The sequence below is a fragment of the Lagopus leucura genome, unplaced genomic scaffold, assembly GCF_019238085.1.
Source record: "Lagopus leucura isolate 7727_CA_CO unplaced genomic scaffold, USGS_WTPT01 Super-Scaffold_100001, whole genome shotgun sequence".
In the NCBI taxonomy this organism is placed as follows: Eukaryota; Metazoa; Chordata; class Aves; order Galliformes; family Phasianidae; genus Lagopus; species Lagopus leucura.
The window spans coordinates 64,199,231-64,271,319 of NW_024962262.1; the positions used below are offsets into that span (position 1 = coordinate 64,199,231).

General features: G+C 39.1%; 1 protein-coding gene and 1 long non-coding RNA gene across 5 annotated transcripts in view; one reads left to right on the top strand and one right to left on the bottom strand.

The window, feature by feature from the left end:
- The window catches only part of LOC122177206, a 6,211-nt gene extending 6,114 nt beyond the window's left edge, over positions 1-97 (top strand). Inside the window, exon 3 of the long non-coding RNA XR_006177980.1 lies at positions 1-97. This exon is cut by the window's left edge and continues 1,634 nt beyond it. This is a non-coding gene — a long non-coding RNA (uncharacterized LOC122177206).
- A 7,173-nt stretch (positions 98-7,270) lies between these two features.
- TAB3 (TGF-beta activated kinase 1 (MAP3K7) binding protein 3) lies at positions 7,271-49,402 on the bottom strand. 4 transcript variants are annotated; one of them, XM_042867194.1, is made up of 8 exons: positions 49,313-49,402; positions 24,954-25,142; positions 22,314-23,445; positions 21,996-22,073; positions 18,758-18,918; positions 17,369-17,462; positions 16,598-16,681; positions 7,271-11,917 (listed from the first exon to the last, which is right to left on the bottom strand). In XM_042867194.1, exons 2-8 carry the CDS (start codon positions 25,053-25,055, stop codon positions 11,769-11,771), a joined length of 1,800 nt encoding a protein of 599 aa, XP_042723128.1. In that variant the 5' UTR covers positions 25,056-25,142; positions 49,313-49,402; the 3' UTR covers positions 7,271-11,768. The 4 variants fall into 4 exon arrangements, with proteins under 4 accessions (XP_042723128.1, XP_042723127.1, XP_042723126.1 ...); XM_042867193.1 differs by having other exon boundaries at positions 21,996-22,133; XM_042867192.1 differs by having other exon boundaries at positions 21,996-22,169.
- Between the last annotated feature and the right edge of the window lie 22,687 nt (positions 49,403-72,089).

Consider the following 72,089-nt stretch of genomic DNA (forward strand, 5'->3'; position numbering starts at 1 on the left):
GACGGGGAACAGCTATGCAGTTCTACCAGGCAAAGTGAGAAAATTAGGAGGAAACAAACAACATAAAATAAATAAATAAATAAATAGTAAATATTTCAAAAACAAAACCATTTCTTCCATAATATAAGGAACATTCATAGAATGGTTTGGGTTGAAAGGGACCTCAAAGCCCACCTATCCCAACCCCTGCCATGGGCAGGGCTGCCCCCCACCAGCTCAGGCTGCTCAGGGCCCCATCCAACCTGGCCTTGAGCGCCTTCAGAGATGGGGCACCACAGCTTCTCTGAGCAGCTGTACCAGTGCCTCACTGCCCACTGAGGAAAGATTTTTCTCCTTGTATTTAATCCAAATCTACTATTTTTTAACTTAAAGTCATTACTCCTTGTTGCTACATTCTCTGAAGAGAGTCCCTCCCCAGCTTTCCTGTAGGCTCCTTGCTCTTCTTTTTGAGAGGTGTGTTTTTAATAAGAAGTTAAGCACAAAGTCTTGACGTCAAAAAGAAAAAGAAATACATCAGGGAGATGTAACATTAAAAGTATGATGAGCTTTGAGGTAGCTGAATTCATATGTGAATCACAGACTTGGGCGCGTTAACCATCTCTTGTGAAAGGTCCTATATTGGCCCTTTCTCTCTGACACCACCACAATGATGACTCTGGTCACTGAAGAAACGGAACCTCTACCTCTCTACTCCCAGAATTTGGGAAAACAATGAAAAGAGAGAATTTTAAATGCACTTGCATGAAGTGTTCAGCATGTTATTTGCTGTTATGACTGAAGAGTTAGGATTATGTTTTTCGTATACCTTTAGATGTACATTTGTTGAAAACTTTGTGTGTGTGTGTTTGTGTGCGTGCGTGTTGTCATATAAAACAGGAGACAATAAGTTATTTCCTTGGGGTAAGACACAGGTCCCTGGATAGAGAACTTCTTTCAAAGTGGTTTCTCTCACTGAACAAATTTGATGTCAGCAGAATTTGTGAACCAGAGAAAGAGCAACACAGTTATCTTTCACTTCCAGCTTTAATGAACAGCTTTGGAAACCACTAGGAAACATTTATATTCCCCACATTCACTGCTGCAATAAACCCAGTTTCATTTTCAAAGCCAGGCAACAGCATGTGGGAATTTCACACCCTTGGTGATTTTTATTGTTCATGAAAACATCTGTATTTCCTCCTTTGGTGGTTAGGTAATTTCTGTCACAACCAGAATACACTTAAATAGCTTAGCCATATTTAATGTAATGTTGTGCTATTACTCTGTGGTCAATGTTATCATTATGCCTCTTTCCCAAGTTTTATTTGCAGTGCTCTTCCTGAGGTACTGTATCTTCTGATGTGCATTTTCACTGCTTTGTTACCAGCAGCCCCCTGGGGCTGCCAGACCCACAGCCTGGCAGAGATGAGGTGCAGTGCTTCCATGCCCCAGATCTGCCCATGAAAGGCTCAGACACTCTGCAGCAGGAGGCCAGGACAGCTGCACATTTGCCTAGAAGTTCAGTCAGTGTTTCTGCATCCTTTCTGATGGGTGCAGGCACCCTGGCTCTCAGGTCAAGAGACCTAGACAGGCTTGAGCCGTGGGCCCAGGTAAACCTCATGAGGTTCAGCAAATCTAAGTGTGGTCTTGCACCTGGATTGTGGCAATCCCCACTATAAGTTGGGGGATGTAAAGATGGAGCACAGACCTGTCAAAAAGAACCTAAGAGTGCTGGTGGAAGGCAAGCTGGACACGAACCAGCAGTGAGCCCTCTGTACTCTGAGCTGCGTCCAAAGAAGCATGGCCAGGAGGTAAGGGAGGTGATCCTGCCCCTCTACTCTGTACTAGTGAGGCATCACCTGGATTACTACATCCAGATGCGGAGTCCTCAGTACAGGAGAGACATGGACCTGTTGGAGTGCATCCAGATGACGGCCACAAAAATGATCAAAGGGATGGAACAACTCTTGTATGAGGACAGGCTGAAAGAACTGGGGCTGTTCAGCCTGGAGTAGGCTCTGGAGAGACCTGAGAGCCGCTATTCAGTATTAAAAGGGGGCTATAAGAAGAAAGGGGACAGACTATTTATGAGGGTCTGCGGTGACAGGGCAAGGAAAAATGGTTTCAAACTAAAAGAAAAGAGATTGAGATTAGATATAAGGAAAAGGTTGTTTTTATAACGGTAAGGGTGGTGAGGCACTGGCACAGGTTTCCCAAAGAGGTGGTAGAAGCCCTTACCCTGGAGACATTCAAGGCCAGGCTGGAGGGAGCTCCGGGCAGCCTGATGTAGCTGTAGGTGTCCCTGTTCACTGCAAGGGGACTTGGACCAGTAATCTTTAAGGGTCTCTTCCAACTCAAACAATTCTGTACCATGATTCTCAATTCTTTATTGAAAACATGCAGCTGGTGTTTGAAACAACCTCACAAAAACAGAATTCCTACTAAGGATTTATTAGAAAAAAAGTAATAGATACTGTAAAGAATCTTAAATGCCAGAAGTTTGCACCACATTCTCACTGATTGAAGAATGGAATCTTTCAAACCAAGGAACTCACTAGCCACCTAAGAAGGATACAGTCAAAAAAAAAGCACAGTGATGCTGCTAAACTACTCTGCTTTTCTAAGGGATTTAATTGGGAGAGGGAACCACACATGACCTAGATGAGAAGATAGATGCTCATCCAGATAGATGCTTATGCACAAAACTACAAGCTGCCTCAAGCATTACCACCGATGGAATAATGTCACAAGCATAACATTTCAATGGTGAAGAGTATTCTTCATGACAAATCCTGTATGCGTGCAGCTGTTAAGTGCTCAAATGCAGAGTTAGCAGATAAGGGCAACAGAAGTTCACAGTTAATCTAGCTGGACTGTTTCTCTTCCCAATCTGCTTCAGTTACAGAAGTATTGCTCACAAGGTGATCATTTGCACTAAGAAGTGTTACAGACTTGAAAAGTGGAAATTTGGAAGATTTTCGAAATCCAGAAAACAAGATCAGTCAAGGAACCATCAAATACCTGGGGAAACTGCTTCGTCAAAGGATATATTTCAGCTTGGAGTAGAACTAGAGGGCAGTGAGTCAGGAAAACATGATGGAACACTGCTATGAACATAGCATCATGTTTGGTAAGCTCATTATTGCTACAATATAACATAAAAAGGTTCTTGTTATCAGTCTCTTGAAAAATCTGATGGTTGTCTGTTTTAATACTGTAAATTAATGCATGAACAAATAGATGATGACATTGTGCAGGCAGATTACACAGAATTCTATTTAATCAAATTGCGACAAGATCATTAGTTTGTTTTTTAAAATACACATTATTTTATGTATTTAATGTCAGTTCTACAAGATAAGCAAATTTTGTTTGGCAGCTAGTGTTGTACCTACGATGCCAATTCTTACCAGTAGCATTGATCTGAGCTCTTTACAAAGGCTACAGCACAGCCAGTCAGTCTGCTTCTCAAATAGTTTCACTTAAGTAATGGAAAAGCCTGAAGCAAGTTTCAAAAACATACTTATAAGGATTTGCCTTGTGGGTTTGTAACTTATTTTTCTTGATCGTTCTGTGTGGTACAACAGTGACCTGAGGTATCAGTAACTGCAAAGAGTATCAGTGTACACTTATAGAATCACAGAACAGCCAGGGTTGGAAGGGACCTCAAGGATCATTAAACTCCAACCCCTCAACACATGCAGGGCCACCAACCTCCCCATTTAATACCAGACCAGGCTGCCCAGGGCCTCATCCAACCTGGGGCATCCTCCAAGGACGGGGCATCCACAACCTCTCTGGGCAGCCTGTTCCAGCACCTCACCACTCTCTCTGTAAAGGACTTCCCCCTGACATCCAATCTAAATCTTCCCTCCTTCAACTTCAAACCATTTCCCCTTGTCCTGCCATTATCTACCCTTTCAAAGAGTTGACTCCCTTCCTGTCTGTAGGCTCCCTTTAGGTACTGAAAGCCTGCAATGAGGACACCCCACAGCCTTCTTTTCTCCAGGCTGAACAAGCCCAGCTCCTCAGCCTGTCTTCATAGAGGAGGTGCTCTAGCCCCCTGATCATCTTTGTGGCTCTCCTCTGGACCCTCTCCAACAGCTCCCAGTCTTTCTTGTACTGGGGGCTCCACACCTGGACGCAGCGCTGTAGATGGGGCCTCACACGAGCAGAGTAGATGGGGACAATCACCTCCCTGTCCCTACTGGCCACCCCTCTTCTGATGGAGCCTAGGATGCCATTTGCTTTCTGAGCTGCAAGAGCGCACTGCTGGCTCATGTTCAGTTTTTCATCCATCAGGACCCCCAGGTCCTTCTCCACAGGGCTCCTCTCAAGGACTGCTCCTTCCAGTCTGTATGGATGCCTGGGATTCCTCTGGCCCAAGTGCAAAACCTTGCACTTTGCCGTGTTGAACCTCATCAGGTTCACCTGGGCTCACCATTCCAGCCTGTTGAGGTAACTTATTACCAACGCACAATAGCTTTGAGTTTTCAGTTTGTAAAAGTTCATGATCAGCAACAGAATCATGGTCATATTCCATTATTGGTCATAATAAAAAAGAAAAAAGGAAAGAACAAGAATATCCATTTGGCTTAAGAACAACTGGAGCAGCGACTAAACCAATCAGTAAGGCCTCCATGCCTGTGGTGACAAAAGATGACCGATGCCTTTCACTGAACAGCTGCTCATCCTGATGAAAGCAAAGTCTATACAGACATCTATTTAGAGGAAAGAACTCACAAATCATCATAAAGATACATCATAAAGACTTTGCTTACTCTAAAGCTATGCATCTGTCTCAAGTTTGAGTGTTATCCCCTGCATGCAGGATGGGTTAGAGGGCTACAAACCCATGGATCCAGACCTCAGGCAGAGTCGCTCTCATTAGCAGTGAGGCACTCTCCCAAGCACACTGTACATTTACATTACTGCCAAAGGTAACTTCAGCTTTGCTAAGAATGAATTGAATGGACTCATAATTAGAGAAGAAAATTTAAGGGGAGGTATATTCCCTAATATTCCCTAATACCAGCAATTTGCAAGGCTGGTTCAGGACACTTCAGAACAAATCAGTAAATGAGGCCATGAAAGCTTATGATGAACATTCCCCAGGCTGTGATTTATGCCTTGACGTAGGGCAGCTTTGGCTGATCCAAGTCCTTGACTCCCAGGCAGCTCCAAAACTGTCCCTTCTTCAAGGGTGAGGAAGCAAAGCGTTTTGTAGCTCTGTCTGAATTTGCTCTGTCAAACTGTGCTATGGTGCTCTTTCTTCTAGTTTGGACGGAGGTATTACTTCTGGAGTGACCTACATACATGGCTGCTCAATGCTTCCCAAAGGCACCGTGTATGTCATTTCAGCCAAATCAGCCAGCAGCAGCTGCAGGGACTGCTATCCCACACCTTTGCAACTTCACATCAGAATTTGGTACCAATTGTTAACAGCATATTGGTAACAGCAATACATACACAAAGAAACACCCACCCGCATCCCTCAACTTTTCTCAAAACACTTTTGAAAACCACTGAGCTTTTAATCAAAAATCAAGCGTCACCTGTACTGCAAGTTTTAAAGAGCTTTTGGCTTTGTTTCTAAAAGCAGTCATGTATTTACTTGTTTCTAAAAGCAAACCTATCAAGGTAGACTTTGCTGACATCAACAAGGTCATTATGGTGTGAAAATAAGGGATAATTAAACTGTCAAAATCTTCAAAGCTGAATTTGAGAAATTGCCAAGTATCTCAAATGTTTTAAGTTGCAAAATAGATTATCTGGAAATAAATTATCTACAGAGTGTTTTGATGAACAACTACTGTTTCCAAGGAAGAATATGGTGTAAAATCAATGGCACTTCTGCAAGAGCATTTTTTACTATCAATCTAAAAATTAGCATAGCCCCTTCTCAAACAACTTCACAGGGTTTCTACAAAGTTTTAGCCAACCCATTTCATGTATTTTCATTTGAGACCAGTTGTTAGATGAAACTGTTCATCCAAGCTTCCTCCTTCTAAACAGTGTACTGACAACTACAGTGTGCAAATTACACAGAATCACAGAATGGCCAGGGTTGGAAGGGACCTCAAGGATCATGAATCTCCAACCCCCCTGCCACATGCAGGGCCACCAACCTCCACGTACAAAGAAAAAAAAAAGTACTTACCCAGCACTATGGATCACCTTGACAAGTTAGAAGAACTGGAATGTAATTCCTGGAAGATGTACCACGTAACAGTAGAAATTGTCTCTCTAAACTTCACAGGTCAAAACCAAGCAATGTTTATGAATGACACAAACAGCTTTATGTAAAGATAAAGATACTTCAGTGGAAAAAAACGAGCTGTCACAGTCTGTTGTTAGATGTTGTTGTTAGATGTATGCCTTTCAGTTTGGACTTCTCTCTGTTAATACAGCATACTTTAAAAGGAACCTTAACATTTTAAAGCCTACTTCCAAATAAATAATAAAAAAAAGAATCTTTCAATTGCAGCGATTTCTAAAATGAAAGAATTGAATGCTTGATTCAAATACAAACCTAACCTGGAATTTATACAGAATTCAGTTTAGCAAAAGGAATGCACAACTACATTCTTACACACTTGTTGACAATAAATTACATGTAAAAGTGGTTTTGTTAGATCAGAATGTGTTTTATGACTGAAATCGTAACGTGAATAAAAATACAGCTGTAATACAGCTATAGAGCTTTCAAGCTTTATGGTACAGTGAACTGTTACCATCAAGGTTATTAAGAGTACATACTAATAAATTGGTATGCAGACAATTCTTTTTTATGCTACTCAACTTCTCCGCTCTGCCACAAAGCCTCTGTCTTAGAGACTGTAGCTGAAGACAGACTTTTGTTACCGTATACTCCGTACTGCCGAGGATAAGCCAGAATGCCTGTAATCAAAACTGCAAACTAAAGCTGCTGTAGGTGTACAAAGCTATTCTCCAATAACAATGTTCCATTCAGAAATAAGAAAAAAGTTACCAACACAGAACATGCTGAGCCCTGTTTCTACACCATTAACTGCACAGCATACTCACCATCTCAGTGGGACACCTGCTAGGACAACCTGATATTCAGAGAAACAGGATTTGAATCTCAGTTCAATATTCAGCCATTGCCTCATGAGAATCACGTTGACCACAAGAAGAAAATCCCCACCCCCTGAAAGAAATTTGCCACAGCTGCGGGATCAAGCAGAAGACTAGAGACAATTTGATGATGAAAGCAAAAAGGCTGTATTTTTTAATCTTCCCTATTATATACAAGAACAAATGCAGGATGTGATGTTTGCTTAGTTTTATTAATTTATTTTGCAGGAATCTGCAACTTGGAGTATGCACTTTCTGGAGGTACCATGCATGCATAGCCTCTGAATGCCTTTATACAATTTCATCTCTTAGTAATAAGTTCATTCACAGCATACACAAATCTAGAATGTAGACACCATATATACAGGATTAAACAAGATCATGTCTTCTTGTTTTAATGAAAAAAATTTAACAGGGTTTCACACAGCAGGAAATATGGATTAGATACACTGGTGCCACCATAAATAAATAAATTCCAAGAACACAATTTTTTAAAATTGTTTCAAAGGTACTGAAAGTCCAGGATTATAATATTGCATTAACTCCACCGACTTATGATTATTCAAATCCAAGAAAATAGTCGCATTAATATTGATGGACATAAACAGCAATGAAAGCCCGAAACTGAAGAATGTGGCAAAATTCAGTCATGGCCAGCTTCAAATAACGCTGACATTTTGAAACAAAACAAATGCAGCAGCACATAGAAACAGTACTGACTATGAGATGTGTAGTTGTGCACGTCTTCTTTCTTCACGGGATGGAGAGTCGTAGTATAGAGCACGTAAGTTCTATTGTGCCAAAGAAGCTGATGAATTGCTTATGTCCAACGGTCCACTTCTTTGTTAGGATAGTCATTTTCACATTCTAGGGTGTATCATTGAATTTTAAACACTAACTATCATCCCGATGACAATATTCTCACATTCTTTTTTTTTTAAAAAAAAACATTCGTTTTTGTTTTCATTTTTTCTTGTCTCCATTTCAACTCAAGTATTTTTATTTCAGTTTCAAAGGGTTTTTACAATCGATTTAAAATGTGAAAGTATTTGGAAATTGAAATGAGAGATGTATAACTGGGAGAGATAAGGTAACCAAAGGGGTATTTTTAAAAATGTGACTTAGTAGCATAACATAGTACTGAGACCAGCTCTTTTAAGAATTATTACACCTTTTCACCACACCTCCCAGGTTTCAAGAGGAACACACACATACCACAGACACACAGATACACAGTTCAATCTGATCTAAGACTACATTTTACAAAGTACTTCCTTTTGCTTGACTTCCCACCCCTTTCCTCTTCAGCCAAACAAGACTAATAATTACATCAAATTAAAAGTAGACTGAAAGTTCAGAATTCTTTTTTGTTTGTTTTTGGTTTACTATACTCTGAATCATTTTCCACAAGCCCCACTCTAAATAAACTTTTAAGGAACTACAGTAGTATTCTATACTTATAGGGATTTCATCTTAATAGCACAGTAAATATAAAATTAGCTTTATAAAATTTCAGTGAACAATGAAATCACTTTGAATATTCAAATGTCCCAGTCAGTTACAAACTCTATCAATCTAGTAACATGTTTGAGGGAGAACTCTGTCATGAAGGAAAACAAAGAAAAAACAAGTAGTGCATTAACACAATGGCATCAGCATCCCACCATTCACACACACACACAGAAGTTTTATACAATACAGTGCATTTTTATATGCCAGCCAACATCAGGGTTTTATGTGCATTCAATAAATATTACACAAACCAACCTTCTTTTTTTTTTTTGGCATGATCTACAATTCATTTCGGGTGTGAAATCACCTGCATCACCTGCTTTCAGAAGGAAAATGAATCATCATTCAAAATACAATTTACATTCTAAGAAATCAAAAATATTTAAGCACCATGTAAAGTTTTCACTATTAACGTCCCTGCAAGGGCATTTACAAGTAAAGGAAAACAATGGAGGGGTTTGTTTCATTTTGTTTTCTTTTTGGTTTTTTTTTTTGTACAAACAACAAATGAGAGAAGTAAATGACTGGAATAAAACTGTTGGTACAATGGAATTCACTTGCATTTTAATGGCACTCACTCAGTCTTCCAAAAAGTATCTTGGTGTCAAAGCAGCCTTCTTTTCCTTCTGGTGCAGCTATGGCTAAGACTTAAGACGTCTCTGTTAACACCAGACACTGTGCACTTATAGTTATTTCAGTTCAGGGAATTACTGGGCTGCACGCATTTTTATTTTTAACCAAAAGTAGCATCTACTCTGTCTGAAAATGACAACCATAATGATGCACAACACCTACTCTCATTTGCTGACTGCCATTTTAATTGCTGTCATTTTGTATTCCAGCAAACAAATGCTTCTGGAATTTCAACAGAAGTACAAATGAATAGAAAACTGAAGTAATACAAAGGCAAAGGCATCATGATAGAAAAGTCATGAAGTTACTGGTATTGTTCTGAGTAATTCATTATACAGTCAGTAACAGCAGTGGTATTGCTTATCCTAGATATAATGCTTCTGCTCATCTGTTTTCTCGTTATCAGTACTGTCAACATGTCCATTTACATGAACACAATTAATAGTTGTTTTCTAACTTTATTTGGACATTGATTCCCCCTCACGTGATGAGCTCCTCATGTAGCATAAAAGAGAAGAAGGGAGCAGAGAGAAACTATCTCTGATGCCTTTGACTTTGTTTTGCTCATCAGCAGTGCACACTGATTGCTGGAGTTCTTTTAGCTTATTTAAAATTATGCTGAAGATTTAATTAGTGCAAGAACATACTGAAAAATGCCAAATACTGGTTCCTCATGTAAGGTCACAGTTTATTTTTTTACCATCATCTTTATAAACTGCGGGGAGAGAAGACACCAAATTGAGCAAGTCAAGATAAATTTTCCTCCACTCGCCTGTTACAAGTGCTGCCTGCTTTTAAATAAGGATTCAGACATGATTGTCCTACCACAGTTTAAAATGTTATCACACATCAAATTAATTGTGGTAATTAATCACATGGATAGGATTGCCATGAAGAATTTACAATTAAATAGTTTGAATCTCTCCTGGTGAGGTTCAGCTAGCATGTTTTGCCTCACAGTTGTGAAGTCAATTACCAGAATTCTGTTGACATGCTTGGTTTCATCTCTGATTCTTGAAGAAGTTACACCATAAAAACTCCAAAGCACTCTTCTAGCTTCTGAACGGTACACAAAACATCCTATTCAGTCGCAGTTTTGAAACACAATCAATTCAGCTGCCCAAAACCAAGTTCAATTCCAAAAATAATGAGTGCTTTATTACAGCAATCTGAAGCATTCAGACAAATTGAAGATCACCTTTATAATACAGTAGATCGTATGCATGAAAGTACCAGTATGATTTTCAGCTGCAAGTCTTGTGTGATTCAACCTACGGCAAGTATTTCCTGATCAAAATAAAAAGAATGCAGTGTGTAATTTTTTTTTTTCAAGATCCGCCATCTGCTACTTTATACAGGCTGGTTTATTAACAATGTGCAAATAAACCTGAACTGAAGAGCTAATTGATTAATTAATTTTTCAGCTAACTTTGAACTGGGACAGAAGGTACCTTCTGTGCTGTAAACATCATGAATTCTTCATAGATTGGAAGCTGAAAAAGCCTAAGAAACTGGGTACAAACACTTCTCATACATCATCATGGCTGAGCTCAAGTCATTGAAACCAAATCTGGAGTAGTCTGTGTTTGGCATGTCACTGTGCTGCTACAACACAGTCTTACAAAATTGTTGTATATAAAAGCATACTTTTCGCTTTTAAACACAATGGTCTAATGAAAGCATGCAGTAGCATTTTCATTCATAATATGGTAGAATTCATTCTTTGTTTATTACCAGTGTTGACACAGCCAGGTGAGCACTGTACAAGCAAAAGGGATTGTAAAAAATTACCTCTGATTTGAACTCTCTGTAACACTCACACAGTATCTCGTTTAGTCACCTTAGGTAACTATTTCAAACAGTAATTTTTTGTAGACATAAATTACCCTGAAAGAAGCAGCAATTACAAAAAAAAAAAAAACAAAACAAAAAAAAACACAACAAGGAGAGGGGTATTTTTATGTCTTTTTTTTTACCCTTCTCTTTCTATACATTGAAAAATTTATGTTTGCATTTACCTGTCTTCTTTTTCATTAGCTTACAATCTAGAAGCACAGGGAGCCTTTGTTTTCCAGCTAGCTGTAAAGCCAGGTTAAATTAACTCTGGCTCTTCAGTTTTTTGTGATCAGTGTAACATTTCACACCATTACTAAGAGTCCTATAACTTGATTTTTTTTTTAATTATTATTATTATTATTTTTTTTTTTTAAGAGCTACTAAGCAGTAACTGCAACCACAGGACTAAACACCAGTAGTTATTTGCTTTCCTGCATACATTCCTCCTGAAATTAATCCTTTTACATTTTCAGGTTTTGTTTTCTGCTTTGCTCACTGTAATAGGATAAGAAAGAATTTCACCTTTATTTCTTTCTTAGTGTGTCACAAAGCAGAAACATCTTAACACATTTCCCCCACCCCTTTGCACTATGAAGATTGGAGACTAGCAAAGGCTGGGCAAATGGACTGAAAGGTTCCCCATGTTTCCTTCTCCTACAGCTGTTGGCTTGAGAGCCTGTTTTCAACCCAATGAAGCCCCTTCTTGATTTTCAAGTGTATCGTGGCATTTCACACTGCTCACAGCGATTTAGTGCTGGGTGATTTAGAAAGGTGCAGCTATCACAATTCCATGGAGCTCCTTCAAAGTCTTCATCTCTTGGCTGAGTCCGTGCAGTCTGTTTGGAATTGTTTGGATGTTCTAAAAAAAAGAAAAAAAAAGGGGAAAATTATTTTTTCTTATTTTAGAAGAGAAGGGGGATGGGTAATTTTTCTACATAGACAACACTTTTTTTTTTTTTTTTCATATAGCACATCTAAAATAATCAAATTTCACAAAATGGTTTAAGTATTTTACTTCTGTAAAGAGTCACTTTAACCATACTAAATTAAAAACAAAAACAAGTCATTTCTGTTAGGCCCCAGATACTGCTGAAGCTTTAATAGCTGAAAACATAATAGACTAAATTTCTTACTAGCACTCCAATATCATCCTGTTAAGAATGACCCGATATCTATATAAATCTCCTACCACATTTTAAATTCCAATAATCTTACTTTTATCCAAAGTGAAAGATGACTTTAAAATCAGTTCCTTCAAATAGCTTGACAAACAATATACTTTCTATGTATTTTCTAGCATTTATCCAGGAGGAAGAATCACAGAATCGTGGGGGTTAGAAGGGACCTCAAGAGAGCATTGAGTCCAACCCGCCTGATAAAATGACAGGCCTACATCAAAACAGGGTGATTGCTCTTTATTCACAGAATCACAGAGCAGTTGAGTCTGGAAGGGAACTCTAGACATCATCTGGTCCAACCCTGTGCTCAAGAATGGACATCTAGAACAGGTTGCTCAAGACCATGTCCAGGCAGCTTTTGAAGACTTTTGAGGAAGGAGACTCCACAGCCTCTCTCTGCGCAATCTATGCCAGTATTCAGTCACAGTGACAAACTGTTTCCTAATGTTTAGATGGAACACTGCCTCTTGTCTTGGCACCATTAAGCCTAGCTCCGCTTTCTTTGCACCCTCCTTTCGGGTATTTACACACATTGAGATCCTCCTGAGCCTCCTCTTCTCCGTGCTGAACAAACTCAGCTGTGTCTACCTCTCCTTGCAGGACAGGTGCTCCAGTCCTTTGATAATATGCAGTCTTACATTGCACTCCTAGTATTTTTAAGTTTCTCTTCTACTGGGGAGTCTACAACTGGTCCCAGCACTCCAGGTACAACTTCATTAATGCTGAGTAGAGGTGAAGGATCATCTGTCTTGACTTGCTGGTAAAACTTTGTCTAATACAGCCAAGAGTACTGTTAGCTTTCTTAGAGCCATGGGCACATTGCTGGAACTGATAACCAGCCTCTTGCCCTGGCCCTTTAGCTAGTTTTCAATCTACTCCACTATTTCCCCAGCCAGCCCGTACTTCATCAGCTACTCTATTTTGAGTATGTTATGGGGGGGGCATTGCAAAAGGCCTTATTAAATCCAGGAAGACAATATTCACTGCTCTCACATCACCTATCAGGCTAGTCATGGTATTACAGAAGCTTATCAGATTGGACAGGCATCACTTCCCCTTAGTAAATCCACGCTAACTACTTCTGATTATTTTCTTGTCTTTCAAGAGCCTGAAAAGGGTCTCCAAGATGAGTTTTTCCATCACCTCCTCAAGAATTGAGGCCTGTAGTTCCCTGGGTCTTCCTTCTTTTCCCTCACGAAGACAGGAATGACATTTGTCTTCCCCCACTTGTTGGGCACTTTTACAAGTTGCCACGATCCATCAAAGATCATACAGAGCAGCCTCACAATCAAATAAACTGGTGAATTTTATCACTTATGAATGTTTAGCATGCTTAAGTACTCTGTGACCTGGCCCATTCCATCAACAGTACATGCTTCATTGCTCCAGCCTTTCCTCCCGGTCTCTGCAGCCTGGCATTCTTGAATGCTGGTCTTGCTGGTAAAGACTGAGACACAGAGCACATTCAGTACCTCAGCATTTTCCCCATCTTCTGTAATTGGTTCTCTTATTTCATTCAGGAGAGTCCGTATTTCCCACAGTCTTCCTTCTGTCACTGATGTAGACTTTTCCAAGGCCAGATTGGATGGGACCTTGAGCAATCTGGTCTAGTGCAAGAAGCCCCTGGCCATGACATAAGTTTGGAGCTAGACAATATTTAAGTTCCCTTCCAATCAAAAGCATTCATTCTATCAAGTACATGCAGAAGCCCTTCTTGTTGCCCTTGGCATCCCTGGTCAAATTCAATTCCATCTGGGCTTTAGCTTCACTAACTTCATCCCTAGAGGCTCTGACAGTGTCTCTATTCCTCCATGGTTACCAGTCCTTGCTTCCATCCTCTGAATGAAAACATTTTGTGTGTGAGTTTGGCTAGCTCCTTGCTCACTCAGGCAGGCCTCCAGGCAATTTTGCTTGAATTCCTCTTTATTGGAAAGCATCGCTCATGAATTTGGGAGAGGTGATAATTGAACGTTAAACTAGGTTTCTTGGACTCCAAGGCCTTATCCCACAGGATTCCACCAAGTAGATCCTTGAAAAGGCCAAATGGCTCTCTTACAGCTTACCAGCAGCCATGTGCATGTACTAAGCAGTACTTAAATCTGTTTTCATTCATAAACATCAGTACATATTAATACATGTATGATTATGCATTAGATTGTAACCCATGGAAGGAACCAAGATGTACCCTACCAACTCTCCAAGACCTCAGGATATCTCAGGTGAAAAAATGACCAAACTTTCTAAGATGGGAAAACCCAACATTTTACAAAACATTAATATTAATCTAACAATGTTAGAATTACTTAGAAGGTAAAGGTTAAGATATCCATCTGCTAAAAAGAAATCAACAGATTTAAAACAAACAAAATCAACTTATGTTGCTAAAAACAAAACAAAACAAAACAGCGATTTGTGGTTCAAAACACAAACACTGATCAATATGTACTGCTCAGAAATCTAACAGATGGTTGACAATAATGTTAGTGCAAATAACACCTAAGTTTGTTTTCAAAGACATACTTAAAGAGGAAAGAAGAAGAAAAAAAAAAAAAAAAAAGTATCTTCCTTGCTTAAATATCCAGTCCAGATACAGTATAATCACATTAGCAGTGTGGCCTAAACAGATTCTTGCTAAGCAAGCAAGTTGCGCAGGCACAAGCCTTCATTCTCGTTAACTAGCCACCCTGAAGCTCAGAGTAGAACTCTGTATATCTATACCTTAATAACTGAGTATTAAGGAAATGCATTTTTCTAGGAGAGAAATGAACTTGGCAGATCTACATTAAAAGCTGAGCTCAAAATACAAAATACTGACCCTAACACACATCTCTGTCACGTTGACAGGCAAATCCTCGAAGCTAGTCTTAAGTCATACAAATATCACATAATGCTGTTTCTAATTGTCAGTAAAATCATGCATTTCATGCAAATCCTGCACATTATTTTGCTTAGAATAAATTAAATAGACTAGTGTAATTAAGAGCATCTTGCTAAACATCACTAAGTACCTAGAATCAATCACATGGTTACTGCAATTTAACATGAATTCAAGTAGCTGCTTTTGTGTCACTGCTCACCTAATGCTCCACCTGTCTTTACTGTGCACTAGCACTTGTACAGGGACCATATCCCAATTTTTTATTATTTTTTTTTTTAAGCTGATATACAGGTGAGCAGTAGTTCTAGGCCTATCTTTTAAATTTCCACAGGCATTTTAAAACATGAAAGGGAAAAATATTTGGTTTGGAAGATACAGGGAAAGGAGTGCTTACTTGCAACTAGATTATTTACTGTTATCATTATTATTAAAAATAAAATTTGGATTTTCAAGCACAGTACATAACTACTGTATCAGAAAAGTAAGTTTTTCCACTAGTAATTTTAGTACACACTACTTGCATTAGGAGAAGACTGTATTATAAGCTCATCACACAACATTTTCAGAGAAAAGAGCACAGAGCACAGCATCCTGGATAAGCTGTTTTGGCGGTAATATAAGGCATATAAAATCATTTGCTAACACTTGAAATTAATTCTTTCAACAGATTTCAAGAACTAATTTAGAAAAAAAAACAAAAGCAGAAAAACACTGAGCAAAATATAACTGAAACAAAAGGTAGGATTCTGCTCCAAAACCACCTCTGCATACACTCACCTCGAGTGCTACTGAGCTATGCAGCCACTAGGTGTCTACTTAGTGTGAGTTGAATCACTGATGTACTGATTGAATCTCCACAAAACTAAGACTAAACATGTAGCTCCTGTGTGCACATAAAATTCAAGTCCTAAGCTAGATAGAAATTTGATATGCTATTCAAACAGTACAGAAAATTTCTGAGACCAATAATGAACCTGTGTAAGTGGGACACTGCAGACCCATGTACGAAAACTTACTTCATCACAGTCCTTAAATTATGTGAAGCTCTTTGCTGCACTAAAAAGCACAAACTTCAGGGCTACTACTGTGAAACTCATATTCTAAACATGAAGTTAAAGCATAGCCAGGAAAATTAAATAAAAGTAAAAATGCAAATTTTAAGGAGTTAAACTATTAAATCCTACAGCATGTATTAGAAGTCAGCTAGAAAGAACTCCTCGTGTAGAAGTTTTAATCTAAAAAGTATAAAAAAATGTAATTAGGAACCTCTAGCTAAAGCTAGAGTTTGTGTACTTACAATGTCTTTTCTAATAGTGAATATCAGTCTTCACAAACACAGTAACAAAACTCACAATGGAAACAACCTGCCTGATGACTGCAGTTATATAAACAAGGTATGGTTTGTTTTATACAAAGAAGAAAAATTAAAACACATTTCTGAATGCAGATAGGGCAAGTTTATGTTTGTTTTTTTTTTGCCTACCCTTTTTATATGGCTTTGGTGGCACAACAGGACCAGGCTCTATGTTATCATAGAAGTTACACGTGGCTTTCGGATCAAAGTTGCCTGTCAGAAAAGATAAATATGAAAGCATAAGGTAAATGTCACTTACACGCCTAACCAGTGACATGAATATCTACAGTCTTCAGATTTTACACATCTTTTCACTATTACACTTTATTTCAGCCTTTTCCCCTTTGTCACATATCTTCAGTTTTGTGTTGATTCTACTAATTTTTAGCTCATTCCATACTGAACAATCAACTCCTGTTCAACATTCTGCAATGTTTTAAAAACCTGGGAAATCTCAAATCTTCTGTATGATAGTCTTAGTTAAAAAGAGAGGAGAAAAAAAAAAGGAGGTCTGTGCATTTTTGTTCTATTTGACTGTATTTATGTCAAGTTTTGGTCACAGAAAGAATTTTAAATACCTAAACAGAATTGCCAACTTCCTGGCAGCCACCAGTATTTCTGATTTGTATCACTTTACCAGATGTAAAGAAAACAAATTAAGTAAAGAGCCTTCACTAAGTAAGGATTATTTTTAGATTCACTCTTGACAAAATCACTGTTTAGTTGGGAATGTAATTAAATCCGGCCAACAGAAAAATTTGCAATTCAAGTTTACCAGGTTACCGGAAAATAAATAAATAAAAATACAAAGTTCTATTTTAATTAAAGAGTCCAAGGATAACCTTATTTAAATATACACCATATTTAAATTATGTTTCTCAAAAATTATCAGTTCTGTACCTCTGGACTGAAGGAGGTCAACTTCTTTCAGTGTACAGTCAACATTTATCTGGAGCTGTCTGTTGAGGCTTCTCAATTTGGTCATTTCCTCAGGCTAGGAAGAAATAACCACAGCAATTGTAGGAGAGTCAGCAACTTATCCAATGTATAAATAACATTGCTATATCTATGTGAACAGCTTTATTGGAAACTGAGTATAGAGAAGGCATTGAACAGAACAACCAAGATTATACCGTCGACCCCTCCCTGCCACTCAATTTTTTTCTTCAAGAAACATTCTCCTACTGGCATTTGAAGAGGTGATAAGAAAAGAGAAGCAAACCAACCAATCCAAAGAAAATGAACAATACTAAAATCCATTTGTAAAACACTAGTCTTGTGGACACAAGTCTAAAATAATCACACACCTTACAAAAATCCATATAAAATGATGATTTGCTACATCAGTTTACACCACAAGTATCTGGAAAAGGAGTATCAACTGCAATTCACTTAAACTTCTGATCTTTGACACCCCTGGCCAGATTCAATTCTGGGCAGGCTGGGCTTTGGTTTCCCTAACCTCATTTCTGCATGCTCAGACAGTGTCTTCTGTAATCCTGCCTGCACCATACCCGATAGATACCTCTCTGAATATCCAAGACAGATGAGACATACAGCAGCTACATACTTCAGCAGCTAGCAGCCTGTTACTCAAGCATAGTATGCTTTCCTGCCTACATCTGTCTGCATTGTTTATGAGAGCACAGTGAACAAGACTGAAGTGATTTGGCTAACAACTGCATACACTGAAAGCTATTTTTCAGTCAGATGAGCTCTCTTATCAGAGTCATACAGACGTCTGGGCTAGAGCCACTAGTAGTTAGAAGTCACAGAGATAGGAAGAAATAACAGAGCAAAAGAGGAGTGAGGTAGCAGCTATTTCAGTCAACACCACTACTGAACCGTTACTTGGCACATCACGCACATGCCAAATGGGAAATGGAATGTCTAAGAGATGCAGCTACCCAAACAGCAAAATACCTTGATACAGTGAAATACTGTTTAAAAAAGAAAAAACAACCATGAAGCTCTGCTATGTCAAGCTGGATACGGCTCAGACTCTATAATAACAGATTTGGATGTACACTTCCATAGGTTGTTAAGAAAGTAAATAACTGTTCCATGGCCCAAAAAAGCACACAAACGATTCTCAGAAATTCTGTTGTGAAACCTGAAAAAGCCAGACACAGATTTTTTAAATCATCAGAACTGGTTTCCTACAAGCCAAGAACTTACAGAAAAACCATTTCCAAATATTGAAGATTTTGGGAGTATCTTATACGTTAGCTTATGAAAGGATAAGAAATAAATTTGTACCTTGAATTAAAATACTAACAAATTGCTTACTGTTGGAATTGCAGTTGTACAGCTAACTCTTCGAAGTCGCCTCTGCATTAGATCATGCTCCATACCATTGACTTCAGCTTTCAGGCGTTCAAGCTCTTCTTTCTCAAGCTTCAGTTCCTTTGCTAATCTCTCCATCCTTGCTCGTTGATGTAATAGCAAGGCTAATTTTCCACATGGAAGAAATAGTAACATTAAAAAAAAAAAAAACAACTTGGAACACTGAACTTCTAGTTTATATATAATATTCACAAGTGACCTTTCTGGAAAAAAAAAGATAATGTGATCATAAACATGCAACCAAATACCAGTGTGAAGATGCTTTCATGCCAAATGAACTACAGGTTTGGACAAGATTCTTCCAGAATAAAAATTCATTTTAGTAACTTGAAGTTGATATTACCATTTTGGTCAACGCTTCTTTTTTTGGTCTTTCTCTTCTCAAAAATAGAAAGGCACCTGTACAAGGAGACAGCTTCTCAGGGATGAAACAGCAATCTAGTTATGTTAATACTATACTGACAGAAAACTAAATACCAGATGTAAGATCAGAAGATAACACACACTTCATAGCCAGTGTTCAGCAGTGTCTGACAGAGTAGCCTTAAGACACCAGCCAAATAGCAGTCCTCAATAGCTGATTTTTTTTTTTTTTTTTTTTTACAGATCATACAATAATATTTTTTTAAGTATTTTTAGCTTTAAAAAGTGTACAAAATTTCTCAATACTACAAGTTCACCACTGCTCAAAGGCAGAACTACAGAATGTCAATTAAAGAGACTAGACATGTGAATCCTGAAGGGGAAACAAACAAAAAACCATAGCTGGGGAAGAGCTCAGGTCCTTCAAAGTCGTTAATTCTGCAATTTGCTGCCCTTTCATCTCTCTCTGCTGAAATAAACAAATTTTTACTACCTCGAAAATGATATTCATTATTTTGCAGGAAAATATTTCTCAGCATTCCATCATGATGCAAAATTGGCTAAGTTAATTATTGTGATTAGCACTTTCTGATCCATGTATTTTTACCTGATGAAAGCCTACCAAAACAAAGAAAAATAAGATCAATTTGCTGCCAGTATTCAGACCAGCAGGCTAGTAAAGTAACAATCTTTCAGCAATCTCATTCATTACACGAAGACACCGCAGAATCTGACAAACACTATTTCATATTATGTACCAGCCAGCATTTGTCCTTTTCTTCACTTCTATCCAAGCAAATTAAAAAAAAAAAATACTTGCATATTAGGGGGAAAAAACAAGAAATAAAAAAATAAAAAATAAGCAATAGTATGGATGCAGCTTACTAGAGGAGGATAAAAAAGCAGGGGCAAAAAACAACAGTACTTTTATCAGATGTCAGTACTCTGCAAAACAACAGCACCTTACTTTTGACTTGTATGGATCCACCAATTCAAAGAATAAACTAAATCTTGAAGCATAACATCAGATATTTTTATAACACATGCTCCAAAATTACTGAACAAAATCATCATCTCCTTGAAGTCAAATGTATGTCAGTCATTCAAAAGAGAGTTCGAGAGATAACAGATACAAAAAGAAAAACAGGTATCAGCTGTATGATTTGCCAATGTCAGAATGAAATCCTGTTTTTCCGTGACTTTTCCAATTCAGTAGTGATATGCATTTCATAGAGTGGCATGATGCCTTGATACAACTGATCAAACTTGACTCCTGCTGCAAAGAAACACTGGAGGAACAGACACCAGAACTGTTCTTTGGTAACTGTTTTCACAATGGTTCATATTCAGAAGGAAATTAAGTCTTGTTCCCTATAGTAAGCTTTCAAGGATAGTCCTCTCTAAGCCTCTTTGTGGTAGCAAAAAGTATAATGCTTATTCTTCTACAGTTTATTTCTATTAAGAGTTCACAGTGCATCAACACCAAACGCTAATGAAAACCTGGCAGTGGCATTACCACAAAAGCAGACAGCCCAAAGAGTACATACCAGCAAATCTCATTGTTTTTACAAAATACAGAAATCTAGACTAAAGCTTCAGAAGTAAAAAACAGATCTCTGTATTTCAGAACATTTTTTACCTTCAATTACATGAAGCTACTTACAGTTTTCTTACACAATTGACTGCCTTCAATGAAGTTGCAACAGAAAAATTACCAAAGAAAGCATACAAACTATGAGGTACAGAGCTACCAGTGTTTTCTCTAAGTAACACTTCTAATTGGGTCTAACCAGGTACAGGACAGCTCTGCTAAGATAAAATAGCTCAACAGGCACAAAGCAAAAAAACAAATCAACAACTAAAGCACCAGATTTTATGCATTGCTTCAGATCTCCCAAATTGAGAAGGCTAGAAGGAGCAATATAGGAATAGATTCTTTTTCAAACACAGATTTAGAAACAAAGCATTCTTCAAATATTTGTTGCTGATAATCACTGTGTCATTAACCCAACTGATTGGTTTGAATGCTTGCAGTCTGATTCATTTAATACCATTTTAAATGTTTCAAATCTCAAAAGCAAGTTACCTTGAGAAAAGTGGCTTTCAGCTAAAGGTTAAGTTTTATTACTGCTTATTTTCAACTACTTTTCTTGAATTCTTTATCTATATATGGCATTAAAGCTAACTACACTTTGTCCCTATGCAGCAGAATACACATCCTAAAGCCTGTCTGCTTAGCTTTTCTTTGAGATTTCTAAGTGCAAGAAGTTCATCAAAACAATTACATGTCCATTAAAAAAAATGATTTGTTTTGTCCTGAGAAGTAATTTTAATTGCAATTCTTCCTCTTTCATTTCATACTCTTCAACCTAAACCAGATAAATTGGATTAAAATTCCTTACAGAAGTTTGTGTTTCACCTTTTATGATGGACGCAGTACCAAACAAATCTATGTGCTGCAAAGTTCTTCAAACAAACAAAAATATATAAACTATGTAATAAATAATAAAACTATAACATAGTTTTTCAGTGCAGAAGTTACGAACCAGACATGTGGCATATGTCAGCCGTAACATTCTCTTAAGGAAACCTATTTTGTCAAAAGCATAGCAATTTACCAAGCTTCAGAATTTCTTTATGCATCAGATCAATACTTGGTACCATTTTTTTAAAAACAGAACATAAGCTGATTATAGATTATTTTTGTTGTGATTTGTGTTTTTCTCTGCATTGGTTCAGTATTTCCCACTTAGTAAGAGGCAAAAATCAAGCTGAAAATGCATTTCACAGAAAACAATGCGCAGAGTAGAACAATTACCTTGAGTGTAAGCATAGTCATCCGATCCAGAACTAGAACTTCTCTGATACTTATGGCTTCCTTTTTCTCCTCCAGATCCTGGGATTACAGAAATAGGCTGAATAGGTTCTGGTGCTGCAGTACGCTCTTCTTGGTCCACTAAATTTAAAAGATTCTCAGTCGGTGCTCGACCTACTGTGATTTTAAAAATAGTTGGGTTTGGCTGAGATACCATTACCCGAGGAGACTGTGTTGGTGCACCTGTAGGTCCAGTTGGTTGAGTGTAGGTAATATATACTGGATTAACACTAAATGGAGGTTTGGGTTGACCCGACATACCTCTTGATGGAGAGCTTGAAGGAGGAGTAGTGGCTGCATACAGTGGGTGCTGGTTTCGTTGAGATGGTTGATTACTTATCGGTGAAGGACTTCTGTTCATTGCAGTCCCAGGTCTTTGTGGTGGTTCAACTGTAATTTCTATTTTATTCATGGAACCTTTGGATAAACTAGGTCCAGCAAAAGGAGGAAGATACGACACAGAGTGACTGCCTTGCTTTTGAAAAGTCTGCGATGCTTGCTGATATGGATGAGGAGGGACATTTGAAGGACTAGGAGGCATAAAAACATGCGAACTCTGATGACTCAGCTGAGGCTGAACCTGGTGTTGAGGAGAGCCAAAGGGAGAGGGGCACTGGGATGCCGGTGGTGATCTAAAGGCTGATTGAGGGATCTGGGGTTGTTTAGGAGAATACTGAGAAGGTTGGTAGTTCTGTTGATGTGGATACACAGGTAGAGGACGGGGAGTATAATGTGGAACTGGGCCCTGTGGCGATGAATGCCACGGTGTATTCTGAGGAGTCTGTCGTCCTGAAGAACTTTGAGATGTTTGTCTAATATAAATAGAGCCAGGAGTCCCATAAAGATTGCTTGGAATCTGTGGAAGAATTTGTAGAGCTCTGGGTACACTCTGTCCAGAGGGGAGGTTTTGTGATACTGTAACAGTAATGGGATTTGTACTGTACCGAGGTATGTGCATAAACGTGGGAGGAGGGCCTTGCATAGCAGACGTGTTCATTCCTGGTTGTATGGAAGATGGCTGTGGAGGTGGCTGTGGAGGAGGAGTAGCTGCATTTCTATTCTGGTCATTCATGAAAAATGGATTGTAATTAGGAGAAGCTGCCACAACAGCGGGAGCAGAATGTGGTTCTTGAACTAAGCAAATCAGCTGTTTACCTGCTGTGCGTTGTGGATCAATATGTCCATCACTTGAACTATGTACCAGTGTACGACCACCATTAAGTTGAGCTCCATCCCCTGCATGATAGCTGGTATGAGGATGAATACCCAGATTAATGTGCAAAAGGCTATTTCTATTCATTCTGGTGTCATCAGGGCTATGGTACTCCATGTATAAGTATTTGTTGCTCTCTTGTGCGAGGGCTCGACAACAGGCATCCAGGTTGTTGTTGTTCTACAAATAAGAGACACTTATTACAATTTAATAGCAAGGAAAAAAAAAAAAGTGTTCAAAGTTCAACATACATTCAACTGGAGCTGCAATCAAGTCTAATATGGACATAATATTTCATTGTAGATGACACAGATAAGAATTTTCAAATAAAGATAATACCAACCAGGTCATAGTCTGCAAGTAGTATATAGCCCACAATTACACCCAGTAAAAGACTAGACGCAGTAACACTGCCTACAATATGACACTTAAATATCAAATCAAGTCTAGTTTGGGGGAAGGCAAAGAACAGGAATGTACAATTAACTATTTTTAACAACACAGAATTAAATTAGACTAAAACTCTGCAAACTCTGGATAGTCCAAACAAGGACACAGATAACATTTTACTGTTTACCTAAGTATATTTCTTAACTTGAAAGTTTAGAACTCCAACATTTTCAGTCAGCTTCTCAAGATAGAATTTAGCACCTTAAAATGAACTACATCAAGCCAGAATTAGCGTTGCTTGAAAGCAGACTGGCAATTCCCAAAGGCCCCTTACAATTATGACATAAATTTCAACAGTTTGATGAATTCCAGGCTCAAAGCTAAAAATGGTTTATTCGTTTTAATCAGTGAGGAAACTAAATAACCCTTGTAAGGGCTTGATTTGTTCTGTGGTGCCAGCAATTGAATATACAGACATGAAATCACAAATCAAAGCAAATATAAAATGGAACACTCCCTTCCCTTTCCTGCCCTCTCTACTCATTTTAGCTTCATCTTCTAACCTACAGTGAAGATGACAGTGAAATTCTGTGAAGTTTTGAGTGTCTGACTAACACAGACATTCAGCATCTATTCAGATGAAAAGATACCGTTGAATACAAAAAGAGAGAACAGTACTGCTTTTAATTTTTATTACATTCACTGTGCAGAAACTTATACTAGCTCCTTTCTCCTCCATGCTAAGCTACCTTGCCAGACTCCAATGGTTGATGGGAATACCCAGATGTATCACACACGTTTAAAAACAGAACATTTGGAAATGTAGTAACAATCGGCACCACAGTGTCAAAACAGCCTCAAAAAAAAAAAAGTCAGCTGTTACCATCAGCTCCACGCCATCTGAAAGACTTCATAAAGAGAGGACTTCATCTATGCCATGTAGACAAAAAAAACACCTTAAGACTTCTAGGTAAACCCAGTTCCTTATTATGGAGAAAGGTGCCATTGTGCTAAATCTCCTACTGATGCTACCATCAATGAACACCCTATTAGCCTTATTCCTGTGTGCATACAATCAAGTATCACATAGGCAAGGATGAATAATCAGCAGAAAAATAAAACCATAAATGCAAAGAAAAATGGTAACATCTTTGTGTGTAAAAAATGCAAGAAGCAGAGTCTCCCATCCCTTCAAAATACAACCAGAAGAATGAAAACTGATGCTCTAAGTAGACTAGTAGAAAGTTTTCAAACTACAATAATGAACTACACAGACTCTTTAAAACTCTGCATCATACCTGTAGCATGCACTGAGATACCACCCCTTCAGGGATCTCAGGGAAACGTTGTCGGAGATCATGGAGTACCTGCACATCGAGTTGTTGACTGCCCTGAGCCATGCCAGATGGATGAAGTTCCAGATTATCAAAAAATGGAAGTCAACAGACTTTCCAATGATTATGATCTTCTGAGGCTTCTGGCATTTTCTGTAAGAAAAAGGTATATACATTTTTAAGCTACTGCAACAATTTTCCTTCCTTTCTCCAGTTGCATGTATAAATAAATGACTAGCACTTTTATAGGTTCAGATATATACAGAGAGAGAATGGCTTAAACATAACGGTAAGAACCATCATTTCTCAAATTCTAATCACTAAACAGTTAGCACAGGTTTGCCGACATAACATTTCACTGAAATGTGCTGGCTCAGGTCTTTGTACAGTTCCCTTGCAGCACCACACAGACATGGCTTAAATTAATCTGACCTGTACAAAACAGAACTGTCACAAATTTATTCCCAGTGAAAATCTGGAGAGGCTGCAGAACATTGAGGTCACAAAGCATGCATGCCTTTGTTCTTTACAATAGGTCAGAAAAATAAGGCTGAAAAATTAAGTAGCATAATAACCCAAAAATATTTTTTTAGTAATGGGACTTAAACACTTCTACATTGCTACAAATATAAAGAGTCGGGAGCATTTTTTGCAAAACACAAAAGGAGTCAAACATAATTCAATAAGTCCTTTTTAGGACTATGATAAACCATTTAAGTTTTTTTGTAAAGCAGTTACTATATTAATTACTAACACGATTAGTGACAAAAGCCAACCTCTTTCTTTTTTAGGATTCTCGTACTGTAGAGCAAAAAGATACCATCTGAACTTCAATACCAAAAGAAGGCAAAAATCATCTGAGTCAGTAAATGGTTTTCTCATTCATGGCTCACCATCACAGAAGCAATCATCAGATAGCTGAAGTCAGAAACATATGTCTACCTTTACATAATAATTCCCAACACTTCCCTGCATCTTTACTAAGGAAGTCTCACAAACAAGAAGATAAAACATACATCTTCATAGAAATACAGAATGTCAGGTTCAGGGTAAAAATACCTTTTTTTGGGGGAGAGAGGGGTGTGTGTGTGTGTGTGGTATTTTGAATATTCAACACTCACACCTTTCTTTCTTTCCCCTCAACTCTTTTGGAATATTACTTTCCTGTATTGAAAAGGAGCAAAACAGCATCAGGAACATGTAATAGAAGCCCACTCCACCATTCAGCTAGTATGTATGTCATCAGCTCTTAAATGACGTTGTCATTTACTGAACGACACGCATGGTTGGGCTGCTGTTACATCCAATCCATCCTAGTATCCAGTGTTACACCTGTTACATCATACATCTCCAATTTGAAAAACAGTGAGATATCTCAATTATCTTGTTGATTTAAGATACACAGCAATAAACGTACACTGTATCATCAGAGCATCATGTCTCTCTTCAAATGCAAAAGCAAGTGGAGCTGAGAGCCAGTGGCTAACATCATGGTGCAGACAATGGCACTAAGACATGAATGGATACAACAAGCTGCTGCTGAGTCACAAGAGATTAGAAAAGCAATTCTCCAAACCATCTCCTTCATAGCAAGCACAGACTGGGAACACGCTGAGGTACACTACACTACCAGCCTTGTAATTACCAAAAGTTCACAGAGCAGTTCAAAAGACACAATGAAAGCAAGTCACTTCACCTACAACTTCCAAAAGTAAGTTGAGGATACTCAAATCCTAGCAATGTGAATTTACTTTCAGCCATGTACACAGCAGTTACAACAGCAATGACATCAAAGGACATTGCAGAACTGGCCCTGCTGTGGTAAGACATAAATGACCTTGGCAGCCAAAAGTAAAAATGGGGATCTTGCAAAGCACCATTCCCATCCTATGCAATTTCACCAATCAGTTTTTAACACATATTATATGATCAAGTTTTATGCACAGGAAGACAGAATCTTAAATCTTTTTCCCTAAAGTTGAGTTGTGTGTCTTATAAGCTGAGAAAATGAACTGAAGTCCACAGTTCCATCAGTCAACTGACGCATCTCCTCTGAAAGAAGGAATGAAAAAAAACCAACATTTCCAGTCCCATTGCACCCCACGACGTGTTCAAAATACATTTAGGAGATCTATATTACTACTGTTATAAACTAAATCGCCTAAAATAAAAATAAACATCACTAACAAGATCCAATTGCAAAATAAATTAGGTATATGCATACAGTGTTAAAGTTAATAAATTACGTGATGGCCAGCACTTCCAATGCAATTGCACTGCACAGCTCCAATATGTGTAGCAACTGAAATCATGACTGAGTGAAATTCCAGAAAAAAGGTTATCCGAGACAGTTTCTCAGGCAGGACTCATCAGTTTAAAATGAATTGTTTCAACATTTGGAATAGCAGTTGGGCCTTGAAGAAAACTACATCCAAACCAAAACACAATAGTGAACAAACGAGTTTATAAAAAATTAACCATTTAAAGACATCATGAGAAAACAAGATTAATTACAGTTAGGTAGGTTGATTTTTCCTCTTTTCTGACTTCTAATCAAAGGCAGGCTGACAGTTAAAAATCAGATTTGTTGAATGGCATTTATGTACATTTAACCCAATATTTGTAAATGTAGTCTGTTTTTCTTCCTTTTTTCACCACTGTTGCTCAAAGCATCAAAGATAAGATTTGTATACATTCCAAATGCATGAATGCAGTGTGTACTGACTGTAATACATACGTGTGTTTTTCTACTTAAGTGTTCATGGTGCACTTCTTTTAAACACCTGCACCAGACTGAGAGGCTCTTAACCAGGCTATAGAAGAGGATTCAGAGAAAGTGAGCAAAGCTGAATGCTGTATTTTATCTGAACGTTGCTAGAACCTGAGTACGGACCATGAAATTTCAGTGGACACAACAGCAAAACACCAAATTCTTAAACTACAGAAACTTTAGAACAAAATTCATATTAGATTAATATCAGATAGAAAATTAATATTTGATATGGATCGCTATTCAAAAAGAAAATAAGCATACATAACATCTTCAGCATTGTCCAACATCTTTTTATGTTGGACAGATAGAGAACTGAAAAGATAAAACAGGGACTGATAGAGCAAAATAAGATATCAAATTCTAGAACGAAGTTTCATTAACTTAGATTAGTACAAGAGTTTATTTTTACACAAAAAGAAAATGGAAGTAAAAAGAAAAATGGGATTATGTTGAAAAGAAAAATATAGTTATCTTTAAATGAAAAACTGCTGTTTCACACTCATTTGTAACGACTTCACTAAAATGCACTTTTTTTTTCAAAGCTATGCTAGATCAACTTTACACAACGAGTTGTGCTAGTTTGAATTATAAAAATCTGAGTGACACTTAAAATCTGTTGTACTTATGCATTTATGTATTGTACTTACATGGCAGTGTGGGGGCTGCCCAGTTGCCTCTATGAGCAGAGCCCAGAGCCCCATGTCAGAGCAGAGCCAATCCAGGGGCTCCAACGAGACTCACCACTGTGAGAGCTGAGCCATGAACAACGCTGGGTATGCACTGGGAGAGTAGTAAAGGGAACAACTGCTGCACAAGAGCAGCTGGGAGAGGAGTAAGAAATGAGAGAGAAGCAGCCCTTCAGGCACCAAGGGCAGTGCAGGCGGTGCTCCAGGCACACAGTAGCAGCTCCCTGTAGAGCAGGAGAGGCGCACAGAGGAGAGGCCATCCCCCTGCAGCCCACAGGCACTGTGTGAAACAGATCTCTACATATAGCCATGGAAGAGCCCATGGGGCAGCAGTGGATAAGGCCTGAAGGAGGCACAGCCCATGGATGTCTCCACAGGAGCAGGTCTCTGGCAGGGAACAGTGACCCATCCAGAGCAGCTCAAGGCTGGAGGATCTGCCACCCTTGGGGATCTGTGTGAAGCAGTGCCCAAAGAATGGGCCGTGGAGCTGTGCTGGGAGAGCTTCAGCATATCAGAAGCCTAGAGGGGATCAGTTCAGGAAGGATGGCATCCCATGAGAGGCACCTCACATGGAACAGGGGCAGTGTGACCACAGAGGAGCAGCAGAGACAAAACATTATAGACTGACCTGTTCCCCTGAAGTGCTCAGAGGGAGGAGGCAGACAAGGGCGGATGAGAGGAAGAGTGTTTTTAATTCGCTTCTCTCACTGCTATCTATTATTAATTTGCAATAAATTAATCTTCTCCAAGCCAAGTTTGTTTTGCCCGTGATACTAACTGTTGAGTGATCTTCCTGTCCTTACCCAACCCACAAGCACCTCCACTGTATTCTCTCCCTACTCCTGAGGAGTGACAGAGCAGCAGGGTGGGAACATGGCATGTAGCCCTTCAACTCACCACAGTTTGTTAAATGGAAAGAAGTTCTGAGCATATGTTATGTATCACATTCCCTCTTCTTGAGATGATTTCAACCTGTGAGATAATTTCAAACCATGTTTCTCTGTTAGGTCATGATAAATGAAGAACAGTTCTTGAAATTATTTTTGTTGTTGCATTTTCCTTACTTATTTTATTCCATCTTAAAAAGAAAAAAAAAAATAAATCAACCAACCCTGCTCTAATCTGAAATGCCTTTTAGAGAAACTCAGTATTCTTAACCCTAGCACACATGAAAAAATAGGATTATTACACTTAATCTACATGAAAGTAGTATTACTAAAGTACATGGCAAGCTTCTAGCACATAGAGTGCTTAGGAATAAAAAAATATATATATTTAATATAGATAAAAGCATTCAAAACTAGAAACAACAGCTGCTTATAAAAAACATCTACATTCTTGTTTCATGACTATTTCTTTCTAGCTGCCTAAATTCAAGATGTCTGATGTATGGCAATAAACCTACCCAAAAGTCATCCAGGTACTGAACTGTGGAGATCACCTTCAACAGTTTCAGTGCATAACAGATTTTCTAAATCACCTATCGTTTTCCCAACACTGAGAGACTTATTACCATAAACAAAGATATTTAAGGTGCACTAAAGAGATTAACCTACTTTCCAGAAGTTTCTTTATTAAAACCTAAGTTAGAAGAAAGATGGTGAAGACGTCCCAGGCGAAAAACTTCCAACATCTTGTAATAGTAAAACATCACCATCTTCAGCACTCAAATTCAGCATTTAGTGCAAGGCATTTTTATTATTATTTGGGAATAAAAAACATGGGCAAGTTCCCAGAGATTGTGTTACTAGTAAAGAATTGTAAAGCTTTTATTTGCAGACGCATAACTAAATTAAAAACTCTTCAGTGAATTATACATTTGTTACAGTTTCTTGAAAGAAGTCACCCTACATGTAGATTGCTTACTGGTAGATATCAACTTAGCTTCCAGAATAGCTATAGGCAAATCACTGGACCTCAGAGTCATCTGCAGCTTTGGTTTCCATCCTATAAGTTTGCCAAAAATTTACTGTTTGCGAGGCAGCATGAAAAAGCAGTGAGATCAGTCTCACTGCACTATGTTACAACTCATTCACAACAGCTTTCTGACCATACTGGAATTAGAGAACATGGTTGTGGTGCTGCAAGACAGCTGACTGGCAGCTCAGCTCATAAGGTACACTATAAGCAAGAGGTCAGAACCAAAGAAACTCTGCTTCCAACTCCAAGTCATCACCCCATGGTCCTCTCAGTATTATTCTGCACAAGCAGTCTTTCTGAAAATGACAAAGGAGCAGCTGATCACAGGCGGCCAGCTCTGTACTACTGCCATGATTATACTTTCTTCATCTCTGTTACCCCACTGGTTACGTGCTTTCAAAGACTAGAATACTCTCCAGACACTGCATGTCAATAGTAAATCATGAGAAGACAAGAAAGGAATTAGCTCAGCTCACAGATTTAGAAAGCAGTGAATTAGACAACGAATTAATACATCTTGGTTTTTACCTAACAAATTAATGGTGTTAAGAAACAAATGTGGTTTTGGCAAGTGAATTCTACAATGGCATGCGATCACATCCCTATTCCACTTCTGTATTTCATTACTCAAGCATTGAAGGCGATGCTGAGGTATACAATTACAGTGGTGCTTCCAACAATGACATACCGTAGAAAAGCTGTCAAGTAACAACAATTTTTTTTCCAATAAGTAATACGCTTTGCGTAAGAAAAGACCATAAAGTTTTCAGATCATTCAAACTGAGTTTCTTTACACCAAGGATCAACATTACAAAAATATGTATTTTAACAGCATCCATCCCACACATACCTACAGTTCAACAGGCATGTGTACTCAATTATGGCCTTGTAAACATGCCTGGCATGTGACCCAGCTGCAAATGCAATCATGTAATCACACCTCTAATCCTTGAGCAGCCTCTGGAAGTACAGTTATCTTAAAATAAAAAATGTTTGCAGAAGAATATTAAACTGACTATAAATGGTTTAAAGTTGTCATACTATACTGGTATTACTAATACTACTACTACTACTACTAATAGGAATAATAAAATGAACAATTTTATACACTAAATTTCCATTTAACTATCCTAATGAACTAAAACAAGTAACCCATCCCACAGCTGTCACCAATCTAGCTAAGCAAGGCAAATACTCTTATGGTAATGTGACAACCATGAAGATTTACTAGCTTAAATATTTCAAAATCTCAGAAATGAAAAAAACTAAACTATTACAGCACTGCCAAGACAGCATTTTTTCTTGTCCAGGCACAAAGTCACACTGTTAAACCATACTGCATCACAAAAGCCAAGAATTACTTTTCCCCACAATAGTCCACCTAAATTAATTTTTAGGATTACGTATATCGAAGAGTTTCTCTCACACCTCACAAATCACAATGATCATTAGTAACAGAGATGCTTTTTATTTACAGTGTGAGACACATCACAGCTTTTGGAGTATGTTGCTTCACAGTCTGGAAGCAGAGCTGGAAATAAATATAATGCACAACTTCAAGACATTTCATCAGTTCATAAAGATGTATTAAGCTCAACAAAAGCAAAAGAAAAGTAGTCTGTTTAAAGCCGAGCTCAGCTTGCTGCTGTCAGTTGATCTGAAGTGACTAAGTTACTAAAACCACAACTGAGTAGTTTGGCAAGCTGTCTTATGAACATTCATTCACTAGTATAAAAGATCAACAGATTCAAAAGCTGGATAACAGGAAGGCAGTGGGAAATACAAAGGAGTTTATAGCAAACTGAAACTAAAAATAGAGCTGACAAATTGCTGACCACTTGGTTTCTTACACTATGGTGAAGTTGCGCAAGTTCACCTGCAACTTCTTGGCTCCATTTCCTTGTGCAGTTACACAGGTGTGTCACCTGATGGCCTACAACAGCCATGCATACCAAGATGGAACATAACTCATTAAAGCAAGCACGACAACAATACTGCTAGCTCACACTGATGAAACAGGAGTGTAAAACAATGAAGACATTCTTTCTGTGCTTCTTTTTTCTTTTGCTTAAATGTAGGCAATGATCAACTGAAAACAATTTTAACAGTTTCTGTAGATGAGGAACACAGAGATGCAACATAGCTTGCCTTCATTGCACAAAGGGCAACATACAATCTCAAGGCAGGAGAAACCAGGATAGAGGAGATCTTTTACACACAACACTGGGACTGCCACGAAATAGGACTAAAGCATAAGGCATGGGCAAGCACGTTAACAACATCTGTTGCTACAAAAAAAAATCAGGAGCTATAATCAATGCAATTTCCTCTTAGATACGTCTTGTGCTGCTCTGTGCACTTTGGTATTTGCTTTACTTTATTATTTGCTCTTTATTATGGTCTGTCATCCTTGTAAACCACCAGATAACACCAGTCCATTTAGATGCTATCTACTGTTCTTCCTCTTACATCTCCCATACAAGGCATGAAAAAAAAAAAAAAAAACCACAAAACACCTGCCATGGTGTCTGCAACAAAGAAACAAAAACAATAGGCACCACACTGCAAGGTGGAAAAGGACTTAGTTTGTACAGAAAAGTATTTCCTGCAAAGATCCGACAGTTTCAAAACAAGTCACAAGTTATTTTATGGCCTTGCTCACAATCAATTTCTGTCCTGTAAGGCAGCATCATTTTCTGACAACTGGAGAACTTACTTGTTCCACTGTTTTGGAAAGAAAAGGAATAAAAAATCTCTCTATATAGAAGTAGAATCTCCACAAAGTGGAGTATACTTATTGGTACTCCACAGAACACTGCAGCAGGAGATAGTAAAAACTGAATGATAATGAGAAGTCTACAGAACCGTTAAAGTGATACTTTTTTTAGCAAGCATCCTTTAAGCAAGCATCTTGGCTACTAATTCTATTAACAACTAAGTATTACTAAGTGCTTTATTAGATATCTATGGTTCTCTTGCTCCACTAAGCAACTGGATGCAGCTCTCACTACATGATAAGTGTAACAGAGCAAATTCTCAATGCACCGATACAGTTAGGAATGGAACTACCAAGCAGCAAATACAAACTTCCCAGGAGCATTCTGCAGGGTATCAGGTGAAACTAAAAGCTGTAAGCACAACTGAACATGTATGGCAAAAAGATAGTCTTGATCATAATTATGACATTAGTAGCAAAAGCCATGAGGATGATAGACTGACAATCTCGCAAGGAAATATCACCTGTGATTACTGACTATTTGTGAACTGTAGGCTGGCTGTGGTTGAAAAAAACCTTGAGGTAAACCAGTTCACAGATTTCCTAATTCACAAACTCCAAACGTTAGCCCTGCTAAAAGCAGTTTGATAATGCTGCGTGGTTGATAACACATGCACGGTTACGTCCTACTTTGAGAGTCAAAATGAATCAGAAAGGATATATATTCCCTTAAGAGGATATATTAAATCAAACGTACTAAGGAGTATGGAAAAAAGCGTATTACAAATCCATGGGTTCACTGAAGTAGCTTGCTATTCCTACTTCCAAGTTTAACAGCTACTGAAAGCCAAGATTTATGCTGAAACTTTGCCAGTAAACTGAAAAAATATTGGAACATTGTTTAATACACAATTACTCCAGAAAGTGAGCCTTCTTCTCAAAAGTGACATTAAATTTTCTCACAGAATATATGTTGGAGTACTGCAATAGAGGGAGAATTACCCACAGCTTACCAATTTGACTTTATCCAGCATTTCTCTCAACCAGAGGAATTTAATGCTGTTCCAGCCAAAGAGATGCTCAACAGCTCGTACACAGAACAAGTGATTTTCAGATCAACTCTTGCTCCTGCATCACAAATGGATGGCCACACTGAATTCGCTTGTAAGACGTTCTGAGTGAGCTTTGTTGTAAGATGCATTTACACGTGTCAAAACACAAGGAGACCTCCTATAAGACTTCCACAAAATGAAAACTGTTCTTTCTGCAGGCGCTCATAGTAAGCATTCACCGAACCCAGAAGTTTCAAGACAGCTGCAATTGAAAAATACCGGTGTATCACTTTGTCTCACAAAAAAAACCCCACAAACAACAAACAGTGATATATTAGAGTTAACCACATTCAGAAATCAAATGCTTCACATGCAAATTGATATTCAAACAATAAACCTAAATGCCTCATTCTTCTACACCTTCACTGTTCCTCAGCCTCCTCCCTACTAAAACGTTTGATTCCCTCTACGTAAATGAGCTGCTATCAAGAAATCTGAAAGAAGCTACTGTCCATTTGCAGAGTAAAAGCTGCATAATCAGGTCAGTTGTCTGAGACTGCTTTTAGTTCCACAAAGGCACATGGCTGCACTTCATGCTTTCAGTGGTATAGCGTCAGTTATTTGATTTATTTGCGTGGCTCACAGCAAAAAGCTTCACAATGAAGTTAAGATTTCAACCATTTTCTCTTCTTTCTACCTTAAAAAAGTTCTAAGTCAACTGTTTTACCTAAATCATCAGTTTACTGCTTCTGAAATAGCCATAACAAAATTCTGACTGAGGTAATAGCAAGAATGTCATAAACTACAGTTAAAAACAACCAGATGAGCAGAAGTCTTCTGATAAGTATCCCAGAGGTTTCTATATGACAAATCTTGAATATATTCTGTGTTAAGTACACCAGTTGAACTCAAAGACTATTCTGTTGAAAACTACATCTATAAGAACACTACAGGACACAATGCAGACAACTTTTTTTTTTAACAGCACCACCCTCAAACTTTTTCATTCCACCACACCACAAAGAAACTGATGGAAAAACATATTTATACTTGTGCAGAATACTCCTTTTCATGCAAAGATAAAACAAGACACTAACTAGCACTAATTTCAACTTAAATGAGCTGTCTTATAATCAGCTCATATAACTGACAATAATGTCAAGAGCAACATCTATTATAAATGCTGCCTATGTACTGTATTTGCTAGAACTCTTACATCCAGAGGAGCAGTTAAAAGACTACAAAGCAGAAAGAGAAAAAAGTGCTACAAACTCTAATGGAATGCTGTTTCAGGCCTGCCTGCTTCTAGCCCTGTCTCACTCTGGCCACTTGAAAGTAGAAGAAAATCTTAGATTAGAAAAATACGCAGTCAAGTGAGAAGATAAGAAAATCTCCTTTCAGGAGCCACAGCAAACACACGCTAATGGAGGATATGACTCTACACAGAGGAAACAGAGGAGGGAAGCGGAGAAGCACACACAAACAGGAACAAAAAATAAGACAGAAATAGGGAGGGGGCAGACAAAGAAAAAACATGGAAGAGAAGAGGCTATACGGAGCAGCTCAAAGATTAACAACAGTGCAGAGAAACGTGAACTCTCTGATCACCAGAAAACATAAATGTCCACTTCTGAAGTTTTTAATTAAGTTTCCACCTCCCAAATGCAGGAATTTCTTTGACACATCTAATTGCTACAAACTACAGTGGAGAAGTCGCTCAGCATGCCTGTCTTTTGCATCATTGCAGGAGAACTGGTTAAGAAACCAAAAGACTTTGCCCATTCAGTGATGCACTCAAACTCTTTGCATGAATACCCTCAAAGTGTCACAAAGAGATGCCATGCCAGAGATTACATAATATGCAGCACCACATTAATTATATTTACCTATTAATTTTCATTTTTGCGTGATTATAATACAATAATAAGTATAAGCATATGTATAGATATGATTATAAATACACACGTATAGGAATGCAGATGCTTGAGTGTGTGTTGCAGATGAGGACCTGCTCTGCCCAATTTTCTAGTGGAACTGAAAAGACACCTTAAAATAAGGCAAGTCTTCCAGCGTTTATATGCCTAAATAGATAGAACCAGATGTTGTATGTTTGTCATATAAAACTCCTGATCAAACCTTTTAAAATGTCTGTATACAGAGATATCTCCCCAGAAAGTCTGTTGGGGGATAAGCTGAGATAATTTTCATCTTAAGATAACAGATGAATGTGACCATAGCCAAAAAAAAAAAAAAAAGAAAACAGGTCTTGCACAAACAAATATCTAATACTAAGGCACTCCTTTTTCACTCCTTCACTAAAACAGCAGTTTCATTCTACCTCCTCTTCAGCCTTCTCTATAATGAATGTTAACAAGATACAAATAAGTCCGGTGGATGGAAAGCTTTAAGAGTTTTCCTAAGCAAGTTCTATACCCCAGCTATCAGAGAGAGAAATCTTGGTAGTACAGGGTAACGTTTGACTAATCAACACCCAGATAGAGCTGTAGGTGTCTTATTTGTGGAATTGCTTCAGTGGCAAATCTCTGTAAGGAAGTCTAGATACTTGGGACACTCTTGTTCCCTAATCACAGGTCATAAACAGGAAAACCAATATAGATAATGGAAAGATCAGACCGTGAATAGAATTGTTCATCTTAAAGCACTAATGCATCCCTGCCAAAATTACTGTACAGCTTCAAAGGACTTGAACAGTATCCAACAGCTTTCCCTGATTCAAGCTTTGGAGCATCCTTTTCCATACAAAGAGACTGGCACTAAATCAGGTGTTTTAATATCAAAAAAAGGCATGCTGAGAGACCACAGATGGCAGCACTAAAAGGACAGCAACCAATGCTGAACTTTTTCCCAAATGATGTTTCCCATTTCTCATTGTAAATAACTTTCCCATTCAATTTCCCATTGCAAATAACTTTTGTGCTTTTCTGTGTGCTCCAGCCAGAGCATAGGATTGGAAACCAATTTTTTCTGACATTTCAATAGCCTCTGTATTAGAAGCTTTATGAATTTCAGTCACTCTGCAACATACCAGCATGAAGAGATTCTGAAGACCATGCTTGGCCTCTCATTTAAAACACATTATGACTTTGGTAGGTCAAGAAAATTTATATTTGCAGTATAGTTTGATAATTCCCTGACACTGTATGCAAAGACAGGTTATTAGCAGTCAGGCCACGTTTGTTTCTGTTGGGCTGGTACCAGGCCAGAAAATTTCAGAGCCAGAAGATAAGATTAACACAATTCCTGGCTGAGGATGCATGACTTTTTACGAATAGCTGAGTATAAAAAGGCCAATTATGTGATGATACAGCTTGAGTCCTCTGTCTGTAATCATGAGTTTTACCAAGAAAATTTTAAACAAATGTCACTCTACACCTCTAGGCTTACAGGAAAACATCAGAAGGAAAGAGTTCCCTTCCTAGTAGCCAGTCCTTCAGCAGTTGACTTTGCATGGCTGCCTGATGGCAAAAGTTATGAGCAAATTTCACTTTCATCAAATCAAGCTATGGGAAAGAATCTAATACAAGATAAATGGATAAAGTGCATTTTCTGAAACTTCCAGTATTAGTAAAATAAGTAACTTACCAGGATAGTCTGCATTCATAATTTCAATTTTTATAATATCTTACATTTATTCTACATCAAAAATATTCTTCCAAATGTGAGTTAAACATGCATGTTAAACACTTACAGCAATCGGTACGTCTCTAAAGCTACACTGTTTTCATGCTGATCTTCCCTACTGTACTCCATTAAGGCTGGTAGGATAAACTGCTCTGATTTCATTTCCCTTTGAGGAAGTTATCCCTATAATCCTGCTTTAGAGAAAGAAAGAAAAAAAGAGGGGGGGTGCTCAAATACAGTTCAAAGTTAAAATTGTTACTAACACATTCTATTCTTCAAGATGTTTAGATTATTTCACTTTGCTACAACAATATGGTGCTGTCCAGCATCTCAAGGTAGGTGTGTTCTCTGAATGTGACACTTGTTTCTGTTGTGTCAGACCTCTCCATTCTTCAACGTTAGGTTGGCAGATAACTTAGTAAAACAATAGCAAAAGAACTGCTTGAAACATTCCTTACACTACTCTAAAATTTGTGTTGTGCTTAGTGCGACTCACTGTCGGAAGAATACCAGAATGAAACAGATAACCAATAGTTTGAATAGTTGCAGATGCAAGCTACAAGAGCTTAAGTCTTTCACTTGGTGTGGTTTAGTGATTTCTTCACTTAAATGCTAAGTGTCTAAGTAGTTCTTTAACCAACCTCCCTATTTCTTTACTTTACTAAAGTGGCAGCATGCATGTTTTCCAGAGCAAAACAGCATGGAACATATCCAGCTGTTTACTTAGATCCAAAGAATTTGAATCTGAAAGCCAGGTCTCTTGGTCTAACTCCCTAGAGTCCTAGAAAAGCATCATTTGCTGAGGATGCAGACGAAAAAACATCAGTGTCATAATTGCCCACAAGACTAGTGTAGTCCTGTATACAGCAGAAGCCAAAGCATCAGGAAAATCCAAGGTTTAAAATAATTTGCAGTCACCTCTCTTCAGCCAAACACACTGCCACCAGTATTCCCCTGCAGCCAAGAATCAACAATGTCTACCACAGAAACAAGCAGCATGAATCACGTAATTGCTCAGGTTGAAAGGCCACCTAGTTCCAGCCCCACTGCTGTGGGCAGAGCTGCCACTCTCTAGAGATCAGGCTGCCCAGGGCCCCATCCAACGCAGCCTTGAACTTCCAGGGATGGGGCACCCACAGCTTCTCAGGATCACCTGTTCCACTGCCTCACCACCTGCAAGGTAAAGAATTTCCACCCCACGTCTAACCTAAACCTACTTTCTTTTAGCTTGCCACCATGTGCAAGCTATCATCCTATCACTTGCACATTTGTAGATTTCAGAAGCAAAAGAGCTGAAAAAGCAAAATTACATAAAATTAATGTTGTAACCTACTGTTTTGACTCTGAAATCACAGTGTGAATAATCACACACCCTACTTAACCAAACAGCCCCAATGACTTCTTCAGACACTCATGGCCACTAATTCTCTTCTCTGTTAAGTGAACAGCTTATCCTTCTTACTATGCATTTTGCCAGATTTTCAAGTTTATTCAACAGATTTCACAGTCACTGTGAAAACTCGCAAAGAAAATATAAGCTGAACTCTTTGTACATACACACCCAAATACAGGATACCAGTTACTTTGCCTGATAATTGTCGTGTTTCCATGACCAATCACGCACTTCAATCAGAACAACTTTCCACATACATAAAAACTAGAGACAAAAAATAATCCTAGTGAGTCACTGCCCTAACAATCAACACACTTCTAAATATGCATAAGAGTAAAGACTTTCTTCATGCAGTTACATGCACTCAGACCAACTGATTCAAAAAGAAAAAAAGCCACACAGTGCATACAAAGAAAGCTCAAGCACCACACTATGGACTACTCCTTTATACCAAAATATTTACTACATAACAGCTGTCAAAAATTGAACACTGTCAAGAATGACGTGTGTTTTTAAACTGGACTCAGGACGAGGACTTTTAATAACATGAATAATTTTAACAACATAATACAGCAAACAACTATTAAAATTCAAATGATTACCTTTAACTTTTAAATGAAAGGAATACTGAACATCCAAATGTTTTTATTTTCTCTCTAGCACGTGTTATCATAACTGAGAACAAAAAATGAACAAACAAGCAAACAGCAAAAACCCCAGAAAAATCCCAGAAAAGGAGATGGGCTTCTGCTGTTGCTGAACTCTGGAAACATTATAGAATGACAGAATGGCCTGGGTTGAAAAAGACCACAATGATCACCTAGTTTCAACCTCCCTGCTATGTGCAGGGTCACCAACCACCAGACCAGGCTGCTCAGAGCCACATCCAGCCTGGCCTTGAATGCCTCCAGGCATGGGGCATCCACAGCCTCCAATTGCTACAAAACAATAATTTGAGGAATTCAGTTCTGGAGTGAAAAAACCCTTTGTCTCAGCAAGTATTTATCAGCACAAAATACTATAGCACAAGCTAAAAACTGAATTTAGGTGCTTGCACAAGAGCCAACTATCACATAGGAAGTCTGGTCTGACTGTTTCATAACAACTTTAATACAACAATTCTGGAAAGAGAATTTGCTTCTCCTTTTTCCCGTATGCTTACTCCTCCCAATGCACAAGAACAGATTTTGAAGATCAAATAGCGAACTGATTCTTAAACTGATTACTGAAGCAAAGCTTTTATTTACAAACACCAAACACTACATGGATCAGCTCCCTCATTCATCTCAAAAGCACATGAAACCTTATGCAGGAATAGATACAAAACGCTGGGCCAGAGGCAGGCGGCCGTGGGTGAGAAGAGGCAGACCAAAACTATCATGAGGAGATCTGGCCAGGAGTATCTCAGAAGCAGACTCCTTCCTTAGGTAAGACAGAAAGCAGGGCAACAAATGAGACTATTTCGTTATTAGATCAGCAAAAGCCACACATTTCTCACTCCTTGTAGCAGCTTTCTGTCTGTTTGGGATTGTCACCTCATGGTTGCTGTAGGTTTGAAGAGAGTGATGTGACTGACTGGTTATACTAGTGTTTTAGACACAGAAGAAAATTGATAAGTAGAAATCTTATTTACAAGGCTAAGTGATAGAGCAGTCAGTATCCTGTGACATCCAAATGACCTACATTCAGCCAAGCCAGGAAGCCAAGCTTGCAGAGGGGCTGATTGCTTCCAGCTCCCTTAAAACTTTCTGTTCCAAGTGATCGTTTTCTTTTGTTTGAAAGAATCAGGAAGAGGTCTTAGCTTGATTTTTATTGTGGTCATAGCTATCTACCCAGGTGAGTTGAGAAGGAAGTAATCAAGAATCACAGAACAGAAGATAATTTACACAGGGGGACAAACTGTACAAACTATATTGCTGGGAAAATGTCAGTATTTTTATGAGATACACAGAAGTGAAATGAGTTTAATCTAGAGTCATGAAAGAATTAAACACCTAAAAGCATGTTTGCAAGCCTCAAATATCACTGCTAAAAAGGTACTCAATAGCAAGTGTTAAAATTACCTTAAAATATTCAGGAATTATCCATCATGTCTAACATATTTCATAAAATTACATATGCTATAATCTGTTATAATTCAATCTTCAAGTTTGCAACTTAGTAAGCTCATTTCATGTTTAAGCATTATTTTTTTTTCCATAGTCACTGACTCAAATAACATCCACAGGAACTCTAGTTGAACACTGTTTAATACAATTGCAATTCCACTGTTTCACCATTTTCTTAAGATATTGCTGAAATAACCACAACAATTGCAACAAATGGGTACCTGTCTACTGAATAGCCATTCTGTCATGCTATATGCACACACCAACAAGGATATTCTAACTAGATAACATAACTTGCAAATAAATAATCAGAAGTATCATGGTCAGTTTTCTGATTGCCTGCAACTTCTTACAGTTCAATAATAATTAAGATTATTTACAATTATATAATGTTTACCTAATTCACATTTTACAATACTTAGAAATGATTTGCCCAACATTTAACATTGAAAAACAAAGATAGAAGAAAAAGATTCCAGACTTAAAAAAAAAAAAAAAAAAAAAATCCAACAACCCAAAACAACCCAACAACAACAAAATAAACAGGAAAAGAGACCAAAAGACTCTCTGCGAGTCTACATGCATTCCCCCTCCAACCAAAGCATGTGGAATTCTCATTTTCTGAGCAGACTAAATAGCCTGTGCCATAAATAGTTTCACTTAAAAATGAGTGCAGCTTACATAAGCACGTGGCACTCACCATAAGCATTTTTACTGATAGCAAAAACACAGGTCAAAAAAAAAAGTATATAAACATAGTTCAGAAAATAGTATCTAAAAATTAACTCGAAATACCAGGGGGATTTACTATAAACTGCTACTGACGAATCTCAAACAAATACTCTGCAAATGGACAAGAGGATACGATTATCAAAGCTACACCAACGATCACACTCAAGCAAATTTATTCTGAGTATCCCCAAAACAGAAATTTGCCACTGTTAGAAAAGAACAGTTTTCATTGTTAAGACATGTCTGTACTCCCTGGATCTTATATCCTACCACATACAAGAGAATAAGACCAAGAGCTAAAAAAACGTTTGAGTCAGAACTACTTTTCCTTCCTTCTCAATCAAAGACCATGATAAACATTTTAATCTTTTCTTTCTATAGTATTCTATCAATTCTTTCATACCTTTCAGAAACTATGAGATATTAAGGCAATTTGTTAGACTTCATTACAGAACAAACCAAAAAAAAAAAAAAAAAAAAAAAAAAAGAGTAAGAAGGACTAAAAATATGTAGACTTTAACAGGAATGCAGTGGAGGGGGAAAGAAAATCTTATTTAGTTTTGTTTTAAATAGAATTTATGCAAGATAAGAGTTGCAAATTCTTCTGATACTTTCCTGCCAGTTCCTTAACACCACTGTCCCTCCATCCAGTTCTTACAAATATTAAGTCCATAAACAGCAACCCCCATGGGGACGGTTTCAATGCATACAAGACTAGTAATTAAAAAATAAAATAAAAAAGCTTTTTCTCTCAGTCCTGAAAAAGAAATACCATGCAGAAAGCTCCCTTTGAGAAAAAATGAATTACTTAAAATATGAGAAAAGTAGGAGCACTTCTGCTATCTTTTCAGTTGCTTCCAAGAGGGAAATCATCCATCAGACTTAACAACCTGGCCAATTATGCTAACTAATTCTTGACCTCCTGCTAACAGCCATTCATGAGAACAAACTGCACCAGGACTTCTGCAAATGAAGAGCAGAGACCTCAGTTGCACACATACCGCAAGCCGTCCTCTCCCTGCCTAGATCACAGCTTGGGTAACATATGCTCTTCAGAGATCTGTCAGGCATTTTTGTTACAACTTTTACAGGAAGCGGTCTGAGTTTTAGGGAAAGCAGCTTTCAAGTGACTGGGTGGCTCCTCCAGAAACAGAAGTGCTTTTTGTCACACTACTAGCAATGCCTGTGCAGTTGGTTCCAACGTCTTGCTGAGCAACGACAGGAAAGACAGTGATCACTGAAAGATCAGTGAAGATCCCTCAATGTCCACATCAGTACAGGGAGATGTTATCCATTCAGTGGTGCTATAAACATCAAGCAGGATTGCTCCAAACTTGCTAAGAGAGAGTTTCATTTCTGTAGTTGGTAAACTGGAAGAATTAGTGACTTCTGTAAAGGACAACTTTAACTCCCCCTCTCATGGAACCCTTCTTCACAGATGAAACTCCGGTTTCAACACAGCTTCGCTTACTTTCTGACCCTTTAATTTCCTCTCTCTCCTTTTTTCTCCAATATAGTAGAAGGTCACTTCTGAAGACTGATAAAAAAACTGACCTTACTTAGGTCTCTTAGGCTGAAGGCTTTCTTCAGCCTCATTCACCTTAGCTCCCAAATCTAAAAAAAGATTGGCAGATGGAACATTTACTTGACTTGGAACTTTCTTTAAAGCAAAAGAAGCATTTGCTCTATCTAGCGAGGGCTTCAGAAGCAAAGAGGTAGATTTCATTTTAGAGGGTCACTCTGACATTTTAAAAGTTATTCCACTGCAGAAGATAACTTAGAGACTTATTTCTCACAGACCTCTCTTCCTGTAAACTGGACACACCAAGAAAGCAAAAGAAAAAAAAGAAAAAACTCAAACACAAAAGGAATCAAGACGTGAACAGAGTCTCATCTCACTGTCATTACCTGCTAGTGGAACAGGTACACATTGAAGGTTAGTATCCCCAGCACAGAAGTAAAAGAAACTACACTAGATACATCAACCCAAAGGAATTACTCAAAAGCTCATAAACTCAGAACACATGCAACAGTTGCAGACAAGCAGTGAGATTTGTTTTGAAATTACTGCACAGATCATTGCTGCTGATGAAAAAAAAAAAAAGTAAGAAAATTTCTATGACCACTTCTTTCACAGTGTTGTCATAACAGCAGGAAACAAAGCAGAGATCCTCACTGAAAGAACAGTTGCCCAATACTGCCCACTTGATAGCGAGCTACAAACACACATCAATCTACAAAAGCATTAAAATATTTCTTTTTTAAAATCTGAGTGTTATGAGTTCAATTAAAACGCAGCCAACAATGCCCAGGTTATTAAAGTCACATCTGTACACCATCAGATCACCCAGAAGCAAAAACCTGGTTTTGTACAAGTGGCATTTTTGTAAAATTGCTAAGGAGAAAAGAAAAAAAAAAAAAGAGGTTTTAATGCCTTCAAGGCATCAGTGGAAAGAAAGATGATATTTGACATAGAAATGTTAGTTAGTAACAATATACTCTATTAACCTTTTTCTGAACAACTGTGAAAGAACAGTGAAATTGCACAGAATTGCCACTTTGCCTTAACTACATAAGTCACTTTTGATCCGACAATAGCAAGAATCACCATTCCATCAGGACGATCTTAAAGAGTTTCAGCAAAGAAAAACAAGCACATTACAACAGCAATGTTCTAGCACCCAGCCCACAGCTTCTGCAAGCTCATCTTCAAGAACACACATACAAAAGGCAAATTTTAAGTTCCTTTCAAAACTTGCACAAAATCCAGGTAAAGAACAACCCTCTATGCTCTCTTACACTATTACTTATTGCATGCTCAATACAAAAAAAAAAAAAAAAAAGAAAACAAATCCCTGACTCTTCCAAGTGTTAGGAGTAAACATTCATGCTTGAGTTAAGCCAATACAAGCTCCCCATAGAACAGAAATAATCACACTCAAGGTTTTATACACAGTGTGACAAATTCAATGACACATGAAGAATAAGAGAAGCCTTTCACAAGCTATTTTCAGTAGCCTAAGACATTGTAAACCAGTAAAAATGCCTTTAACAGATGAGACTTCAGGACAAATACCTCCAAATATAACCAAGGAATGGAAAAAGGAAAGCTTAAAGTCTCAACCAGATTAAAACACGAGCATGGCTGGGGATCTTTTCACCAAATTTGAACGGTCAACACTGAAAACATTTTAGAAAAGTATCCATATTTTTTCTGCCTCATACATGAGACAAATGCTGATAGCATTAGTATTTTTTCTTTTTTCTAAAAGTATCCTTAACTCAACTATGATTTCACAGAAACCAATCCACTTTTCAAATTAATATCCACTTCAGTGGACATACAATTTCATTTGACTGCAAGCACTTAATTAAAGCATATTGACTGCGGAACATGATTGACTGAATGTAATCAGCCAAAAAAATATTTTTAAGAAAATATTCTCAATTATCCACCAGCAAGCATACACTGAGTAGCAAAACATACACTCTAGCTGTGATAGGCTACCAAACACTGCTATAGCACAACGACCTTTAACTCTGTAGCTTTACTGTTTGCTTACTGCTTTATACGACTTCTGAAAAGAATGAAAGGAGAAGTAATTTTCTTATGAAAGAGTTATGTCAGGACAGAATCTGGTAACACATTAATGATGTTTTTCAAATACCACTACTTCAAATTCAGGCCCTGGTAAAATAAAGCCCACTGGAATCCAAGAACAATTGCTTCTTAAGAACAAAAAGCTGTGCTACAAAAACTTACTGGGGATGAAATTCTTCACTTTGATACTGTACTGATATGTTGGCTGTTACAAAACAGCACTTGAAGTAGGAGAAACATTTGAAGTCACAATCAAGGAGATGCACAAACACTGAAATATTAGGTCCACTCTGACATGAAACTGAGACTCACCATGAGTGATCTGTATAGTATAATTTATCCTTCAAGAGAGAAAAAGAACAAACATTAAGAACTCCCTGACAATCTTGATCTGTATCGTTTATGAGCAACACTACAGTTTGTCTCACCATCTTATTACACACTGAATTTTGCCAGATGATTGCAGCTTCTCATGACAATAAAAAAGGTTCAGCATCCAGGAGTCTTCTGGACACTGATACTACAGTGCCATCTTTTAAGCACTGACTGACACAGCACAGGACTTGCTGACAGATTATGTACCTTCACAGAATAAGAGATCATAAAGGATACTTTGTACCACAATACCTCCTACCAGAGCAGCATCAGGTCTAACATTTTGTGCCTTAAACTGGAGATGAATTTGCAGATTGCATATTTAATTTGAAAGCCTTTCACATGGGTAACTCTGAAGGAGTTCAAGGTTTGGCAGAACTTAAGAAGCTGTTCTGGAAATTTTTTTAAATCAACACCTTTAACATTTGCATAAACAACTCTAAACAAGTATTTCTGAACTCCCTCTCATCTTTCCATGTAGAAGAAGTTGCTTCCCATGTGCAAACTGCCACTGTGACATTACCACACATGCAATCTCAACAATATGATACTTGGTCTTTCACAAGCCAGTTAACATCACCCTTTAGACAATATTTTATTATATTATGCCTTCACAGAAACAAGTAAACAGAAAATCCACATTACATAGATAACTACCAATTCCCAGTTTAGGCTTTGGACCTCCCCGTTTGTGTAAAGACAATAATAAGGACAGGAAAACACACTGCAAAACCACAAGTAGCAGATATTTCTACCTTGTAACTTGAAACACCTGCCTACAAAAGCAGTCCAACAGATGTTTCTGAAAAAATCTGAGGCTATATACAACTCTTAGTTTCAGCTTGTCACCTGTCATTCAAATGCAACAAATAAAGTCCTTCTCTGTAGATATATTTACTTACATTTATGCGTGTAGAGACAACTACATGCACAATAGACACTGCACTTGCTTCAGCTCACAGTAGTGGAAAGAGTGTTATGCAGACACTCCTAGAGCAAAATGTGTCATGCTATAGTAGAGTTGGATGACTAAGCAGACATGATAGAAATATGCAAATCTACATCCAACCAAGAATATTTTTGGGGCTACGTATCCTATTTCAAATACACACTATAAATCATTACAGGATCAAAATTAGGAGAAAGCATCTACAGCTTAGCTCAACCAAAAACTTACTTTTGTTTCAGATCTATGTAAGTAGCTTTCAAGAGGTGACAGAGGCAAGCTGTTACCACGCAACATTAAGAACTGTGTATTATCCTTTTGGAAGAATGCAAAAGAATCATTTACAATTAGAAAGGGTTACTCCTCCGTCACTCAGCGGTATCAGATAGGCATCAGCACAGACATACTGCAAAAACTAGGTGGAAAAGAAGGTAGGTTTTCACAACAGCTATTCAACTCATCTTTCTCACGGTGATGACTAACAGAAAGAAGGAGCCTCAATGAGATCTAGGAAAGAAGAAGAAAATGGACACAGATCTCACAATATCCTCTTCACGTTTATCTGCAGTCACCTGTATTAAAAGTTATGATGTGAGCCAGATGAAAATAAACCCTGAAACTGCAGTCAACTTATGGAGTGCATCTATCACTCTTATCCATCTCACCGTGCTTAAGACAAAAGATTTAAGATTAAAGACAGACAAACGCTGGTTGCATATTCCTTTACTAACACGTGTAAAAATTGATACATTTTACAGAGGAAATGAGACAGCCTATACACACTTTGTTAGATGATTATTTACACCGTTGCCCTCAGCCGACACTAATTCACAGGGCAGGACAAAGGGCTGACTTTATAAAGTGTTGTGAAATACTTAATTTTTAAGAACACTGTTCCTCTCTCATTGTAAGAGGAAATGAATTTGACGTTTCTTCTTTTTACATTAAATATGCTAACACACAATATGCTTGGACAAGGGACAGAAGATAGCAGTGCTCTTCTCATGAGTCTGGAAGAAAAAAAAAAAATATATATATACATATATCAAAGCTATCCAAGCAGTTATCAACCTCTGATCACTCAGGCTTTCCTGGTAAGTTTTACACATATTTCTATTAAGTCATCTGAGAACAGCCCCGATCAAGTGAATCTTACAAGCCTACAAATGAACACTTACTACTCAATTTCAATCATAGTAGATATCAGCACTAAAAATAATGGGCACCTATCAGCACACCAACAAGATTGGTCAGTCTATCTACTTTTAGTATCTGTGTGAAATGGACAAAGAGGGAAAGAGGAAAACTGCTGCAGACCTCAAGAGAAGACTCTGGACAGAGCATAGAATCATAGAATATGGTTGGAAAAGACCACTAAGATCATCTAGTCTGACTGTCAACCCATCGCCACCATGCTCACTAATTGGTGTCCCTCAGCACCTCACCTATCCTTTCCCTAAACACCCACAGGGACAGTGACCACACAGTCTCCCTTGGCAACCTCTATCAATGCCTTATCACTCTTTCTGAGAAGAAATTTTTCTTCATATCCAACCTGAACCTCTCCTGGTGCAACTTCAGACCATTACCTCTCATCCTACCAGTATTACCTGGGAGAAGAGGCCAACCCACACCTCGCTACAATCTTCTTTCAGGTGGTTGCAGAGATTCTCTCCTCAGCCTCCTTTTCTCCACACTGAACAATCCCAGTTCCCTCAACTGCTCACCATTAGACTTGTGCTCCAGACCCCTCACAGCTTCACTGCCCTTCTTCGGACACGCTCCAGGTACTCAATGTCTTTCTTGTATTGAGAGGCCTAAAACTGCTAAACTGAACACGGTACTCAAACCGAGGCCTCACCAGTGCTGAGTACGGAGGGACAGTTGCCTCCCTTGTCTTGCTGAGTACACCACCATAAGCATAACCACGGCCCTGCTACCTCCAGAGCCAAACCACCACAGCAGCAGCATCATGCTGCAGTCAGCCCGTCCAAGAGACAGCAGCACCCCCTTTTACCCGCGCTCCCATTTATTTACACCCCCTATATCTCACACCGGGAGCAGCCCACGCAGACCAGGAGCCCCTCCTGGAAGCCGCCCACCCTCTCGCCCCGGCACGAAGAGCCCCAAAAACAAAACACAAAGTTCTCCCCGCCGCCTGCGTGGGTGCACGGCAGCCAACGCCGCCTCCCGCAGCTCCCGACGCCGCGCCCCAGCGGCCCCGACCTGACTTCCCCGTACCCCAACCCAAGCCGCGGGCAGCCGTCCGCTCCGGCCCGCTTTCACCACGTTCCCCGGGCCGGGGCAGCGGCGAGGCGGCGCGGAGGCCTCGCCCCCAGCCCGTTCACCAGCCTCCCCTCCCTCCCGGCCGGTCCTCACCGTGTTGCGCTGGGAGCTCGGCTCCAGCGGCGGCTGCATGCCCACCCGGCCCCTCGCTCTGCCCCGGGCCTCCGGGACGGCGGCCGTTGGAGTCGGGACGGCGGCCGTTGGAGGGGGGCACCCCCCCCGCTCCTGCTGCGGGTGCGGGGGCGCTCTCCGGTCTGCCCCGGGTCTCCGAGAAGGGGGGGAAGGAGGGAGAGGGGGAGGGGGCCTGGAGCGCGGCCGTAAAGCGCTTCCGGGATGCGGGCGGCGCCGCACGCTCAGTGCGCGGCGCTGAGGCCGCCGGCCGCGCGGCGGAGGGGAGGGGCCCGGCCCGGTTCCGGCATGGCGTTCGCTCTCGCGAGATTTGGCGGCGCGGGGCCGGGGTTTGAACGCGCGCGGGGAGAAACGGACGCGGGGGTGTGGGGGGTGGTTGGTGACCGCGCGGGGTTCCCTCGGAGCTGCAGCCGGCCGTTATCGCCGTCCTCTATGCACAACCTTAGGGCAGCGCGGCGGGAGCTGTAAAAGGACGGTTCTCACCGCCGGGCGGCCTCGTTCACGGCCCCATCCTAGTCGAAAGTAACGGGAGCAGGCACAGACCTGCCTTGTTTCTCTGGAAAAGCCTCTGGAAAAGCAGGGCGAAGCGGTGGAGGGAGCGGGCACGCACCTTGTATTGCCATCACTCGCTGCTCACGTCATCTTCCTTAGGCTTGAGGCCTTGTTCCTGTGTCAGAGATTGTGTAACGTTAATTACGGAATTCCTGTCTTCTGATTCCTGCGTTGGAAACCAGCCAAATCTGACCGGTGCATTTAGGGGGAGGCAGAAGGCAGAGGAGTAAACAGGATCTCAGTGCAACCGTATGTGAGACTTGTTCTTTCCCTTTGGTTGGATTTCAAGATCCCGAAGTGCACGTTCCTCAGCAAAAAAAAAAAAAAAAAAAAAAAACCCAAATCCATAATAAATAAATACAAATGAGCACTTCCGGACCTAGTTAATCGCTGTGTGTCACTTTCTTGAAATGTAAGAAGAAGCCCCGTGGGTAGCTGCTGATCTTTAGTTAGTGAAGAGTCTGTGCCCTGTATTACACATACTGGCCCTGGTTTGTTCAACACTTCTTGTGTTGTCCAGCTCCTTCAAACCCACATAAGTCAAACCTCCCTGCTGCTGCTTCTCTCTGTCCGTAAGCTCACTGTGATGCAGACAGGCTAGTCAAAGAGTAAGTTCCGCAGCTCCACTTCAGCTTAGCAGCCACCAGTCCTTTATTTTTCTTTGAAAACAAGGATTTTTCCTCTGCGTGGACTGTTGTAGAAGACTGTCATCTAGCAATTGCTTGATTTATCTTTCCCTGCATCACTCTGAGAGCAGGAGAGTTCTGACAGAAACTGTGGAGACTTGGTATTGTGTTTTCCATCAGCCTTTAGATTTCAGAGTGGGATTGCACTACTGGTGAATTAATCAGCTTTGTAACTCCACAATTAATCTCAGCAGATCCAATGCTTTGCTTAAGAATTTAGAAAAAAAAATATCCATATGATTCTTAGGAGTCTGCAAACCAAAGAAATCAAAGATTGTGCATGTTTTAGCTTTGCTGAATGCATCTGTGAAAGTTCATTTTATTGCCGATCCAGTTCTTTCGTCTCCTGTTATCCATGTGGCAGCTGCAATAACTGATTATATAAAAACATACTGTTAAGAATGTATTTAAAGTATTTTTAGCTGCTTCTAATGGGGCTTAGCAGCTGGAAACAAGGAGAAGTTGCACTGAGTAATCAGTGCAGTTCTTAGACAGCTGTGTGAGAACCACTGCATCACTGTTAAAAGAGTTACGTGTGATGAAAAAAAATGAAAAATAGACCTCAATCCTTGCTGCTGTAACTGTAACTCAAAGTAGAATGGAATTCATTGTTAAACTCACTTCTGTAGTAACTTGTAGATGAAAATGTCTCTTTGTTTCATGGGTTTTATTTATTTTTCATTTTGTTTGATGCTTGTGGCATTTATTGTTAGCCATCTTCAAAAGGCCTCAAGTTGGGATTTAAAGACTATGCTACATTCCTTTTTAAACAGAACGAAACTGTAGTTAGTTCTGCTCCTCTTTGTCTCTTTATGAGCAGCTGTCTAGGAGATCAATTTTCTTATTTTGGAATTAGGCAATTTTCTGCAGTTTGAAGACAAATAAGGCAAAATTCTGCAGAGCCTAAGAATTGCAGCCAAAAAAAGTAACGTGACAAAGTGATCCTCTAATATTCCATATTTTTTTTCTGTCTGAATTGTTTCTAAGCTGAATTAGTTCCACTTACAAGTTGAAATAGTGATATTTTTTAATGTAAGCACTATAAACTTGAGTCTTGATCTAAAAAGGCAGAGTTCTTTTTCCCTGTTATGTGTGGTCAGTAATGTCACTGAAGTATGCTACTGGTTTTAATTGTAGATGCATAAGGAAAGGTACACATTAGGCACGCATCCATTTGTCACAGTTTTATTTACAAACAGAAGTAATACGTCTGTCTTTTTAGACATAGAACTAGACAGTATTATTAAAAAATCCAAGAAACTGTGTCTAGAGTAAGGAGGTACCATTTTTCATATCATTTTTCACGTGGAAAGAAGTTGGCTTGGGATGAAGTCTGAGCAGAGGAATCTGTAATAATACCTCATGTTAATGCCAAATCCTGCTGACTCCTGTTACAGTTTACTCTTACACACAAAGTTGCAGATTTAATGTAGCTAGAATCCTGTAGAACCAAAGCTCACAATGGAGAATGTCCTTTCTGCAGTAATTCTACTTCCGCCCACAGAATTACGTATAGAACATTATGGTCCTGATATGTCAGTTTAAAGGTCACAAACTACCTAGCTGTAAATCCCACATCACTGGTTTATAGGATCACCTTGCTTCTCTCACTTACATTATGTTTTAAGGAATATGTCCTTGTTTTTTCCTCATCTTAAAGTGAATTCTATCCCCTGAAAACTGTATGTAGAACTAAATTCATCTACTAGGTTCCAAATTTAATTAAAACTTTTGAGACCTATGCATCACCCTTTGTGCTTTTCCTTTTGTAGAGAAAAGATTGTTTTGATTCTGCTAGGTACACTGGTTGCTTTTTTTATTTCAAAGATGTGTCATTCATGTGACCCTGAGAGAATAGAATAAAATGTTCATTGTTTGTTTTCACAGTGATTATGGATGAAGAATTTTATTTCCAAGTGAAGGTACTGTGGCATTAAAAATCAAACACAGCAATGCTCAAGTTGAGAAGTCAAAATAAACTTGTGAGAAGAGAGCACTCAAAAATTGTATTACTTTGTCTTAAATTGTTTTTTTTTTCTTCTTTATGAAATACAAACCCAAGCAACTGTCACTTGTTAGTTATATCCTTTGGAGGGCGATAGCTGACATGGTCTGGTGAACTGATGGGCGTTGGGTATATGGGCAAATGGGCACGTGTCCAACAGACAAGGGGGGGTTATCCCTCAATGGTAATTTCTGAGTGTCTGTTGTTCCCCTCTTTTGAGGTACAAACACAATTGCATTTACACTGGAAGTTTTTCAAGGCGTGCCTTAGTATTCTCAAGTGCTGTGGCTGATTCTCAGCAGAAAGGGGCAGAATGCTGCTACTGTTTGGAGAGCAGTCTTTTGTCATAGAGCACAACAGTGACAGTGCAAATAGCATTAGAGCTAGTGCCAGTGCACACCTTTGGGTTGGCTTGCATTCTTGTCAGTTTTTCTCTTTGCAATTTCCTTAAGTAAGTTTTTGCTGCTTTTGAAGTTTCTAACCTGTGATGTGCAAGAAGTAGATTGTACAGAAATGCAGATTCTCTGCATTTCTGCTAGCATGCTTAAAAGCATATGAAAGCATTCCTTTGTAGAGTCTTCTGCAATAGCTGCAGTTTTGGCACAGTCTTTGGCACCAAAACTACTTGGAAGAGACAAGTCAGCAATGTATATAAAATCAGTGTCATAAAGTGTTTTCTGACTCTGAATGGCATATAATGTGAGAAAAGTGAAGAGCTGTGCTTGTATATATGCCTTTACGATCGTGCTTATTTTATATTAAACTTTAATGATGCAATTAAAAGAGAATTGGTGATATTTTTCTCTAAAGCTACGGAAAGACCATACTTTTCCATTTGGTGATATGTAGGAATAATTCCTCTAGGGGTATTTTTCATCGCAGTTAACTCTGATGCTCTGGTCAGTTTCTAAACATGTAGAGTTCCCAGTGTAATAGCAGGAATTTAAGTTAACGATGTCATTTGCTTGTACTGTGCCAGTGCTGTTGTGCAGAAGTAGGGAATTCTGTAAATTTATCTGTCTTTTTTTTTTTTTAATCTTAGATGTGGTTATACTTCTGCAGAGAACACAACAACTTCTGTAAGTTCATTTTACTGACTTGCACGACATAGACACACCCAGGTTAGTGAGTATGTGGCACGTAAAATGGCTGGTAAAGGATTCTGAAAGCTCTGTAGATAGAATACACATCAAAGCAGAAGATTGCATATGTGTTTCTAGTTCATTCAACATGGGAGTAATATTTTTGCTGCTACCTGATTGTGTCAGAGTGGTATTTCCAGTTCCCAGATTTTTCACTGGGGTGTGACATTTGAAAGGGAGATAGTACCTCTGAATTGCACTGACTGCTTGTCTAAACTCATCATCACATACTGCCATTGGCCAGGTCATTGCTCAATGCCAGTTTTCCTGTGAACAAGAATATGGGAGATAGCAGATTACCACATCGCATTAGATACGGTTGCTAGTAAGTGCAGACAGAGTGATTGGGTCTAAAACACCCAATCTGTAGAAACGATATTCCTTATAGGAATGCCTAGGTCCTGTGCAACATGCAGGAAGCTATACTCTCTGATAATCAGATGTTTTGTATGTTTTTGCTTGCTTGCTTTCCTATTCGTATTTGTCAGACAAGAGAGACCTAAAGGGTATCAGAGCTGTGTGTTTGTTCTGGAGGGGAGGAACAGTATGTTCTGACTGTGATGCAAATGCTTCCTTTTAATATCTGTTGCTATATTCCTTGAAAGATACACCATTATAATAAATTATTTTTAAACCATACTCTGTATTACTACTGAAAGTTGCAACCATGCTGCAGAATATGAGTGAAAATGTAAGTATTTGCATGCAGTTTCGGGGGGTTGTTCTTGCTCAGATATCATATCATAGGGCATTAGATATCTGGAAAACACATTTAGCATTCAACCTTTTGAGCTGGCACTTACATTATCTTTAAAAAAGTAAATGAAAATGATTGAGTATAACTGAACTAGCTTTAATCTAAGTGGTGTGCAGTTCAGCAGTCATAAAAACATATTACTATAGGCTTCAGTGGGGGGGTTCACAACCATCACACACATATATATCCAGGATTTTCATCAGGTTTGTACAGTCCACAAAGAGTATGCTGCTGTCTGCATTACTCTTGTTGCTATTCTAACTAGTTTAAAGGGGAGCATTGCCAACTGCACTGCCACCAAGTGTGCTGTACAGACATCCATGAAGAGGCTGCAGCGATGGTGTCAGAACATGGCCTGTGTTGATAGACAGAGGTGAATTTAATTTATGACCTGCATATGTTGCTGAGTAGTATGGAGGTTTCTGTCTCAAGTTACTGGACAAAGTTTATAAATTCTTGGACCTTGGAAAGGACAACTCAAGGTAGACCCCCATAAATGAATAGTTAAAAAGGTCATCAACATGGATTTCAGTTCATTATTACCTTTCTAGTACTAACTAAGTCCTTACAATCAGAGTAGTTCTGTACACCAGTAGGACTGCTTGTAGGTGAAGGCTGGAGTAGTTGAATACTTACTGGTAGGAATTGAAGCTGCAATATTTAACTGAAATTGTTCTCTCGATTTTGAAGAAGATAAAACTTCACAGTTGCAAAGACACCTGTAACTGCTCTCAATTCCAGTCTTCCACCTCAGGAGAACCATCAGTAAAGCACCAAACTCCTAGTGGCCTGGTACAGCTGCAAATATTGTAAATGTCTAATGACTATCTAAGGTAAGAGCAGAGTACGCGACAGCACTGGTGATTCTTAAGGACAGCAAGTAGTATAACCTCTGTGTCTTTCCATGGCCTTGGTATTAGTATGTGACAGCAGGAGTTTTGCAGTGTCACTGACAACCTCATGTCTCATGTAGAGCTGAAAGCATGTAGCTTCTATTTGTCAAAGTAATGCCTAATCACACATTGCATTTGACTTCTTAGCAGACTTGCTTGCTGAGTTGCTTTTGTTTCCAAGTGAGATGCCTTTCATCTCTTGCCAGCTTAGAAGTATTGTCACTTCTTTCTTCCTGATGCTGGTCAGTAGCAGCAAGTATTTCCACCACTTCTAGTATGGCTTACACTAATTGAAGTGAATGTGAAGACAGCTGTTGCAAAAACCATCTCCACTTCTCCTTATATCCATCTTTCATCTCCTTACATCATCTTTTCCTTTTGATAACTGCTACATGTTTCTTGGTCACAATTTCAAAGCATTTGATGAGTCAAGCAATTATGATTGTATTATGATCCATGAGCCTCTGTTATCTTGGGAAAAGCTGGTTGCAGGACCTGATAGTGTATGAAAGATGGAAGCAAACACTGCTGTCACAGTCTTTTCACCGAGAAACTCGTAATAAAGATATTTATCTCCTCCCTCTCTAAAAAGCAAAATACTCCTCAAACGTAGCCATTTTTCTCCTTAATGAAAGGAAGCAAAATCGTTGAAGACAGAGAACTTACTGCTAACAGTTTGGTATGGAAGAGTCAGACTTTATGGAATTGGGCAACTTTTCTAAAATACATAGCTTAGATGCAAATCTGATGTTCTATTCAAGGCTGTCACAGCTGAGCCTCATGTAGTTTTCTCTACAATAGTTATCAGAGTGTAGAAAATAGTTCTGATTAACCCTCTATCATACTCCAGAAATAAGTACAAGCAAAAGAAAGAGAATTTTAACAATTCTCTTCAGTTGTGTAAGTGAGCAAAATTAAGTGATTTCCTTCATGTCAGTAGTTTCAAAACCTAAGCAAGATTCATGGGCATGGCAGGATTGGAGGATGATCATTGAGACATAATTCAGGAAAGGAATACCTTTTAAATAACCTTTAATCTGACACGCATCTTTCCACTGGAAACTGGAATATTCTTTCCAATGCATTTTTGCTTGTGTCAAAATCTGTGCTAGTGCAATAGCAAACAGAGTGAATGCAAATTAAAAGTATGAAAATGTTCATTATTGCTTTGCAGTTCATAGAAAAAAGCCAGTCAATACTCTGTATTCAGACAAATAATATCAGAAATGTAAGTGAAACAGTAAACAAATGAAATTTTTCACTCGTCATTAATGATAGGACTGGTGTTATGAATTGCTAGAATTGCTTTTTCCACACATCCTTTCAATTTTGTGTGAAATGAGGTGGCTACTTATTCCAAACACAGAAGGCTGTATATTGTTGATATGCACTGCCACAGAGGAGACACATGTTTCTTTATTTCATTAAAACACAGTATTATAGACATGGGTTACACTTTTCACCTTAGACAGTGGCTGATGGCACCACCATTGAGGCACCACCATTGAGTGGTTTAAATGGTCTTTGAGTACAACACAGTGGAAGGAAGGGATAACATTCAGAAGGACCTCAGCAGGCTGGAAAGGTGGGCCCGGGTGAACCTGACGAGGTTCAACACGGCAAAGTGCAAGGTTTTGCACTTGGGCCAGAGGAATCCCAGGCATCCATACAGACTGGAAGGAGCGGTCCTTGAGAGCAGCCCTGCAGAGAAGGACCTGGGGGTCCTGATGGATGAAAAACTGAACATGAGCCAGCAGTGTGCTCTTGCAGCTCAGAAAGCAAATGGCATCCTGGGCTCCATCACAAGAGGGGTGGCCAGCAGGGACAGGGAGGTGATTGTCCCCCTCCACTCTGCTCTTGTGAGGCCCCATCTGGAATACTGTGTCCAGGTCTGGAGCCCCCAGTACAAGAAAGACGGAGCTGTTGGATTGGGTCCAGAGGAGAGCCACAAAGATGATCAGGGGGCTGGAGCACCTCCTCTATGAAGACAGGCTGAGGAGCTGGGCTTGTTCAGCCTGGAAAAAAGAAGGCTGTGGGGTGTCCTCATTGCAGCCTTTCAGTACCTAAAGGGAGCCTACAGACAGGAGGGGAATCAACTCTTTGAAAGGGTAGACAACAGCAGGACTAGGGGAAATGGATCCAAGTTGAAGGAGGGAAGATTTAGATTGGATGTCAAGGGGAAGTCCTTTACAGAGAGAGTGGTGAGGTGCTGGAACAGGCTGCCCAGAGAGGCTGTGGATGCCCCATCCCTGGAGGTGCTCAAGGCCATGTTGGATGAGGCCCTGGGCAGCCTGGTCTGGTATTAAATGTGGAGGTTGGTGGCCCTGCCTGTGTCAGGGGGGTTGGAGATTCATGATCCTTGAGGTCCCTTCCAAACCAGGCCATTCTGTGATTCTGTGAACATCACTTTCCTGTCTACCTTGACCCTAAGAAAATGTTCTGTTTGTTTGACATTCTGCTTACAACTTTGGAAATGTACCTCCAGCCATATAATAGCTGCAACTATGTTATTCATTCTTGTGAACTGGCACCCTGCTCCAAAACTGTCACACAAGTCAGCAGGATATACTGGGTCTGGTTTTGAGTGAGGCCATTCAGTTTTACAGTAATTAGTATACTGAAGTCGAAAGAAAATTTGAAATATATAACTATTAAAAGGAAAATAGATAGGCAAAGATTTAAATTAAACAATCTTTAAGGAGGACATCAGCACTGATGCTCTTGTCTTCACAACAGAAAACTCTGAAGCTGACCATATTTAGTCGGTCTCATTCAAAAGTTCCTAAATAGCTGCTTTTTAAAATTACCATTCAAACCTCACAGAGGCTCTGACATTTGTTAACATTCAAGTCAAGGCAAAATTATTTGTGCTTACTTTGGCACAGAAGCTAATCCTCATGCATCATTTGCATGGGAAGGCAGCCAGCTGCAGAGTGTAGACAAAACTCCTCCCGTCTCCCTGGAGCTGAGCCTCTGCAGGACTCCTGGCCCTGGACCTCTCATAGCAACACCACAAATCTTCTGGGACCTGTCAGTGGAGGGGAGGATGGGTCTGATTTTTACCTCTTCTGTTTCCTATCTTGTTGTAGTCTTGTGGCCAGCAGATGTGCCTGCCAAGGTATACAGAGAGAGGCTGGGATGGATCCAGGAGTGAATTTGTCCTATTGAATTCTGTCAGCCCTGCGGCTTCACTCAGACAGCAGTGCTGTTGGAGTCAATGAGCTTGCAAGGACTTGCAGGAGCTGTGGGATTTGTTGTTTTGATTTGTCTAAGGATCAGGCAGATTTTAAGACAATAATCAAATGGGAGCAGCGCTGATTATTTTTGTTTTTTATGTAACTATAAAAAAAAAATCGTAGTCTCCAGAACTTAACTTTTACACCTGCCACCTATGAGTTTGCCTTTAGATTTTTACAGAGCACGTTTAAACCTGACAAAACTGGATGATTTCCCACTGAGCAGGTGTATGTAGGCTCACAGACTCTTACTGTCTGAGAATCAAGAGCAAGACACGTTCACTTAAAAGTGTATAAACATGCATACCTTTCTTCCTTAAATTACTTCTTTCTGTGCTTTCTCTTCCATGAGTTATGACAGTGTGCAGATTTCCATTGCTGTGCAGATTTTATTTGTCAGTGTCAGGATCCCCAGCCACACGGGAAGCCTGTGCCATCAATTTCCATTCCAGTACTCTTGGGAAGAGCTGTCAGTCGGCTGAGCCTAGACTTTACTAGATGGCAGGCTAGATCTTACTAGATTTACCTAGATTTTACGAAGGCAGGCCAATTCCCTTGATACCAAGTGACCACCCAGACACTCTTACAGGAACACAACAGTCATTAAAGATTATTAATAGGCTAAAACAGCATTTTCTTTTGAGGTCAAGGTGTCCAGTGGTTATATTATTTGCAATTTGATTCCATGTAGCCGTGTAGCAGGAAACGTCTCTGCAATGAGGTCTGCTTAGGTCACTGGTCTTTTGCCATCATGCTTGCGGCGCAGCAACCTGGAGTGCTGGCTGAAAGGATGGTTTTGTCAGCTCTGTTTAGACGTCTGTTTACAGGATGAGCTTTGTCATTAAACCTTCTTCTTGTGTGTGTAACATTTTCCAGAGCTTTTTTTGTTTGTTTGTTTGTTTTGCCCAAATTTTGTTTTTATTTGTCTCAGCTTTGACCTTCTCCTATACTACACTATCACCACGGTAGAAGAATCACCACTCCTGTGTGCTCTGTTCTGCACAGCCCTTGTTGCTGGTGAGCTTTAGCACCTTTCTGGGTTTTGTTAAGTCCCAGCTGTTATGCAACTATTTCCAAGATGAAGATAAGGATATAATAATGCTGACGTCTATCTGATGTTTCTGCATGTAAACTCTTGCTGCCTTGAACTATATCAAGAATCATAAATCAGAATCATTTGAGTTGGAAGGCACCCTTAAAGGCCACCTGGTCCAATTCCCCTGCAACAAACAGGGGCAGCTACAGCTATATCAGGGTTCTCAGAGCCCTATCCAGCCTGACCTTGAATATCTCCAAGGATGGGGAATCCACCACATCAGCTGCATCTTGCAACTTCAATGGCATCGGAGTGTATATATATGAAATATATGTCACTGGGTCCAGAATTTGACCTACAAATTGTGAGTCAGTTTAAATTTTGTCATACACATGGTTTTGCTGCTACAGTCATAATGTAGCGATATTTAGAGATTTGCTGTTGATGTTGCAAAACACCCTCCAAGTACTTGTTTAAAATAGGTAATTTAGCTCATAGACTGCAATTGCTTCCTGAACAACACACAGCAAAAAAATAGTTCCTAAACGATCTCCTATGCGTTCATTCTCCCCTAAGTACTTTAAGTAGATAATTAACACTGGGTGATTAAAAGCATCTTTGGTCTGTGTAATTCTACAGCCTATTATTTTTCAGAGTAATTAGATTCATTTTATCTAAAGTTGTTCAGCACATATCTTTGTAACAATTTAATTTGCATGCCTTCTTGGTACCTCCTTCTCTCAGTCGCTTTCATTTTATGAGACACTCAATTAGCCACATCAGGCTATGTAGAAAGATCCAAGAAGATTCAAAGCTTGATTTAAGTATCCTTTCCTCACTGAAATCCTTTATAGCACTTCAGAAGTGCACTATCCTTAGGGCTGAACCTGCAGTGCAGCAACACAGCTATCAGCTTGTACATGGCACACCAAAGCGGAGCAATTCCAGGGGAATTACTTGGTATCAAACAAAAGCAAGTGCCCGCGAAGAGGGAGGAATGCTGTCTGTATGCATCTTTTTCCACAGCTCCACAGAAAACACAGAGTATCAGCAGTGCAGTTCTCCCTACCACAGGCTTGTTATTTGAGAAATTCACTTCTGGTACTGGGCGGTGGGGCAGCGGTGATGTTATCACTGGTACCGCATCAGTCCCAAACAGAGGCCCTGCTTCACTCAGCAGTGTTGACCTCAAAGTAATGAACAGCCACTATATTCTGTTATGTATGGAAGTATTATGTGAAAAAAATAATCGGTTTGGTCACGATTGTGAAATGTTTAACAAGTAAGCAACTTAGAGATCAGCACCCATTTTCTCATGCAGTTAAGGTGAGCTCAGACTAAAGTAGTTATTGTATTAGCATATTTATGCTACTACTGTTGCTATTGCCATAATATGATCTTTTTAACAAATATTCCTGGTAAGAACAATTTCCTAAATGAATGTCAGCTTGATTAGCTGACCAAGATCAAGTCCTGTACAAAATGGGTCATATTTGTGTTTAGCTTTGCAAGAAGCGCCCACAGAGAGTAAGGTGAACAAAAGTAATTTCATGCTGTCTCTGTGTTGTCTGAATTTTGGGCTTGATTGGGTCTGTGTGCTTCAGATCAAAGAGCTCAAGGGTTTAGATTCATAACGGTGCAGAATTCAGGGTCCATGTAAAGAGAAATAAAACTCAGCAAAGCTTGGCACTAATGAAAAATGCTTATACGATAGAGTCAAAATCACTTTGGGTTATATTTTGATAACTTATTGAGGTGAACCATATTGCCCCAAAGGGAAGAGAAGACCATTTATGCTTGGAAAAACAATAGTGTTTTAGCCATGTCTCTCCACTCTGCCAGCTCATGGCATGTGAAATGATGTCTCATGCCTTTGATGCTGACTGATTGTCGCAGTAAACCTTGGTGTTCTTCCTGGCTTTAGTCAATTTTTTTCTGTCATATGATGGATGTTGTGCCATTCCATTGTCCCATGGTCATTTTCTCTCTGCTTTAAGGAATCGGTGAATTTGGTTTTCCCTTCTGTTAGATTGTGTGGTGAAGTGATTGGGTCTTTCTCCAGTATCATAATTACATCTTTTCTAAGTTCCTGCCATATTACTTCCTACACACACCTTTCTTTCCACGTTCTTTCTAATCCACAGTATCTGAATGACCAAAAACTAGAAGTACCTGTCAAGAAGTTGCTAGAAAGATTAAGCAGAAAAATAACCTAGAAGTATGCTGTGTTTTCAGTGGACAGGAAAAGACTCAAATGCCAGTCTTAGTATGTTGTCATAGAGAGAGACATTTCCTAGTGATTTTAAATGTTTGTATGGAGGAAGGATTGATTTTTGTTTATTTGTCATTGCCCAGAGTCTCTTGGCAACTAAATTCCTTTGTTTTGACTTTTAGCAGCCTATGACTATTCTGACAAGGAGGAAGACTGGAAACGATAATAAAGGTTAGGTTTTCCTTAGCACTGCATGTCTTTCACATGAAAAGTGTTATTTGGCTATGAATTGTAAGACCTCAGGTTGTCTGTGGTCAGTTTTGCAAGAAATTTGTGTGAAGGGCAAGAAGCAGGATCAGTACAGAGTTTCTTTGGCTTTTTCTTCCTTTTGGGAAATTCTTAGCTGCTAGAGATCCTAGAAAGGGGAGATAAATGTAAATGGCTGAAATGTACATTTTCCCAATCCAGGTTGTGAGGCTTTGCTGAATCAGAGGACATGGGTTTGTGGGTTTGTAGAGAGTATTTAATGGAGCTTTTTTATTGCCAAGTGTTGATAATAGTTCTAATAAATTAAATATATAGAGAGAAATCTGAGCATTTTTTGGTGAAGCAGTAACCCCACCAAAATTAAACTAGCTCCTAACACAGCACACCTAAATGGCGTAACTTGCATGTGACTGACTGTTGACAGATTTTAGTTAGATTTGGTTCTCAGTTACCCAGGCAAACATAGAAACTCATCTCTGTCTTTGTACATGTATTTCTGGCCCTGTCCTACCAACAGCCCTTAGAGTATGAGCAGCAGGCAGGAAGATTGCTACTTGCTGTAGGAAGACAGCAGTAGCAATAGTAGTCCATGGCTCTCTGGCAGCTCTCAGTGAGCAAGCCTGCAGTGATCAGCTGAGTCTGCTCTGGTTTGTTCATTGATCCTGCAGCCGCTGCACATGGCATCACTCTCACATGACAAATCTGAGACAGAGATGGCTTCCCTGCTATCATTAACTTTCGTTCATCACGGTGCTTCAGCAGCCTGCCAAGCTCTCCAGTAGTAATGCGATAAATATAACTGACTGAAGCAACAACACGAGTGTAAGCAGGACTTTATCTTGCCATTTCCACTTTATGCTTGGAAAAAGAAGTGACCATTCCAAACAACTGTCGCAGTAGTTGTTGATAGTAGCCTGAGCTATTAATGAAGACAGGGCTTCCAAAGGGGACTTAAAATGTCCCAGTGGATTCACATATTATATATGTCAGGTTGTAAGTGAGTGGAACTTCCTTTTGGCACTACAAGGGATCATAGTAAAGGAGCTGCATATGCTAAATTGTCTTTTGCTATAACTGATGCAATTGACTTTTCAAAGGACCTGGCCCTAAATATTACTTTATCCTTTTAAAGCTAGGTGTTTTTAAGTTATTATTTATGTTAGTGAAACAGCTTTCCCAGGTTTGCCCTGGATTTATATTGTTACAAGTAAACAATGAATACAAAATCAGGTTCCTAAAGTGACCATCATAGTACTTAGTGCTGTATGGGAAGGCTAAATATACTCCTCTCATCTACGCTGTTGTAAATCCAAAGAAGCATTGACAAATCAAAATAATTTAGTTTGACAGAGAGGAAAATTCAATACCTGCTACAGAATGTAGATAGCCCTCAGAGCACATAGTGGTGGTAGATCTGTGCTAGCAAACAATCCACCTGCATTGATGAGACATTGCAGTAAAAAAAAATCCATGCAGTACACTAGGGAGAAAAAAGGCAAAACAGTTTTAACAGAGTATTATGAGAAGCTTCCCTGCTGAGCAAATGCAAGTGATGTAGGGGAGCTTCCAGTCTGTCCTGCCACAGTGTGTGCTACATGTACAGGCAACTCTACAAACTTCACTAAGTGTAACAGAGCCAAATATGTCCAGCACAACTTTAAAGTAAACTAGGAATTTAAGGAAAGCAAATGAGCCTCCATGTGTGTTTGTAATGAATCTGCAGCCTATGTGTCATGTGAACCTGACTTTTTAACATCCTGCTTATAAGAATGCAGTAGCAGGTAATTTCAGAATATCTGTGATTCGTGTTATTCATTCAAGGATGATACCTTATGTTATGCTTGTCAGTGTTATACATTAATCTTCTTTGCAGTTGTATGTCAAATACCCTTTTGAAATCCAAGTAGATTATGTCCTTTAATCACTTTGCCCAGTCTGTGTTCCTTGTGATCTCATCTCTTATTAATATCTTTAGGATTCTGCCTACCACCAAGGTCAAACTGGTCTATAATATCACAGCTCCACCCTAGGTCTTTTTAAAGAGGGTTATGTTTGTGTAATTCTGCCTCCAGTTACTGCTTCATCTTCAGAAGGCTATGAAGAATCTTGTGACTGTTTTGGATGCTTTTATATTCTAAAGTTTTATAGAAATCCTGAAAATGCTGCTTTGCGTGTTCTGATCTGCCACAGTGTTAAAATATACATCTGGATTTCTTGCTGCTAGGTTTTTTTTTTCCCCCATGTTTGGCATCATCTCATCTTTTCTTCCTACATAGAAAGTAGCTAACTTTCTTTTTCATTTATCTCCTGATAGAGCAAGGTTTCTGACAAGTATCCATCTAATCCAGAATCAAAGCTATCTTTGTTTCTTCACTTTTGTGAATGTAATGAATCTTTTACTACCAGCATGTGGGCAGCATACAGGATTGCCTGGTTTATAGAAATGTTCTTGATTAGATTCTATTTTCATAGATGGAAATCCAAAATAATTGCTTGGTGAATATATATATATTATTATTATTTATATATATATATATATATTTATATAAACAATGAATATATATATGTATATTTACTTATCTACTGAGAACAGAATCATACCTACAACCAGTTCCGACTGTATTCTCTCATCTCTATCACAGTAGAGGATCTATAGGGACAGGACCATTTGATTTTGTAACCTCGGACACCTCCGAGCACAGTCTTGAAATTTAATAAACAAAATGAAATAGAAATAGCAGCACAATAAAGAACAGATTACAGCCTAAAGTTTGTCATGATGAAGAGCAGCAATCAGATGGAAATAATGCTTTAAAAATATTTTTGAATTTCTGTAGGTTTGTACTTGGTCCAGATTGAATTAATCACATTTGCATGGATAAAAATAAACTGTAGAAAGTTAATTAAATAAGCAGCATCCTTGCCAGCAACTTCAACAGAAACACAGGTAGGCAAGAAGTCCTATCCATCAGTGAAGATTATACTGGTCACAATTAGAACTGTTGCTTTTGGTAAAGTTTGACTACAATATTGAGACACCAGAAGGGATTTTGACTTTGTATTGTTAAGTCTATGTGTTTTTCGGTTTGAAGCTACTTCTCTTGCCATTTTTAACTTTATCTTAAATAATTTATGTCCAAATTTTAACTAGATATACTTCTTTTTTATTGGAACTTTCTATCTGAGAGATTGCTCCTTCATTTTGTATACAAAGCAGTGCAGATAAGGGCTTGGAACATGCCGCTTACATGGTGTCAGCATTCCCAGTATGTAGCATAGCTTCAAGGGCATGTCACAAATGGATATCATGTTTAATATACTTTTGTCTTTACTTACATTGCTTATGAAATTTGCCTCCAATGTTAATTTTTTTTTAGTGTGTCCGACATCTTCATGGTGAAGCGTATGCACATAATTTGGTCACATAATAGGCTCTTGAAAAAAAAACATTTCTGTTTTTTTTTTGTTTGTTTCATTTTGGTTTTTTTTTGGTGTTGGGTTTTTTTTTTCCCCCAGTAGTAATTAGCAGTATGGCATGAGATGGGGCACAGATGGCGTTCTCAGTCCTGCCAATGAGAGTAGGCAGAAGTGGGTACATTCAGTGGATGAATACTTGGTGCATGGCTGGTGTCGAAGCCAGAAGTTTGTCTTCTGTACCCATGAAAACATTCTGGAGGAGCAAGGACTTCAAAGCAGGAACAGAACCATCTGATGAAGCATGGCAAGTATCTTTGCCAGGCTTCAAACCTAGTGAGGAGGATTTCAAACTAAGTGAGCTGAAGAATGCTAATCATAACTTCTAGAGGAGTGAAGGCACAGGGAGCAAGGAGGAAGTGACATCCCAGTGGGGAGAGTGTTGTGAAAAACTCGTGAAAGATGGGGATTCTCTCTCTGTATGACTGGGGATACATTTGAAGTACCTATACATGAACATGTCTTGCAGGGGAAAGAAAGAGAAAAAAATTAGAAGTTCGTGCAGACTGCATAGGTATGATGTCAGTGGAGCATACGTGGTGTCACATATGGCACATATGACACATATGTAACAGCTCACATAGCTGCACAGGGGAGTGGAGTAGGCCCTTCAGAAAAAAGAAGCCAGGAAGGCAATGAGGAAGGCCTGTCTCTTCAAACAGGAGCTGCATGATGTGATGTGTCCAATGGTCAAAGGACAGAGCAGCATGAGGAAAAAAAGCTGTGGTTGGCATCTGCAGCATCTCTATCTGATGGTCAGGAACAGAGTGTGAGTCAAATCTTCCTTAGGCAACTGGTAGGGATTCCATTGGTGGTGGATTGTAATGTAGATGGGAGACACAAGAAATACAGGGAGTTTCTGGAGTGTATTGAAGGAAGCTTCTTCATGTATGTGGCCAAGAAGCTGAGTAAGAAAGATTCAGTATGGGTCCCATTAAACACAAGCCAGCAATAACTGGTTGCAGACATGAAGGGCAGCCTTGGCTGCAGTGACCATGAGATTGCAGTGTTAAATCTATCAGGATTCTGAGAGAAGCATTTAGAGGATTTGCTTAAGCATAGAGGGAGGGAAAAAAGAAAACTAAGGCTCATCTGGTAATGAAAAGATCTGACTGGCAACAGGAGGAGCTTTGAAAAGTGCGCTGACATTAAAGGCAAGGCTATGGGAAGTGTGAGCCCACTGCTCCATGTGGTAGGAGAACTAATGACAAGAGATGGGGAAAAGTCTGAGGTATTCAGTGCCTTGCTTACCTTAGTTTTAACTGGCAAGGTCCACCCTCAGACATCCTGCTTTCCCAAGCTTACCAGCAGTCTGTGGAAATGAAGCATTAGAAGAAAATCTGTAGAAAAAAATAATCAACTCAGGAAGTACTTAACCCTACTCAAAATATCCAGGTTCACTGGACCAGATGGGATTCTTCCAAGGCTGTTGAAGAATCTTGCTGATGACTTTGCAAAGCTGTTTTAAAGGAGAGGTTTGGAAAAAGTGGGAAATGGCAAATGTCGCACATATTCAAGAAGGGCAGAAGGGGAATCCTGAGAGCTAAAGACTCATCAGCCTGACCTCAATCCCTGGAAACATTAACAAGTAAATCCTCCTTGGGTTGATTGAGACCATTTCCAGCCCCAGGAAGGGCAAGAATGTGATTGAGAACAACCCCTGCAGTACATTGTACCTCACCGTCCTGGTTGTCATGTCTGATGAGATGATTGGTGGTGTGGAAGGGGACAAAGACATTGATACATTTATGTTTTATCCTTAAAGTCAAACTGATGTATTACGGACTGGGTAAGTGCCAGACAAAATGAGTGGAATATAGGTTGGACTGCTTGGCCTAGTAAATTGTGACCAACAGTATAAAGTCCACGTTATGACAGGTCAAAGGCAGCATTCCTCAGGGATCTTACTGCCACCAGTACTGCTCAACATCTTTGTGATGTTGAAGCGGTGGAGCATAATCTCAGCATGTTTGTTGGTGGTACTAAATTGAAAGAACTGGTTGATACAGTCTGGGGCAGGTCTAGGAAATTGAACAGTGAGGTGGATTGAAAACTGCTGAACTGCTGAGCTTAGGGCATTGTGATTAATGGCATGAAGTGCAGCCTCCTGGGTGTACCCCATGTAAATGGGAGAATTATTCTTTATTCAGCACTTTTCAGACAATATTTGGAGCACAGTGGCCACTTTTCAGGTCCCCAGTACATGAATGACATGAGCACCTGATAGACAAGGATGGGGGAGGGTGTGAGAGAGTTGAGTTTGTCCAGTCTTAAACAGAAGGCTCAGGGGAGATCTCCTTGCTGCCTTCAGATACCTAGTGGCAGGATACAGAATAGATGAAGAAAGATTGTACTCAAAGGTACACAGCGGCAATGGGGACAAAGTTGAAGATGAGAAATTTCAGTTAGACATAGGGAAGGCACTGTGAGGGTGGTAAAACACTGGAAGAAGTAAGAAGGTAGATGGTGGGATCTCCATTCCAAGAGCTACTCAAAACTCCACTGGATGTGGCAACATTTTGGATCAGCTTCAAGCAGGAGCTTAGACGAGATGTCCTTCATAAATTACTCTGTGGTTAAGTGGGCAGCAAACATGCAGGGTTTTTCCTCATGGTACTCCTATGCTTAAATCTGAAGGACACTCTATTTCTTAAGCTGAAGTATGAGCAAGAAGTGTGTTGATGGTGAAATCTTATGCCCCTTATCTATTTTTTCTGTTAAAAAAAAAAAAAAAAAATGGATATATATATATTCTTTTTTGTTTTTTCTTTGTTTTTTCTTTCTTTCTTTTTTTTTTTTTAAGAAAGATACGAATGATCAAATGAGAGAGAGGACATAAATAGTAGTAGTTGCTTGAGAGGGAGGAAGGGGGGGTTAGGTTCTTCGCATTGACCAATGGCAGAAATTACAGATAGGAAACTCCTGAAGTTGCTGTAACATTGCATCCAGCAGAGGGCAGGAGAAACTACAGAACAGGCTGCACACACGGATCCTTGCTTCAAATTCTGTACTAAGAAAAACCTACAAAAAGGATGGAAGCGACCTGGACTTCACAAATAGTTCTAGAAAGAAGGGATAAAATGGGAAGATTAGTGGCTAACTGTAATTATGTTGAAGTGGTCTAGCACAGCTCTGAGCACAACGATTTTAAGCAGAAGAGTTTAAGACAAATTAGCTGTTGGTGATAATACATATTCTGAACTTGGTAATCACAGCATTAGTGGTAAGGATATAAGGCTATGTTAATATAATGAGAAGAATATAAATATGCATTATAATTTCTGAACCAAATATCTTGGTAGGAAGTAAAGCCAGACTATTTAGGAAATTAGTGTTTGGTAGCATAGCATTTTGGATGAACAATTTCAAATTACAAGGAGAAAAATGTTTTGCAGTTTGCAACAGGGAAATAGAGGTTTCTATTGACATTTAATTCAAATAACACCTCATTTCAAATACAAGGTTTATTCCCCAATTTACAGCAATATAAGCCTATCCGACACTAATGCGTTTTCAGAGATTGCATCCACAGTAAGTGAATGACATTCAGAAACAATAAAAAGCTACAATCAGCATGGGATGCGGAGAATATTATCAGCATAAAGATCTCTGAAAAACGTCTGTGGAATCACATAGAAGGACTGAAATTAGTGGCAACACTTCTTATCTGCAGGTGACACTTTGAATTATTAGGAGTAGTGAGTGAGTATAAGTAAGTGATACTTTTTTCTTGCTACTTGTCAAAGTCACTAACAGTATCTTAAAGTGCCTGATGTAGTTGTTGTAATGTAGATGAATCCACTGAAGCATCTCAGATGTAGGATACAGAATTGTGCTTTTACTCTGGACTTTTATATATATTCTTAGATATATATATGCAAGGAATGTTCAGTACCTTGGGTGGAGGCAGAAGTGAAGTGCATCTAAACCCAATATGGCAAATACTGGGTTTCCTGCAAGAAATGTTGTTCAGTGCTGGAGAGACTGTCTAGATCAGATCCCCTGAATTTAAAAGTGTGCAGGATTTTGCTTCTGGGAAAGGCAGATGTTGATGCTTCACTTCTTCTGATTGCTGAGTTCAGTGAGATCTAGTTGGCAGTTGACCTTGTTGCTCATAAATCAAGATCCAGCTAGAAGATGCAGCCAATAAATGGTTAATTCAGATTATCTGAAGCCTTTTCCCCTCACACAGCAGTATATCTTGCTGCTTTAAATATTCATTCCCTTCATTTTCAGCCCTGAGTAAATGAATACATCAGTTTTCACTCTTGGTAATTTATGTAATTACTTCTGTCATTTGCATAAGATTTAAGTAGATAAAAAGATTGGAGATAGATAGGAGATTTTTTTTCCATACATTTTCAACAATGAAAGTAAAACTGTAGTTTTGGAAGCGGAAAACAAGACACACACTGTGCCACACTTGGGGGCAGCTGCAGCAGTACCTGTTACTGATGCCTATGAGCAGATCTAGCAGGCAGGCAGGGCATCTTCCTTTCTGTCACAGAGCAGCAGAAGTGGGAGAGTGCAGGTTTTTTTTTCCTTGGAGACAGAGAACATAAATTAGTTCTATTTAGATTATTATTTTGTTATTTCTCGAAGAGGGCTCTGGAAGATAAATAGGAAGCAGACGTTGGGAGAAGGCTTTTACTCCATAATTACAGATGATAAGATTTGAACAGCTAATATTGGTGAAGCATCTACATTATGTTCTACATTGGACTGGCATCTTTTGCATCATGTGCTGATTTTGCATGCTTTCAGGCTTACCTTGAGGCAGCAGCACCATCAGTTCTTTTTCAGGCTCTCTTAGGGAGCAGTCGGGCTGGATGGGGCTCTGAGCACCCTGATGTAGTTGTGGTGTCCCTGTTCATTGCAGAGCAGTTGGACCAAATGGTCTTAAGGATCCCTTCCAACTCAAACGATTCTATGATTCTATGATTTCACAGCCATTCCAATACTGTGCTTTGCTCCCATTTCCTTAGCTTATCACAAGAACTCTTGTCTACACCAGTGCTTCTGTGTGAGAACCTAGCTTGCAAGTTGCCTTATCCAGACCTTGGTCACTGTAAGGTTGGGCTTGAAATGGTAAACATTGGTGCTCCTCCTCTCCTGACACCCTTTATCAAAGTAATCTCATTCAGACAACAGCAGAAAGCTAAATCTTTGCTAATCAATGCTGACACTGGCAGCACAAGGCAGGGACTGATGGGAAAAGGGTGAAGAAAAAACAGAAGAAATGAGAATGAAAAAGAAGAATTGCCTGCTGTGGTCTGTTCAAAACAATGAATCAAGGTGAGCATTTTTACCAGAAGCAACAAACCCATACTATACATCAGATCTTGTGACTCTCCTGCCTAGCCATTAAAACTTAAAATTGAGTATATTCTGAATCCAGTATGTAATGAATTCCTATCAGTGCCTCATAACTTCTCAGTATTTTTTGCAGGTCCTAAAACATTGTTTTGGGAGAAATTTACCAGTCACTTTTAAATACTTTAAATTAAAAACAAAAAACAAATAAAAAAACACTAAATTCTTCATAGGAGAAACATCAGTCTGCATTAGGAAAAGGTGTACCAGGGCCTTCAGTTTCTTCAGAATGAAATGAACAGAAATTTTAGGGCACTTTAGATCATTCAGAGTCTAAAAGTGAAAACAGTGAGACATCACCGGAGGTTACATGGATATTAGGCATGCAGTAGATCTGCAGACACAAACAGTACAGCCTCCTTTTCTCTCAGGCTGTCAGGCATGGCATTTTAATCATGAATATGGCTCACGACACAGAAGTGTACAGGTTAGTTCATCTTTTCTATAATATTCATTTTCTATGTCCCACATATGTCTATGTCCCATTTTCTATGTCCCATTCCCACAGGGAAATATTCCCACTGATTCCTCAGTTCTACATTCACTATGCAGCATCACACCAGAGATTTCCCGCATGAGACTCACAGGTACAAATTATGCTGTTTATAAACTGTACGGCTGAAGTTTCCTGGGGGTGCCACTGTATGAAATTATGTTGTCTCCCTCTAGTGACTGCTACTGCATCTGACTTCTATCCTGGAATGTTCAACAGTTGAACATCTTTTACATTCTGTATTACAGTCAAATCCATTTGCTTGTATGCATCAGTACATTGGTGCATTGGAGACAATCATTTAGTTTGTGGTGAGTAGGATGTTTTATTTAAAAGTAAGTTTGGTATATATATCTTTATTTCTTAACAAACAGCAGATTTGTTGCAACAGAAGATAAATATAACAGTATATTTCAGTGTTGATTGAAGCTAAGTAAATGACTGTGAGTTGCATTTCTGCCTGTTGAGTTTCATAATTGAGAAAGTTTTTTTCAGTAGCTTATAGGATAGAAACTATGATGGCTAGGCCTTCCTACTCTGCTGCTGAGTCTGGCAATATCAAAGACAATAAATATAATATTCACTGTGGGTCATGCACAACACTAAGAATGCCAC

Bases quoted from the DNA above. Each gene is read 5' to 3' on its own strand.
- TAB3 (XM_042867191.1), bottom strand. From the start codon at position 25,055: ATGGCTCAGGGCAGTCAACAACTCGATGTGCAGGTACTCCATGATCTC. The intron at 17,463-18,757 runs GTAAGCAATTTG...ATTTCTTCCTAG, and splicing joins GTACAACTGCAATTCCAACA to CCTGAGGAAATGACCAAATT. The intron at 16,682-17,368 runs GTACAGAACTGA...CTTTTCTGACAG, and splicing joins TGACCTCCTTCAGTCCAGAG to GCAACTTTGATCCGAAAGCC.